This window comes from Rhinolophus sinicus, linkage group LG06 (genome assembly GCF_036562045.2).
Source record: "Rhinolophus sinicus isolate RSC01 linkage group LG06, ASM3656204v1, whole genome shotgun sequence".
In the NCBI taxonomy this organism is placed as follows: Eukaryota; Metazoa; Chordata; class Mammalia; order Chiroptera; family Rhinolophidae; genus Rhinolophus; species Rhinolophus sinicus.
Genome location: NC_133756.1, coordinates 130,157,587 through 130,229,675, shown reverse-complemented (window position 1 = coordinate 130,229,675; position 72,089 = coordinate 130,157,587). Strand labels below are relative to the sequence as shown.

At 41.3% G+C, this 72,089-nt stretch overlaps 1 long non-coding RNA gene across 1 annotated transcript; it reads left to right on the top strand.

Annotated features, from left to right (window-relative positions):
- Positions 1-13,986: 13,986 nt before the first annotated feature.
- Positions 13,987-40,140, top strand: LOC141572452 (uncharacterized). Its single transcript, XR_012497807.1, has 3 exons — positions 13,987-14,124; positions 32,316-32,400; positions 38,238-40,140. It is a non-coding gene; the product is annotated as an uncharacterized LOC141572452 (long non-coding RNA).
- The last annotated feature ends 31,949 nt before the right edge of the window (positions 40,141-72,089 follow it).

Sequence of the window (72,089 nt, the reverse complement as noted above, 5' to 3'; positions counted from 1 at the left end):
ACCACACCATCTACTGATAACATTTCTGCTGCAGCAACTGTGTATGGAGTGTCAAATATGTGCCATTCTTCTAAACTCTTCATTAACATTGTTTAATTTATTACCCAGGCAATCTTTGAAGTAGAGATAGTCCCATTTTATAGAGGAGGAAGCTGAGGCTCAGAGAGATGAAATGACTCGCCCAGAGATTAGGAAGCTAGAGAGTTGGTATACAACCATATCCAAGATCAGCAGAGAGAGTGACCCTAGAGAATTTAATAATTCCCATCTTTCCTGACCCAAAGCACAATGCAGGGAGAGTAAAGGATATCAGGGTGAGGCCTGAGAAGGCACTGGCTGAGAACAGGAGGTGGAGCCAAGATCAAGGCTTTGTGCCCTTCACATCCATATGGAATCTGACGGACAGGAGGTAGGTGGCCTCCACGTCCGACAGGAGCAGGCCCTTGTTCCAATCTCTGCTTCTTTTCACTCTTGCTTTGCCCCTTCCCACTAAACCCATCCAAACCCAAACTAGTGAAAGAATGTGTTTTCTGGTAAAAATAAAATAAAATTAAATTAAATAAAATTAAATTAAATTAAATTAAATTAAAATAAAATAAAATAAGATAAAATAATAAAATGAAATAAAATAAGCTCTGCCCTGAGAACATGATGGATTCTTGCTGTGTGATCTTGGGCAAATTACTTAAGCACATTGAAACTATTTTCTCATATGTATGTAAAATGGGATGGTATTATTTTGTAATTATTAAGTATATAAACAAATAGACCAGAACAACATGGGAATCAATATGGCACAGAAGGCAGGTCTATTTTTATTTCCTAACTCTGATTCCAGCCAGCAGGATGGTTTTAGTAAAGGGTTTAACCTCTGTGACCCTCTGTTTTCTCATCTGCAAAACTGGAATAATTATTCCTCCCTGGAAAGATCATTTCAAAGACTAGAGGTGATGTAAATGAAGCACGTGGCACATAATCGGTCAACAGAAGTAGTAACTGCAATTAATCTTTTTATCAATTATGTGTATGCGGTGCCTGACCGTCTGCCTGGGTCCCCCGGTGAGAGTGCTCTTTCTCTGCTGCTTCTCTTCTCTCATCTTTGAGAAAGTTTCCTTGTACCCTCTGCAGGAAGGCTTCTCCTATCACCTACAGCACTGTATCTCCTCCGAACTCAAAAGCTTCTTTCACCTTTAATAAACATAAATACAATTTTTAAAAAAAGTTTCTTTCCATCAAGCAGTGATTAATTGAAGTTCATCTTGTATTGTCCACTGATATTTCCTTCCTGTGTTGGTTAATTATCACTCGGAACTTCATTAGAAGACTTCAACTGGCTGTGTGAATTTGGAAACACAACTTTCCTTCTCTGAACCTCAGTTTCCTAATAAACAGATGGAGGTTTGGACAGCAGCCTGGTCTTCTGTCTCCAAACCACAGGATTTTCCAGGATCTGAGCCTGGGAAGCACCCTCCCACCTGGTTCCTCAAATGCCCTTACCCCACCTCCCTGTCTCAGTTCCCACTTTAAATGCCACTTCTGCCATACATTTTCCTTAATGCCCTCCAGGCGAAGGTGACCTCCCCTTTGAAATTCCAGAATCCTTGGTTTTAGCCACTGCCCCATTTAGATCTTTCTGGACTTTGCCTGGAACTGTCACGCCTGCAATGACAGCTGAAGTCTCTGATCACAAGAGTGGCAGGAGTCTTGTCTTCATGTCTCCTGTAACACCAAACCTCTAGGTCTTGCTCAATATATACCCTCCAAATCTTACGGTCCTGTTCTGGAACTATGGAGGAAGCCAAAGATATACTATGTAATTCGTAACAAAGGGCTTACCCACCCAAGTCGCCCTGTCTGCTAAAAGGGGGACAAATCCATACATAGCATCCCTGGATATCACTTTCACATGGATAGAAAGCTGTACCCTGTCTTTCTTTGTCCTTCCTATTGCAAGATTATCTTCAACTTGTCCCGTTTCTTTTGACACCTGTGCTAGGAGCTCTAGACCAGAGCAAATTCCCTCACTCCAGGAGCTGTATTTTTCTTCTGCTGTAACTGGCATCTGTTCAGGCGGACGAGTGAATATTTATTAGATCTCAGCAGGTTTCAGCCACTTTAATTGTTTTCTAGTGAAATGTGCCCATTGCTGAAACCAGACCTTGTTGGCCATATATCAGGTCAGCTAAGTGAAAGGGGAGCTGCACAGAGATGGGAGTTTAGGCAGGTCCAGGAAATTTTGGCTGCAGAAAGAAGTCACACCAAAGAAAAATGAGTCCTCGGATGGTCATTTGAAACTGATGGATTGAGAGATAAGCACCGGAGTTGTGATCTTGACACACAGAATCACTGGACCAACCACTCTCATAATTAGATGCAAGTGGCAAGCATTTAGTGTATTTTTTTGTTGTTGTTTAACTTTTAAAAGTGCATGGAGCAAAAGCCATTAAGAAACAGCATATGACATTTTTCAAAAAAAGAGGTTGGCGGGGAGGGGAGAAGAAACTTATTTATTAAGTGCCCAATAATATTAAGCAACAGACATAAATTAGTGGTTTCTAATTTGTATTTTTTGCTTGTTTGTTTGATTTTTTTTTGCAGAGAAAATAATTTTTTTCCACATGATTAATTCCCCAAAAGCCCAACATACAAAAGAGCTAAGAGCTGCTCTTGTTGAAGCTTGTGTAAGAGACCTAAAGCCCACCTACTCCTTTGTTCTCTTCCTACCCAAACCCCCACCAAGTTAGCTCTTAAAGCCCATGAAGTCTCTTTCAAAAATATTGATGATCTCAGTCCTGACAGCAATTCTTCAATGATGGCATTGTTTTCCCATGTTACAGATGAGTTAAGTTGAGACTCAAAGAGGTATAATCACATAGCTGGGCAGGGGAGATGAGTCAGGCTTAGAACACTGCTCTCGGGATTCTAGCAAGCCCAGTGCACCTTCTACACTGCCAGGCCACCGTCTGGTTTGCAGAGGAGAGTGTGATCACGGAGCGCAGAGTGAGGCTGTCCCTGTAATCCATGTCAGAGGAGAAGAGGAGCCAAGATGCATGAGATGCTGGAGAAGACCAAGCAGTACACTAGGCTTTGGCCTGGGCAGGAGGCGAAGTAGAGAAGGGAGGCAGCCGGGATGGGAGCCCACCTGGTTTCACCAGAAGATACACCCACCTCAGAGACTCTGTACCTGACTCTGCCTCCCCTCTGTGAGAATGTTCCCTTGCAGCTCACGGCCCTCCCTTGCCCGACTATCCCTCTTCCATGAGCACTGTCCTGTCTTTGGGTGACACAAGCCAACAGCCTGCTAGGAACCAGTCTTCACAGTCAAAGAGGTGGCTCTGAAGAACGTTAGAGCCTCAGGCAGGAGGAGGCTGATGCAGCCCCGAATGGACAGTCATCCAGGGGTGAAGATGAGTTGTTGCCCCAAATGCCAATGCGTTTGTGGACATAGCGAGTGTGGTAAGAATGAGAGCTGAGATCCAGACGGAAGTGCCCGGCAGCCTAGCCACGGTGGGTGGGGGTAAGTCAGGTGGCATGTTTGTCTCTCAGTAGTCCTAAGTGGCAGTGGCGGAGCTCACCTCACTCGCCAGGTAGCTCTGATTTCCAGACCAACAGTCTCCTGTTGAGTAACACTAGCGACAAAATAACCCAGTTCCCCAGGAAATGACAAGCAGCTCAGCCCATGTTTGCCGTCTTGCCCACCTTACCATTTTCCCTCGATTCTAGAGCTCCTGGCACAGTCACAGAAGTCTTCAGAACAAAAATAAATAAAAGCATTGATTCAACACCAGTGTATCTGTGTCCTAGCATGGAGACTTTCTGCTGGCAGACATAGTAGGTCAATCATTCCCAATTCCTTCTTCTTTGCCAACTTCCAGGCTGAGGTGGTCACATGACAGCTCTGGGCATGATAAATAAGTGACCTCGACACTTCAGTCGATTGTTTGTTCCTAGTGTAGACAGCCTTCTCTCAGCCATATCTTCATGAGTCTATCCTGCCAGGGCCTCGCAGAGCAAGTATTTTAGTACCTGTGCTATTTCCTATTTTCTTAGAGACTGCCTCATCTTGTAACTTTTTTTTCTTTTTGCAATGTGCTCCAATGCCCATGGTCTTAGAGGAAAAGCACTCACCTCAGCAATCAGCAGGTAAGGGAAACCTTCCCCTAACATCATAACCAGGTGGTGGTGGTGGGGGACTGGGGTTCTGGGTCTGATCATGGCCACATGGACAAAGTGCTGCTCCCCCAGACCTCACTTATATCCTCCTTTTGTCACTGAGCTACACCTAGAACAAGACTCGCACAGAAGCTGCTTAATCTGGGATTATCCTTTCCTGAGATCACAATGTTTGCTGGGATTACTCGTGCTAGACTGAGATTAACATGTGCTGTTTTACTCAGTAGCCTCAGGTTTTGGCTTCCCTTCCTCACTTGAGCTGCCAAAATAAATTCCCACCCACACATGTCCTGGGTCTGCCTGGCTTGCTTAAAGTAAAAACATAGAGGGAGAGGGGCTGTTCCACAGCAGATTCTCCCCACATTCACAAAGGGAGACCAGAGCTCTTCATCCAAGGCAGCCCTCAGGTGCCCCCAAAGCTGAGTTTCTTTCCTTCCTGTCCTAACTGAAGGCTAAGAGCCAAACAGTCAGCACCTTCCTCTGCAAGACACTTTCTGAGCTCTCCATGGTCTTTTCCATAGGCAGCCCAGCACAGTTAATTCAGCCTGCATTCAACAAGCATTCATTAAGCCAACGTACTAACTCTTTAAATACTCCCTATGCCAGGCATGGTGCTGGGTCATGGGGAACCAATGGTGAAAGACATAATATATAGTCCCTGCCCTTGGTTCACACTGTACAGTTGACACTGGAGCAGTCCGGCTTCCTTCCTCTGAAAGGCCATGCTTTGTCTGCAAAGAAAGAATCATGGAGGAAAATACAAGTTGCTTAACCCATGAGGGTCTTTCACAATTAAACTTATGTAACATTTGGTGAAATTCCATGTGACAGACTCTGGGCTATAGATTGTTTCACATATGTTCAGAGTACTCAGGAAATGTCTGTGAAATTGAATTATTTGTTAACATCATCACAGCTGTGAGAGAGAGAGCATTTGCCCAGTTTTCAGGTAAGATGAGGTGTAGCAACTTTCCTGTTATTAGAAATACTACCATCAGTACTATTAGTACACTACTACCATTACCACTACTATCACTACATTACTACCATTAGCAACATTATTACTACTATAGTACCACCGTTAGTATTATTACTACTATGTTACTACCATTAGCATTATTACTACTACAGCACTACTGTTAGCATTATTACTACTATAGTACTACCATTAGCATTATTACTACTACTATAGTACCACCGTTAGCATTACTACTACATCACTACCATTAGCATTATTATTACTACTACAGTATTACCGTTAGTATTATTATTACTACTATATCACTACCGTTAACATTATTACTACTACAGTACTACTGTTAGCATTATTATTACTACAGTACTACCATTACCACTATTATTCCTGCTACTACCATTACTGTTCTTCTACTACTACTACTGCTTCTACGTCACTACTAACAGCTAAAAATTATTGGGCTCTGAGTGCTCAATTAGAGATTATTGTCTTCCATTTGCAAATGAGACAATTAAGTGACAATTACACAGCTGGAAGTGACAAAATCAGAGTCCAGCCCCAGGCAGTCTGACCTCCGATGGAGTCCATGCCCTTCCACACTGCCTTCTACTTCCTCCCTAGATCTGTCCTAGCACCCACAGCTATGAGTCCAAAGCCATGATCGTAACCATGGGATTTGTAACCACTCTGGAATCCAGGGGGCAGGTTCATGGGACACACAGCTGTTGGGAGCTGAGCGTGAGCCTGGTATGACTTTAGGGCTCGCTCTACATCTCAAAGCCAGGAACATTCCAGATCAGGGACAAGGTGAGCATGAAGGTTAGGCTGAGGAAGTGACAGCCTCTGACACAAAAGGCTAAATGGATCGCTGACAGGGAACAGACAGTCACTGTGAGAGCCTCAGATTCCAGAGCTCTAGGAACTGCCCACACTTCTAATGGCAGCAGCATCTGAGCTGAAGCACTGTTCCAGCCACACTCAGGACACGTCAGCTAGTCGCCCAACTCTCAGGCCAGGAGGGACTGACAATAGATACCTGAAGCAGATCCCTGCTCCACACTCCCTTCCGCTCCTTCAGGCCACACCTCACATCAAATGTTCATCCTGGGACTGCCAGCCCTGAACATGATGCCACTAAGAGAGCCGAGCTAAGTCAGTCCACTCCCCAAGCCCTTAACCCTCTCCTTCCGTGTCAACAAATGGCCGGTGACAGGGTGAGACCAGTGACTCACGCCAGGTCTGGAATTCCTGTCCCTTTTTCTCCACTTGCAAGACTTTTGCACATCCTCCATGATCTAGCTCATTGGCCACCTCCCTGTAAAACCCTCTTCTATTCAGGACCCCACCACTCTTAGGGAAACAATCAAGCTGTTTTGCTAGCTTGTAGGGCTTCATCTGCTTCTGCACTAGGCTTGTTGAGGACCAAGAACTTATCTTGTTCATCTTTGTATCCCCTCTATAGTGCCTAGTCCAGTGCCTGCCTTACAGTAGGGGCTCCATAAATGCGAAAGGAAGCAGGGAAGGAAGAAGGGAAGGGAGAAAGGAAGGAGGGGGGAAGGAAGGAAAGGTGAGAAGGAGGAACAGGAAGAAACTTTGGCATTTGGTATGTCACACCTGTGACCTGTCCTAACCCCAGTCCCCAAATCACGCAAACATTAGTTACCAATGCAGAGCCCAGAAAAATCTGGACTTGACCTTGTGTTCATTACCATAGATTTAGAGGTTGAAGGAAGCTGATTTGTAAGGACTCCTTGCCAACCAGGGAGCTGAGGGAAGTCACTAGAGTACAAAAGGCAGGCAGCTGGTGTGGGAAAAGTACATGGGATTTTAAATTCCAGGACCTTGTATAGTCCAGTCCTGGCATTTCTAATTTGGAATTGTCCCTACCTCTCAGCATCCCTCTGTATCAAATGGGAACACTGTCATCTCCTTCCACAGGGTGTCATGAGGTTGTAAATAAAAACACAAAGCATGTGAAAGTGTTTTGTAGAGGGGAGTATGCACGCCCTGTGGATATTATTTCTTATTCAAATCAGTGTCAACACTGATTCTTACTGTTCAGGTTTTCTTCTTGCCCATAGCAGCTCTGACCCAGGGATACAAGTCACTCTGCCCCCAAGGGAGTCTGGGGCTGGGGTGGCCACCAACCCTCTCCAGTGCTCCTAAAGCCTACCCACGGTAGCCTCAAAAGAGGAAGCCAACCCAGGATGCATTTTATGTAGTGTCTGGAAATCATCTCAGCTGACCAAGAAGGAGAAAGAAGGAAGAAGAAGGAGGAGACGCAGCAGCAGCAGCAGCAGCAGCAGCAGCAGCAAAAGCCTGTTGGCGAGCGAGCCACTCTAGAATATCTCTTCCCGAGCCCTGTGGAGGCCTTGCCACTGTGGAAAATGCCGGAAAAATGATGGCTAATTTCAGAGACTCCACGTTGGTGGGCCAACAGCCCAGGGAGAATGAGCAATTATGATTTCCATCTAAGCAACATATGCTGTTTGCTGGCCTCTTTCGAACAGCTGTAGGTTAGATGCTGTTAAGATTAGTCTCCTTCTCTCCTCCATATTTCAGAATTCAAATTAAACTAAAATAACAGCACCTGCTGAACAAAAACCCCATTGGAAATGTGTCCTCGTACACAATTACTGCAGGGAGGCTGGTCACCATTGTTACCCGCCTATTCTTCCTGAATGGGAACGGCAGCGAAGTTTCCCAGGCAGCTGCAGCAATTCAATTGTATAACTGGAGCTGGCCCCACGCCAACCCTCAAGAACTCAAGTGGCACCAAAAGATACTATATTGATTTGCAATCGAACATAATAGGCCATCAGCTTAATTATTACTGAAGTGACAAGGTTCTGGGTATTTCATATTTATATTTCAGGGCCTGTGAAGGATGAATGTAAATCTTTTAAATGCACAGATTTGCATATCTTCAGAAGGGTTGAGTGCTCTTATTACATTCATAGCCTTTGAAAGACCAAAAGGACTGGCTATTGAACTCAGGTTGCCAGATCCCACCGGCATTTGCTTGGATGAAGAGACAAAGGGCATAAAATGGAAATTGCTTTTAACCCAAAAAAAAAACCCCAAAAAATAAAAAATAAAAAGCCAAAAAAGAAAAAATAAAGAAAAAGAAAAAATAGAGCCCCACTACTCACTAATTGCATCAAGCTTTGGGGGCCTTCGAAGGGAGACTGGTTATAGGTCTTCTTGGGACAGAGGCATTTGGTCATTGGGAAATGAAACCAATACCTTGGGTCCATGAGCCTCACTCTGCTCTCTCCACCCAGCCTGTTCCTGGATGCTTCAGGTCAGTAGAACCTTATGAGTTGCTGAGATGTGTGCAAGAGAGGGATGGGAAAAGAGAGGTTTACTCTCCAAGTGTCTATAATACTAAGTAAGCATCTGTATCATACTGAGACCAAAGACGTAAAGAGAAATGGTCTGATCTTAATTCCATCCTCATCAACCCTCCTTCCCACATCCTAATGTGACCTCTCGTCCAAGCAAGACATTTTAGAACCATTCCAAATTTCCCCCATCCCTTACCCTCTAGATCTAATAGGTCATAGAGTTTTATAGCTCTCTCCCCCTAAGTGCCCCTTTATTTTTGCTCTCTGCCCCCTTTTAGTCCTAACATCTCTGCCTTCCATCAGGTCTCAAGATAAAGCCTAGACTCGAGATTTTCCTGTTGCATCTTTCTGCCTCTATCTTACTGAACCCCAGTCCATTCTCCATCCTGCCATTGGAGGGCCCGTCTGAAAAGGCTGGGAATGTGTGGTACTTCTGCTTAAAGCCCTTCACTGGCACCCACAGGATAAAGCTCAATTCTCTTCACAGTCAGGCTCCAGCCTTCACAACAGCCAACTATTCCCTACATCCATCCATTTACCCTTGATGTGTGTGTCATTTCAATTCTGTATGCCTGCATGCTTTCTTCTTGTCAATGGAGAGACAAGAGTCATCTTCCATGATTTACATGAAATCATTGCATCCTACCTTACCTGGGCCCCCTCGTCAGCAAGCCCATTTCACTTTGTTCTTCTGTGTGTTATAAAACTGATCTGTGCTTTATTGAATTGTTTATGCCTGCTGCCTCCCCTCTGAAGGTCTCCCAGTCAGAAAATGTGCCTTTCAATCTCTATATCCCCAGGACCTAGGCCAGAGCCTGGAAGGCACTAAGTGCTGGGCAATTGTTGGTTGAGTCTTCATCTCCAGGGAACATGAGACATGTCCTGAATGTCTACTATACGTGAGACATCATTCCAGGCACAGAACTGAAAGCAGCCCTCGCCGTATGAGAACACAAGGCCTCGGACCAGGCCGCTGCTCTCAGCACAGCCGTCTAAGCTGATGACCAGAGCCATGGTTTGGGCATCGAGTGTTCTCAACACAGAGAAACAGGACATTTGTGCCTAGAGTATTGATGAGAAAACACTAGACGTAAACCTGAAACCTGAAATCCTACAATTTAAGACATGACCAGGACATCTGAATTCACCTACTCTGATCTCCACATTTTATAGAGGAGCAAATTGAGAATGAAAAAGATAAGATTTCTAAGTTGACCCTAGTAGTCTGACTCCTAAGTCCACGTTCCTTTCCTTTGTGCATTATGAGATGGGTAGGACTTGACTAGACATGGAGTATGGAGAATGTTCCAGACGATAGTTGCAATCACGCCCACCAGCCTGAGTACCTTCCCCTTCACCACCATTTCCATCACCCCCATTTCTAATACCACTACTGTCACCACCTCCCTGACAGTGTTCCAGCCCCTCTGAGGCCTGTAGGCTGAGGAAAAAGTGGGATGAGAAAGTTGTTTTGTTTTTGTTTCCATCATCTTTACCACTTTTATTCCTGCTTCTGTTCTGTTCCATCTTCCTGCACCATCGAGGCAGCTCCTGTCCGTTTATATCCTGTTCTCTGGCACTGCCAAGGGGTATTGTGATAACTTCCCCATTCCAGGAAGCATTTGTATTCCCTTGAAACAAAAGCTGTTTTCCAGGGAGCTAGATCAAAGAGGATCCAGGAAAGAAAAAGGGAGAGAGAGCAGAGAGAGAGAGAGAGTGTACACTGCAAACTTTTGGAGACTGGAATTCTCTCTACAAAGATAATGACACAACAGGAGTTAATATCTAATAATTCTTGAAGAGGGTCGGCTCAGGATCTCTGAAAGGGAAACGACCATCTTTACCTGGATCAGGGACGTTTGAGATATTCTCCACCACGCAACGGAATCCCTCTTTCTGACTCTTGAAGTTCTGACTCATAGTCTGGCTCACCACTGCTTTTTCTGACCTGCTTTTTTGGAGGCCCTGTTTAGACCTGTTTTCCTGGCCTGCGTGCTTTGGGAAAGGCCCAGCACCTCCATCAGAATCACCTGGGAGAGAATTCCTATGCTGGCAAAGACTCCCTCCCTAGAGACCCCAGCAGTCGCCTCTCCATCACTCCTGCGGGGCTGAGCACAAAGGAAGGCATTATCCCACGGGGAGCAGGGGAGGCGCCGACACCTGCTCAGGCAATTGTGCGATAAAAGGAAGTGAGGCTGGAAATTGGACAATTGTTACTAAGTAGCTGAGGACCCAGCTGAGTGGAGTTTTCTTTAGTAAGGATGATAGAAGCCAGCTTCAAAGGCAGATGGGGATTTTCCAGAATCTAGGGTTTCGTCGACGAGAGCAGGGGAGAAAGGTAGGCTCAGGAAAAGGACATATCTTATCCTCTTTATAAAGAGGAAGGGGAGTGAGTTTCTTTCTTTCAGGCTTCGGAAGTATTTCCCACATGTCAGTACTATTAAAGGCATAGTCTTTGTGAGCGCCTGGAAGGGAGACAGGGATCCCTAAGACTTGGTGAGGGTTCCCTAAGAATTAGCTACAAGGAACCAGACTCATGTCTTTCTTTCACTGCTTGCTAGGCTGGTAGACTGTGGAAATACAGGGGAGCGAATATATCTGGATTACCAGGCAACATTTGACAACATCTTGTAATCTTCTTGAACAAAAAAGAATGCTAAGGCAATTGGATAGTCAGCATAGTTAACATCTACAACTTACTGAGTGCTTACCATTTGCCAGGTACTACATCGTTTTCCATATCCCGTACCATTGAATCACCTCACGGCTCTTTTACAGATGAGGAAAACGGCTGAGAGAGGTTTGACAGCCTGGGTGGATCTGTGCCACTCTGTTCCACAATGTCGTCTCCAGGCTAGAACGGTAGCCTGCCCACACACACAGAGCAGCAGTCTGTTCCACTTGTGCGTGGAGAAACACTAACACGCATGCTCCTAGCCACAATCCTATACTGCTCTGACTCCCACGCACTCTTGTGGGCCTGGGCACCTGTGCACCCACACCCTGTAGGTACAAACAGGCCTCCACACACACTACAACCACTTATAGGTGGTCTCACCTAATGGAGAGAACTTGTCTCGCCCTGCTGCTAAAGGCATGCGATTCTCTCATAGCTCAGCAAAAGGCATGATCATCAGGGATAACATTCTAAAGCCCAGCAGGCTGAGCAGTGTTCCAAGGGCATAGCTGTGATGCATGAGGGTGAGGGAGCTGAGGCAAGGAGGGAAGGCCCTGCCACCACCAGCTCTGTCATCCAGAGAGGGACTCAAGCCCAGCCCTCCCCCCTACCCCCAGATTGCTGCCATGGGGTACAGGGGAAGTGAGGCAGGAAGATGAGGGATCCAGGGGCCACATCTGCATTCAGATGCCCAGCTTGGCCCTATATTAGCAGTGTGACCTCAGCAGTTCCTGCACTTCTCCAAACCCCAGTGCCCCCTCTGTTAAGATGGGGATAGAAATTCCCGTCGAATAGCAGTGTTCTGAGGACTGGATACCCTGAGTGCAGAGATGGTACTGTGTGCCTCTGCCTGACCAATAGCCGGCCCCAACCCATTCTGCCACGTTCCCATGCTGCCACCTTCTGATGCCAAAGCCATCTCTGTGGCAAGCTGCACTGCACCCTGTCAACAGCCCACAGGCAAAAAGAGGTGGCAGAGAGTCAGGGGGGTTGAGACCCTCAGCTGCTCCCGGAGAAGTATGGCTGACAAGGTGAGGATTGTTTTTCTCCCCTAGTGTGAAGCATGTTGACTTGCTGTTGATAGATGGAGGGATGATATTAATTAAAATGCAGGCAGGTGTGAGGGCGCCTCTTAGAGCTGCAGTCTCCCTGGGGGGAGGGGAAGGCACCGGAGCTCTGTTTTGCAGCCATAGCAAGAAGAATGTCTTCCTCCCCTCTCTTTCTCCTTCTGGGAGCAGCTGTGACTTCGAGTAAAGGGTTTGGATTTCATTGTCACTAGAAGCGTCAGGTCACTGGAGCACTGGGCTCCGGGTAAAAACACAGCCATATCCACCCATCCAGACGGATGAGAGGAGGGGAGGGGCACAGTCTCTTACCATCTTTCCTCTATGTCACAAGGTCTGAAAAGGTTCTGCCTTTGGAGAAACTGTGCAAGGCAGCATTTACCTCCTCTGCTCCCTGCCAGCTCTGCCTTCGGCTCCAACAGGCAGGAGAGGGGTGCAAAGAACTTCCTGAGAGGGATGAGGCCAATGATCTAAGGCAGACCCCACAGGGAGAGCTGAGGTGCAAATGCCACAAACCACAGTGCAGTGTCTGTGCCTGGAGGTCCAGGGCTGGATTTTGAGGTGGGGAGAAGAGGGGACCACAGCAAGGGCAGAGCAGGAACAAGAGAGCTGAGGGCAGAGGGGTTGCTGCACCAGCCATGGGGCATGCCCAGCCTAGCTCTCTGGTCAGTGGGTTCCCTGTGCCTGGGCCAAGCTGGACTGCAAGAGGACACAGAGAGTTTCTCTTTAATTTCTGATTTCCTCCTCCTTGCCTTGTCCTGCAAGAATAAGAAGTGGCTCCTGAGGACTCCTACTTCTGAGGTGCTAGTATTAGAGATTCTAGAAAGTACTGAGGGTCTCAGTGGTCAGGTGACATGGTGGAAATGGCAGAACCATGGTTGGAACCTTTACCTCATTTCTGCATAGAGCCCTGAGCCACTCCACTTCCTTAAACTTGATTTGTACAGGAGCCAGTGAGACTTCACAAGAGTAAGTCCCTCCATTGCCCTAACTCCGTCAAGCCCTCGCAAAAAAAAGAAAAAGAAAAAAAAAAGGGAAAATATCTTTGGAGGGAGAGAAGAGCACATAAGGGGGCAAGCTGGAGGCCCAAGACCTATTAGTACCTGACCTTAGAACTCTAACCACAGAGCTTAGTCAACTCTCTAGGGCTTTGTTTACTTCATTGTAGAAAAGAATGAATGAGATTAGAAAATATCTCTCCCTCCCTCCCTTCCTTCCTTCCTTCCTTCCTTCCTTCCTTCCTTCCTTGCACGTTGACGTGACCTCTCCTGTCGGCCGAACTGCTGGGCCTGTTCACACTGAGGATTGCTTTGGAAAGATTACAGGAAAGACAGGGTCAAGCCACAAAGAAATCGCTATAGACTCCAGAGGCCCCTCTGGTGGTTTTGTAGGTGTCCATCTCACCTACAAACAAATCTCTTGATCTCAAGAGATCAAACTCCTTCTCCCACTCAAACACATCAGGATGTCCCATGTCCTTGAACTAGAATGAAGAATATTGTCCCAAACTATATTTCTGGAAAGAAACAGTCAATGCAAACAAGCAGAACAACACTTCCAAATACTATTTTAACCTCCATCTTTTGTTGAGAGACCCTCATTTCTCCCTCTCAGGTCAGATTTTATCATTGTATTTTAACTAACCAATGGAATGAAATGGAATGAAGCAAGGAAAGGTCATTATCTCTTGACCATAAAAGCTCTGAAAATAGAAAGTTATTTTTGTTGTTTGTTTGTTTTTTACAGCTTTGTTGATGGCAAAACCTGACTTGATCTGGGAGAGACCAGTCATCCTTATTCATCTCTAGAGTCAGGAGCCAAACATTTTTGTACGTCTGATCATGATGTGCTGCCTCCAAGCTTGCTGGAAGCATTATGCAACACACGGTATAGATCCTTTATTAACTTTCTAAAATCATTTGCTAAGAAATGGAATTCTGAATATATCTGGTCCTAAGGGTTTAAGAAAAGGACTGTGGATTTGACTATGTTATCTTCAGAGAGAGGTACAGTGTTAGTGAGTTTTTGGGCAACAATAAACAGCAAAGCAAAGTTTCAGTGTTATTTTCACTAAAGAATCCTTTAGTCCAATATGGCTTTTGTAGATTGCTAAAGGCTTTCACTCTTGTGTTTTAAACAATTCTTTTTTTTTTTTAAATTTATTGGGGTGACAATTGTTAGTGAAATTACATAGATTTCAGGTGTACAATTCTGTATTACATCATCTATAAATCCTATTGTGTGTTCACCACCCAGAGTCAGTTCTCCTTCCATCACCATATATTTATTTGATCCCCCTTACCCTCATCTCCCACCCCCCACCCCCCTTACCCTCTGGTAAACAATTCATTTAATAAGAAAGTCAGTCATCATCCATCTCAAATGACACATATTCTCTCTTCTGGGAACTAACTGTGAAGAATTGAACTGGACTATGCATATGCTAATTAAAATATTGTGGTCACTCTTGGGACTAATAATAATACAAATACCATATCAGTCATGAAATTGGAGACAGTGGTTGCTTTGAGTTGTCTTGGAAAAACTAGCAGGAAAGTTGAGACATGGGCATTAATCTTTGTAGAGTCAAACCTTTAAAGAAAGTATCATAGGATAGACAGGGCCTGGAGCTGAGCCGTGAAGGAGAGAGAGGATTCAGGTAAGTTACCTCAGTGGGTTGGACATGTTCAAGGGCAGCCAGGTCTGGGCTAAGCTAGAGAGGTTTTCTGCTAAGAGTAGAGGCATGACTGGCATCACTTCAGCTCTCCCATCTGGTCCCCTATCCACTTTGCTCTCAGCTGTAATATACTGCTCTAGGATTTGGTGCATTTTACTCATTGCCAGTGGCTTCTCAAGAGAGTACCACACTCTTCCAAGGTGTCCTTCACTTCTTTAAACATTATAAAATTAAAAAGCTATCACAGCTACATAAAAAGATTCACTGGTCCTTATATAAGGGGATGATTCTTAAGAGTCAGAATTAATATACCCTTATGACATAGATACATTCCATGAACCAAGAAGGAACTTTAAAATATCTGTAATCCTTGCTCTCATTGAGATGTAAGAGGGCAATGCATATATCAAAAAGTGATAATCTGAGATTACCAAGGAGTTTCTAGATGAAAAATGTGATTATCAAACATTAAACAAACACACACACACAAATACAATGAAGTATTTAATAGCTAACTAAATATTGCAGAAAATTAAATTGGCATTGAGTAAGTATTCCAGAATTCAAAAGTTAAAACAGATGAAAATGATGAGTAAAAAGATGATAAAAACAAAGAATATATCTAGGAGATACAATCTATTTGCTACAGACTGAACGTTTGTATTCTCCAAAAATTCATATGTTGAAAACTAATGCCCAATGGGATGGTATTAGGATGTGGGGCCTTTGGGAGGTGATTAGATCATGATGGCAGAGCCCTCATGAATGAGATTAGTGTCTTTATAAAAGAAACCCTGAGAGATCCCTTGTTCCTTCTGCCATGTTAGGACATAGTGAAAAGACAGCTGTCTATGAACTAGAAAGTGAGCTCTCAACAGACGTAGAATCTGCCAGTGCTTTGATCTTGGCCTTCCCAGCCTCCAGAACAGTTAGGAATAATTTTCTGTTGTTTATAAACCACCTAGTCTATGGTAGTTTGTTATAGCAGCCCAAATGGACTAAGAAATCATTTATAATAGGATTCCAGAAAGCGAAATGAAGCAGAACAACAAAGAAATCATAGAAGATTTCTTTATCTAAGGACACATTTATATCTGAAGAATCAAATCCCTGCTTGAGCACCCAGGTAAAAATGGATAAAAGGAGATATGCCCTAACGTAAACTCAGGTAACATGTTTAAATTTCAAGGATTTAAAAAAAAAATCCTGGGATTTCTGATGAAAAAGGGCAGATTGAACACACGCCTTTAGTTTTACTTCCTCTTGAAACCTCACTAACATGAAGTCAAATAATGTTTAGACAAAAATTGAAAATGGCCAAGAAAAATAGTACCAATAAAATTTGGAAGCTGAGAAGTAAATGGATGAGTGTAGCTGACGCAGCTGAGTGAGGAAAGCAGGACCCTAAGCTGCCCCCAGAGAAAGCTAAGAATACAGTTTACATCACAGAACACTCTACGCTTCCAGTAGTCCCAGTTAGTCACAGAGTCGGGTGGGTGGTACTCAGAAGAGTCTAAAACAAGAACTGGTTAAACTCTATTGAGAATACATATAACAGTGTAAACATACTAGTTAGAGTTATGGAGTACACTTTTTAAAATCAGGTTAAAAAGTTGAAAGTGATTGCCTTTGTGGAGCAGAAAATGGAAGAGGGATGGGGATTATATTATTTCATTTTGTTATGTTTCAGGTTGCAAGTCTTTATTTATATGCCTGTCCTCATGGCTACAGAGTTTATGGGTGGGGATGGGATAGGGAAATCAATAATCAATAATAAGATAATGCTTATGTGCTTCACTGTGATAGAAAAATAAAAGTTCAATATGCTTTAAGAAAAAACAGGTAATCCATTAGAATAAAACAGAGTGGATAATTTTCTAATCAATAGAAAGTTAAAAAATGAAAAGAATGCAAAAATTATAAAGCAGCCTACATACTGTTTATAGGAAATGTTCTAAAACTAAATTGGTCTAGAGACGTTCACAGGGGTGGAGATATGCTAATAAAATGAAAAAAATCAGAAATGTCTAACGTACTATTAGAACTCAAATTAAAATTCATGTTATACACAAAGGATAAAAGGAAGTAGGGTGTTACTTAATGTGGCTTAGATTACACAATATAAAATTATCATAATTACTAATTTAAATCTACTAATAGCATAGCATTAAAATATTTTTAAAAACTGTAAGAATTAATAAAGAGAAATTGATGAAAGTACAATTGAAAAATTCAAAGATACGTGTCATTTTTTCACAGCACAAGTACTTAGGAAGTGAATGAAGTAAAAACTAACTTGAATAAATAGCTTTCACTGATCTAAATGGAGAATTGTATGCACTACAAACAGAAGACACATTATTTTCCAAAGTTTATGGCATTTTTCACAAAAATGCTCATATCCTAACCCACTAATAAAATCTGAACCAGTTTTCCACATTTGAAACTATACATTCTACACTCTTTAACAACATAATATAATAAAACTAGGTATTAACATGTCTTGTCAGAAACCATGCAAGCAAGAAGAGAGTGGAGTGGACTGCAAAATGTTGAAAGAAAAAAACTCCCTCAATCTGGGATTCTATAGCCAGAAAAATTATCCTTCAAAAGAGAAGGAAAAACAGACTTTCTCAAACAAACGAAAACTGAGGAAATTCACTGCCAACAGACCTGCTGTATGTACCCTTGAAGTGATGTAATGAAAATTCTGTCAAGGATGTGACATCTATACTTACTATCAACCTCTATAGTTAAATATCCTCCAGCAACTGAACAATCCAATCAGAAAATATAGGAAAACATAAAGCCATATTAATACCCTCCTTATAAATGATTTTTTAATGTGATCCAAAAATCAAACCATTAATCTTTTAGCATAGGCATGGGTTGGTGGGTGGGTACCACTAGAAAGATAACCATACATAACCAGTAGTCTTCTTGGTCATCTAAGAAAGGAACATCAATAATTTGGAACAGTCTTTTCATTCTCTGATAATTCATATACATGGTCTAGGTTCAAATTATTTGCTAGAATCATATTTTCTGTATCCAAGTATAATAGTCAGTACATAAATATATTGTGAGGGTTATTAATGGTACATATTTTTTCCTATTTGAAGTGTAGAAAATGATTTCCTCTGTTTTTAGGCTTTTACAGAGTTAATCTTACTGGATTGGCTGTATATTAAATATAAAGAGAAGAAGGGAGAGCGCAGGGGGATGTGCGCTGGGAAATGATATGGGTTATAGTATGATTTTAACTTCAGATTGGATAGAATATAATTAAATTTCTCACAGTCATCTAAGTATATTTGCTGTTATAAAACTATAAATAAATAAATAAATAAATAAATAAATAAATAAATAAATAAATAAATAAAACCACATTTGGAGGTAGCAAAGAGAGGTTTGGAGACAGAGGAGAAAGATAAGAAATATAGCAACCACAGAAGGGAGAACCTTGGAAAAAGTGGAGAAAAGTTAAGGGTATTTCAGAAATGTTTTACCACTTTGCCTTCCCATGAAAGTGTTGTGAAAATATGCATTAATCATCAATAATTCTGGAATTGAATTTGTTTTACTCATGTTTTCTGATATGAAGAACTGCTGAGATTGCCTTGTTGATGGATAGCAAATTGCAAGTGAGAGCAAGATTTGGGAACTAAGCAAAATTATAAATAAGCATAGCAAATGTTTATTTAGAGCTGCTGTTTGACATGTATTGTACCGCATAGGTGTGTCATTCATTACAACCACTGTGTTAAGTAGAAGTTATTATTTCCCAATTTACAGATCGGGAACAACATGTAGGTGAAATAATAGCCACAAATAATAATGACTAATAAATAACAGAAGCCGGATTTGAACCTAGTCAGTCTGACTTCAGTGTCCACAATTTAGAGCACTTAATCTCAATCTCTTGTTTGCTCTCCTTCTCATTTGTTAGAATTTGAAAATAATTTAAGAATGAGATAAATTATGACGTCATTCCCCCCATAATTAGAATGAAAATTAGGAAAAGTTTAATGGTCAGCTGAATTGGTTAAAGACAATACTTAAAAAGAAAGTAATGATTTTACGCTTTATTAGAACTATGAGTTTTTCAAAAGTTCCCCTGCTCCATAGTGTTCCCATATTAAAACATATGTGTCAAAACAACAATTTAACCAAAATAAGTCCCATAAATATTATAAAGGAGACAAAATTAACATTATTTATTTAAGATTGTCTACTCAGAAAAAAATGAGAATGATCTGAAAAATAGAATAATAAAAGCATTTCATAGCTCCCAGTTACCAAATTAACATAAAAATCAGTAGCTTCTGTATACAACAGAAATAGCTATTTAGAAATATATTAAAATCAGACAAACAATAGCAACAAAAACGTAAAATAACTAGGACTGATCTTAATAAGAAGTATGACAAATCTATCAGAGAAATATTACAAATTTAACTTAAGGACATAAAAGATGTTAATAAATCAAGAGACATTCCATGTTTCTGGATTAGAAGTTTAATATTTTATAGATGTCATTTCTCCTCAAATTAATTTATAAATTTAATGCAATCCCAATTAAAATTTGATGAGATTTTTGTTTGGAATTTGACCAAATGATTCTAAAGTTCATTTAGAAGAATAATTGTGTTAGAATAGTCATGAAAAGACCAAGAAAAATGAGTAATGAGACTGACTTGCCCTAGTAGAAATTAAATTATCACATGTGATATGGTACCAAAGTAGTCAGACAGATTGATTCATAAAACTAAAAAGAAAACCCAGAAGGTGAGTTAAGTAAGTATAATAATTTGGTATATATTAATGATGTCAGTTTAAAATATTAGGGAAAGAACTATTTATTAAATGGATTGTTCAATAAAATATGATCGGGGGCAAGTAGATAAGCATTGAAAAAGAAGATTTGACTCTTATATCATAATTTGCACAAAAGTGAATTCTAGATGTTCAAGTTTTGATTGAAAAAAGAAACCATTAAAATACCAGAATATATAAATAAGCATTTATGTAATCTTGTGGCTGTGAGATTTAAAATGTGTGGACTCAGTGGCTGAAAGGAAAGGATTAATACATACGTTTTTATCACTAGAAAAAAAATGCTGCACCTCACTAGCTATCAAAGAAACATAAATGAAAACATCAATGAAATATTGTTTCTTACCTATTAGGTTGAAAATTATTAAAAATAATGATAGTATCCAATGTTGGCTAGAGTGTGAGTAAACAAGCATTCTCATATGCTTTGGTGTAAATTCAAATTGATACAACAAACTTTCTAGAGAACGGTCGGGCAATATACACAATATATTATCAAAATTGAAAATTTGCATCCCCTTTGAAGCATTAAGGCAATTTCTAGAATTTAATATTAGGGAAATAACAAGACAGTCTAAAGATACAAGTCCAAAGAGGTCCATTTCAGTGTTAGTAGAATAGAAAAAATCAGAAAACTCTATTATTGTTCAAAATAAGGTATTCATTAAATACATTTTGGTATGTTCACACAATGGAACACCATGTAGCTGTTCAAAAAGATGGTGGGAGATCTATATTTAGTACATAACATCATGCCTAAAAAAATCGGAAGTGAGAAAACTGCATTAAAAGATTTTGCAAAACTGTATTAAAAGTATGATGCCATTGCTCTATATACAGTATGTATTTGTGCGCATGTATGTGTGTGATTGTAAATATTAATTATTTCTGAGGACATCTTTCTCTTCCTCTGTGTGTGTGTGTGTGTGTGTATGTGTGCGTGTGTGTATGTAAGCAAACTCAGCTGTAGAATACTGCATCACAAACAGCCTTAGGCAAGTTACCTTCTCTATTCCTCAGAGTCCCCATTGTTAAAATAGCATTTGTCTTGTAAGGTTGTTATGGGGATCAAATGAATGACATGTAAAACACTTAGAATAGTACCTGGCGCATAGCAACCCACGTGGAATAATTCACTATCATTATTACAGTTAGTATCATTATTACTATCGTACCCTCCAAGAAGTACAAGAGGAAAGAGGTGAAGAAGCATCCTCCACATAAAACAAAACACAGAGCAGTTCTGGCATCTCACCATTCACACCACCTTGGCTGCCATGTGCGATGGTGGTCTCTGCAGGATACAGGAAGAACCCTGGGGACCCGGAGGGGAATGCAAAACCAGGGCCACTCTTACTAAGAGCAGGCTTACTTGTGAGTCATGCTTAAGACACCCCAGGGACTCCTTGAATAACCATGTGAGATGCAGGGGATGCTGAAGGCATGGGACCACAGGTTGGGGCTAGATCCAGTGCACTTTCTGTCACATTGTTTCCCTGCCTCCACTCGGGCCTATAGGTTGCTCATGATTCTGGGCCTATAGGCTGCACATGATTCTAAAGTGAGTATATAGCCAGATTAGATAAAGCCTGAGAAATCAGTATATACAAGGACATTAAAAGCACATAAATATTGCCCATGCTGAAGTTTCTATTGAGGGACCTGTACAGTTTTTAATATACACTTAGTCCATCTCAACTAATCCTGCCCTTGCAAAGTTTGATTAAAGGTCCCCCGCAGGTACTGCTAGGAAGAGTCTTCCACCCGAGCCAATTAAAACTACCCAGAATTGGCACCGTTGATCCCATTTCATAATGGTCTGTTTCTGTTTTAGGGAGTTGCCCCTAACTATGCCTAAACGGAGCCCCTGGCATGGAAGCTGGGCCTTGTTCTGAGCCTTGTACTCCCTTAGAGAAAGGGAGTGACAGTCAGGATACCCACTAGCAGCAGATGAACAGCGGGATCTTTCTGCCACGGAGAAATGTTGATTTCATATTTGTCTGTATGTGTGAGATGAATGCTGGGCATGATTTACTTACTTCAGAAAGTGTTGCCTATAACATGGAGACACAAGACAGTTTAAAAGGAAGAGTAATCGCAGCACACAGCTATTCATCTCCGGCTGCCTCTGGGAACCGTGAGCTAGCTGATTAACTCTTGCAGAGGCTGGCTGCTGGGAGAAGCTGTCAGCTCCCACCTCTATGTGGCTCTGTCCTCCCTAGCTTCTCCTTACTAGCATGAGGTTTCCTGGCCCCTCACTCCTCACCTTCAGCTCTTGGATCCCTTGTGGCAGGATCAAGAATGAGGTCCCTCTCTGTTTTCTGAGTCCAGACTGACAAGGTTCCACGTTGCTCACCCTCACCAAACCACTGCCACAACCATCAGATTTGGAAGCTTGTACTTTCAGGGTCGATTGCCGATCCACTGTCTGGCCGATGACAGCCCTTTCTTTTCTCTTTTAGGTAGGCTTGTCCATGCCAGGATTCCACCTTGTTTCTCCTTAGTTCTAACTGAGTGCCTTACCTAATCTAATACCAGTTTCCCTGTAGGCTGAGACCAATGTAATCCCTAACGCAGAGCGGGGGTCCTGTTGCCCTTCCTGGTCCATTAAACACCCCAAGTCTAGTCCAGGTGGCTGGAATCTTGTTGCCAATGGACAAAATTCCTTGGATAACCTTTGCCTGTCTAACCCTCCACTGCTCCACTTGAAATTTTTGCTGCTATTCTAGTTGTTGGATTTGCCCTTTCCATGTCAGCCTGTTTACAAGGTAGCCAGATGTGCTACTCAAGCAGTGTGAATTATCCATCCAGATACTGTTTCTGGAGACTCTTCTATGTGCCAGTCACTGTTTTGGGCAACAGGACCATAGAGTGATCTAGACATACAAGTCCAGGCCTTTGTTGTGATGACATTTTAGTAGAGGAGACCTATAATAAATAAGTACACAACTATAAAGAAGATGAATTCAGGGGAATAAGTGCAATGATGAGAATCAAACAATAATCGTGTAGAAAGTGACTGGGCAGGTGGATAACGTTCAATAGTGTTCAGGAAAGTCCTTTTTGAATAGGCAGCACATCTCAGTGGAGGCTTGAATGACATGAACTCAACTATGAAAAGTCTAGGGAAGTAAATTGCAGGGAAAGCAATCCGTAGCGAAAGCTCTGAGGTGTGAGTGAGAGAAAGGGGGTTAGAAAGCAGAAAGAAGACAGCATAACAGAATCCCAGTGAGAACAAGTGGCAGATAGGTTTTGAGAAGGCAGCAGGGGCAGTTTACGTGGGGCCACGGGAAGGAGTTTGGATTTTCCATCAAGTGCCATGGGAAACTTTTGGACGGTTGCACATGGAGAAGTGACTTATCTAACTCATTAGCTCCATGCTAGTTTCACCTCTCCTTTCAGGCTGCCTAGTATCATTTCCAGTGCACTTTACCCAACCTATGACAGGCCCCCATTTTCACATGTGGACTGAGGGAAAGGAGACACCCAAGAGGGTAGGTAACTCATCCCAGCCCACACAATCACAGTGCTGTCACCATGGTCTGCCGTCAGTGAGGACCATGGCCCATTTGCTGGGGTTTAGAAACTCTTCAGAGAGGAATGTGCTCAGTCAGAGGACTCAAGATTGAAGGAGACTGCCGGCCAAATTGCAAGAGGGTGGCTGCACAGGAAGGCCATGGGTTTGTGGGTAGTATTAGTATGTAGAGGTCCAGCTGGAATAGCCCAGGAGGCCCAGTCTTGTCCAGGTGGCTAAGACAGGGACAGGGAAGGGTTGCAGCAAGCCCACTGCTGTCAAAAGGACTTAGAGAAGATTCCCATCCTTTTACTGGGGGCAGCGCATTTCCCTGAACTACAGCAGCCCATTAGGAGTAGATGCCCGTGATGCTACTTAGCTCTCTACCTCAGTTGTCAGGTCGCATGTACTTCTTCTTGGCCTGAAGTCAGCTGAGGGTGTACAAATAGTGAGTGTGAGGTGGGTATGGATAAAAGTTTGGCTCTACTGAGTACTGAATGGAAGGTAGATTTTAAATTAGAATTTTCCATCCCAGGACTATAAGGACTTAGAACATTTCAGGTTGCTGGACTCTAATTCTCAGGACTTTAATTCTGCATAACGTCTCTGTGGTCACAAAGCTTTGAAGACAATGCATGGGTAGATGGAAGAAGGCTAATAACATTTTTTTGAATATATATTGTTTCATACTTTACACTAGGGACTTTGCATGTATTATTTTAGCAATCTTCAATGATCCTATGATAATATCCATAGGGTAATAATCCTTTGGGTAATATAAACTCATTCTGTATCTAAAGAAACACAGGCTCATAAATATTAATAAACCAGCCTAAGAACAGGCAACCAGCAGCCACTAAATAAAGGGACAGGGCCAAATTTGGACTTCAAGACAGGTCTTCTGCAGAAAAAGCAGAGAACCATGTGATTTCACTGATATGTGGTATATAAACCAAAAACAACAAAAGAACAAGACAAACAAATGAGAAACAGAAACTCATAGACACAGACAATAGTTTAGTGGTTACCAGAGGGTAAGGGGGGTGGGGGGTGAGGGGTGGGAGATGAAGGTAAGGGGGATCAAATATATGGTGATGGAAGGAGAACTGACTCTGGGTGATGAACACACAATGGGATTTATAGATGATGTAAACCTGAAATCTATGTAATTTTACTAACAATTGTACACCTGAAATCTATGTAATTTTACTAACAATTGTCACCCCAATAAATTTAATTAAAAAAAAGACAGGTCTTCTGAAGGAGGTGGGCCATCTTGTTGATTTAGTTCCTTTGGCTGGTGGGAAGAGGTGGTATGTTTTATTCACCCCTCTGGCACTTTTTGTCTTAGCTTTTCAAATTCATTATGATTTTTTTCATATTTAATTTTCCACATGACTTATCTTCTCAAATCAATTGTGATCTCCTCAAACACAGAAACATCTTCTTTAAACCTCTTTCCATCTCTAGCAATGCTTTGTCTTAAATGAGGTCTCAGTATGGTTTCTTATTGATGGGCTGGCAATTTTCAGGTGTGATCATTGAGGTCAGTTTTGGTGGTGCATCCTGGGCATCGGGGAAGGACCCTCAGATGTCTGCAACACAGGGATCGGTCCCCAGAGGGCGGATAATCCACCAAAGGCAGGAGAGCAGGGGAGCTATGCTAGACACACACTGGAAATCCAAGAAAGCAATGACACTCCCTCCACGCTAAGGAGAGATAAACAGAAGGGAAAGAAAAATTTATTTTTCTTTTCTTTCTGAATTACCATCTTCGTCTAGCATTCTCTAGCCTTTTCCTGCTAGGTACAAAAGTGTCCTTTCAGAACCTCTTTGAGGTCTTTTCACCTTCGATTAATCCTCCTGGATTCTGGTGCCAGGAGATCTCCAACAATGTTCTCCATAGTAAATGCTTGTACAATCGTAGAGTTATTCTCACATCTAGACTGCATCTCACCATGAATTACTTGTTTGAGAGGTTTGCTTCATACAAATACATCTATTAGAACATAAAGGCCTTTTGGAAACCAAACACTAGCAATATTAAATTATGCCATGTAATTCTTTGAAAAGGAAGGAAAACAACTTCTTTATGTTTTTTGTGTATGATAACTAAGTGATTTCAAACAGTACCAGGATTTCAGTTTTTTTAAAATGGTTCCTCTTTGTTATTCTGATAGCTGATTTGATGACTTACTGTTGTTAACCCTATATACTCTTGGAAATTTTTGTTTGGTTGGTTTCTTATCCGGTATTTGTTTTTGCAAAAAAGTTTTTATAGTTATGAATAAATATTGTATGGTGTTCCATTTTTTTAGAAGGTTTAGCAAATACCATTCTAGATATTATATTCTAGCTTTATACATGTTTCAGGCAACTCTCATATCAAAAAGATAGGAGCCAAGGATGTAATATAAATGAGTCTTATGTTCCAGCCATGACCTTGTAGTTACTGGGGACGTGAATTCACATGTCCCGCTCTGTGAATTTAAGCACAGCGAGGTCTGGGACCTCAGTCTCCCCATGGATGAGACTAAGCCAAAGCAGAAGATTCATTTCTAAGGAAACTGAAGGCAAGAAAAGACAAAATGACTTTAAATGGCTGACGTTTGGAGTTGGCACTCAACGTGCATAGACTCAATTCCACTTACATTGTAATAAAGACGTAGACTTCTAAACAAGAACAGGGAACAGTGGCCTGACTTACTCTGCTAGTTAGAGTTTAAAGGAAGTGAAAAAGTTAGGGAAAACAGACACGTAGAATCCAGGGAAAGTTTTTAAGCAGATGTAGGCCTTGGAAAGACATTTGACTCACTTAAGAATTCTGCGTTTCTGCACCATACTCCTCCCTGCCCCCCATGGCTGGAGTCTTAGGGCTCTGCTCTGTCACACATGCAAAACCAATCTGCTCCCGTGACATGGAGCATGAAGTTCATCTCCTAAAACTTTACACCCTATTGAAAGAATATAATAGTGTTAAAGAAAAGCTAATTCTGTGATCCTTTCGCATCGGGCTACAGATGGGATGCCATTTTCAAGGGACATTTTTTTGCCCCAGTTCCCATCAAATAGCTCCTGAAATAGGCATGATACAGCCCCCTTGAATAAAATAAAATACCTTATTTAATTGCCTGAATGACACTCGGGATTGTGCTGGCAAAGCAAGCCCAAACAGGCCCAACCAGAAGCAATATTGAGAGGGTAACTTGACTAGGAGGCAGCTTCAGCCCCAGCCCCCACCAACTGCCAGCCCAGGCTGATGAAAATGAAAACAGGTCTGAGGAAATGCAAATGAAATCTGCAAAGGAGCTGAAGGGAAAAGAAACCATTTCCCAGGGTAATGAGCTCATTGATTGCAAGGATGGCACCTCAGCTCGACCTCCAGGGCTCAGAGCACCCTTATACATGGAAGACAGGGTTGGGGACCTGCGAGACAGGGGGGACATATGAGCAACCACAGCCACAGCCACCAACTCTGCTTATCTGCCTGCTTTCCACTTATGCCCCTCTGGCTTCAGAACTGCGAGCTTCTTTTTGGCTTCCTTTGCATATTTATACCCAGGGTTCCGCTAGATTCTTACTAATTGTCAGAACAGCAAGTCTTGGATCTTCCAAGAGAGCCCCAGCCTTATTTATTTATTGAGTCCAACCCGATTTTAAATATATTAACCAGGTATAGGGACATTGACTACCTGTTCTGTATCATTTGTTGCTGGTCTCCAGAAAACATAGCTGAAGACGTTTTGAATTATCCTGCTTTGCTGAGGATGGATATGTGTGTGTGTGTGTGTGTGTGTGTGTGTGTGTGTGTGTGTGTATAATTTTTTTTTTTTCTGAAAAGATATGTTACACTAAACCAAATGGTGATCTTTCCCCAGCACATATCTTGCAAGAGCTACTGAGGCCGAATTATATTAAGAAGCTTTATAATCAAAACGCACAGCCTTCTTTAGGAAAAGAGAAGTTAGGAGCCATTTTTGACATGGGCTTCCTTCCTAGGTCTTGCTTATCCCAGAAGGGTGCTGGGCCTCCTCTTTACTCTTCTCTAATCCAAAGGCTATTCCACAGTCACTGATTCAGAGCGGCTATTTCATCTACGGTCATGTTTTGGGACATAGATTGAGGAACCAGGAGCTTACCAGGGGAGCTGTTATGAAATGAACTGTGTCATCCTAAAATTCATATGTGGAAGTCCGAAACCCCACCACCTCAAAATGTGACTGTATTAGGAGATAGGGCCTTTAAAGAGGCAATTAAGTGAAAATGGGGCTACTAGGGTGGGCCTTAATTCAATCTGACTGGTGTCCTTATAAGAGGAGAAGATTAGGACAGACACAGAGGCACCAGGGATGCTCATGTGAAGAAAGTCACAGGGAGAAGGTAGCCATCTGCAAGCCAAGGAGAGAGGCCTCAGGAGAAATCAACCCTGCCGCCCTGGTACGGCTCTGCTCACCACGGAGAAGGTCACCTCAGGCCAGGTCAAGGGCGAGCCCCTGCTGCAATATGCATGCAGGCTTTCCAAGAGAGACTGGTGCTTCATCCTCATAAGGGCAGTGCCAAAGGCAGTGAGGAAGAAAGAGCTTCAATAGTAACATATCTGTATATGGAGATGATGTCTAATGGTGAACCATGACAGCCTGTTGAGATCACATGGGGCATTCCTTTTGAATGCAATCAGCTCTGAGAAGAGCTGAAAAAACTGAGTTTTGGCATTCTGAGTGGGAAGACCTCTCATTGGATCATGATGAACTGACCTAAGTATCGTTTCACATGGAGAGCCTCTCCGGGATACCACCTTGCATCCATCTATGGCTTCCCTATTTTAGCTCACCAAGGTTGCAATGTTGACATCTTAGTTGGGTTTTGAAGGATGAATGGTTGTTTCCCATTCCATAGAGAAGCAGTGGAGAGCAAGCATTTTAGGCAGAAAACTGCATGTGAAGAGACTAGGGGTTATATGAAAATGACACTGAGGGCATAGTAAGGAGTTTCATGTGGCTGTGTAGGACATGCAGTTTGGAGAACGGGATGCAATGGGTGTGGCAAAGGTGAGGCTGAATAGGTGTTGGTGGATCCGGTGAGAGAGGATTTCTACTCAGGAAATGTTATGCTCAAGGTGATGGGTGCCTCAGACATCTTTTAGCCAAAGAGTGACACTAGTAGTTATTTCCAACATTGGTTACTCACAGTCTGTCATCATGAATATTTATGATATTCACATCCATGTTTACTCTAATGTCCTTTTGTTTTTTTTAATATGGGCTCACTCTTTACTTTAGCTGATATCTATAATATCATAGACTTGATGTGCTAATTATATTTTCTAACGTATTTAATACAACGATATATCTATTAAAATAATTCACCCATGTACCACATTAAATTACTTTGCATACACATATCATACTTGGGAAATGTTGTGATTGTTCATTCGCTCAACAATTGTGAATATCTCCTATGTGCCAAGAAATGACAATATATAGCACTAAAGATAATGGAGACAATGCTTATAGCATCATGAAATTACAATGTTAGATAAATGTATTGATAAAGGAGCTATTTTTTAAAATATTCTTTTAGAAATACTGTGCAAAATGGTTTACAGTAATAAAACTATAAACCGAGTTGTCAGTAGGCTTTTGCAGTGACATAGGTCAAATTATGACAAAGGTTTGATTTAAGGCACTGGCAGAAGAAAATTAAAAGACACATGTGAAAGATTTTTATACAGTAGAAATTGACAGCTCTGATGGCCAGTTGGATGTGTGTCCTTTAGTGACGGGCAGCAAGTGAGGAAATAGTCTAGGTTTCAAGGGTTTAGTTTACATGTTCTCTTCATTCTCTGACACCCCATCTCCCCTAAGGGAGATTTTCTGGCTCAACCTCTTCCTGGTGTGCCTTCCCATACTTGGAGGCCTGGAAAGCTGACAACGGCACGTCCCAGACTGCCAGTTAGAGTTTCACTTGTGAGTTAGTTTCTAACAATGAAACGCACTCTTGCAAGACTAGAGTTTGGAAGTGAGTTAGTTAACTAGGAGGAAAAGTATGGCAGGGAAGCATCCATTCTTTTCTGGAGTGGATCTAGAAGCCACAGAATGGCTTTGGAGCAACCCTTTTGGCCAAGGCTCATGATACCCAAATCACTGCTCTGTGGGTGTGATCACAGGGCTAGCAGTTGGCCCCCTAATCTCCTAATTCTTCTTCTTGCCAAACAATGCAGCAGAGATAGCAGTTCTCTTCAATGGATTAGTTTGACATTGTCACTCTAGAATCATCTGTGGAGGCCTAGCCTATAGCCTGTTTCTCTAGACCTTCCAGTGATTTTGCCAACACCCAAATCCCTTTATTAAATGCCTCTTTTTAGATCATAGCCAGAATGGTTTCTGTTTTCCACATGTCCTCCCTGACTGATATCACCACTCAAACTCCTATTTAGTCAAAGACTATCTTACACAGCCTAGTACATGTGTGTGCATGTGTGTGCATTTGCATGCATATGTGTGCAGGTGAATCTTTTATTCCCAATGAGACTGTAAGGCCTTTGGGATTTGCCTGTCTTACACTTTTCTTTTGTGTCCCATATATAATGCTATCATTACATTTATTTTGAAGAAAGCACTTCTCAATTCTGATTCAAAAATTAAATCAGAATCACACCAGAGAAAATTTAAAAATGTACCATTGACTCAGAGGAAAAGAATCCCAGGACCACTGGCTGAAAAATGATGCTCGCGTCTGTGGGTGTCATCCTAGTCATAGAAGAAAAGCCTCTGTTTAAAGCATCAGGGTGACATTAGATTGAACTACAGGGGCAATAGGGGGAGGGATGTGTCACAGATTTTGGTGTTCTGTGAGGTCTGCTACTCACGTCTTGGAGGGAAGTTAAGGGGGCCCTCCCGTGACAGTTATTTGAGAGGGCTAAGGCCGCAGCCCTGAGAGCCTTCTCTAATGAGCCTATCACTGCTTAGGGCAATGGCCCACAGCCCTGGCTGCCCATCAGGATTCCCTGCTGGAGCTAATGTTCTGCTTAGCCCTCAGAGATTCGGATTTATTTCACCTGGGAGAGGTCGAGGACTCGCTATTTTTAAAAACCCCCCAATAAGTCTAATGTAACAAGGTTAGGAAACACTTTGTGTTCAAATGTTTTGGTAGGTAGGCTGTCACAGTGTTTTCTTCTGATTTCTTACATCTCTACTCTATGTATTGTTAGGTCTGCGTTTTCATTTGTGGCGTTTTACACTTATGCCTTCTCTTTCTCATTTTATTTCCTTGTCAGAAAAGTTTTCAGTTTATTATCAATTTGGGGGGTTTTGTTCATCCTATAATTTAGCTGCACTCCACACGATATGTAGCTTATTCATTTAGTTCTAAATATTTTCTAATTATCACTGTCATTTATTTTATGACTCACAAATTATTTTTAATGTGTGTATGGGTTTATTTAATATCTGTTCAGGTGGGTCGTCTGGGTTATCATTTTCATTCTATTATGGTGTCATTTTTATTTATCAATAGTTTTATTGTTTTGTTTCAGTTTTTCCATTCTTGCCTTTTATTGAAATTGCCAAGTTTTCTTTACTTCTCTTGGTATATAACTTATACATTCTACTTTGAATTTTAGTGGTTACCTCTAAATTTTTAACACACACACTTGAAGTTTAAAATTAAGCAGTATCTCTGCAGAATACATATCATGTTCAAGTGGATGTAAAATGCCATCAGATAAACCATGTGCTTTCCTCAAAAAATTGAAGTCTTATAGAGTATATTCTCTGACCACAATTATTTTGAATTAGAAAACCATAGTAATAAGATATGCAAAACTAAACCCAAATAGTCTAAGTTTAAATAACACACTTCTAAATAATCCATGGGTCAAAGAAGAAATTACAAGGGAACAAAAACTATTTTACATTGAAAGAGAAGGAAAATAAAACCTATCGGAGGCAACTAGCGCAGTCAGAGAGATGAAGGAATGCGTTAAAAGTGCCTATATTAGAAAAGAAGATTTGAAATCGATTAACTAAGTTTTCAATTTAAGAAGCAAGGAACAACAAAAAAAAATTAAATATGATGATAAAAAAATACAGAAAAAAGCAGAAATCAATGAGATAGAAAAAAATGAGATTATTACCAAAGCCCAAATATGTTTCTAAGAAAATATTATTATTAATAACAAATTCCTTCAAAACTGAGTAATACAAAAAAATGGAGAAAACACAAATTATCAATATCAGAAAGTCAGTTATTTAAGAAATGATATATATTAAAAGGATAATAGAATATTATAATCAACTTCATACAAATACATTCAATAACCTAGAAGAAAATAAATTTTCGAAAAGCACAATTTATCAAAACTGCCTCAAGAAATAAAAATTGAAAAACTGAACAGACTATATCTATTAAAGAACCTAAATTTATAATCAAAGCTTTCACACAAACAGATCCAGACCCAGATGGTTTCACTAGTGAATTCTATCAAAACACTTACATGAGAAATAGTACCAATCTAACCAAACTCATTCAGAAAATAAAGGAGTAAGGAATTCTTTCCAATTCAATTTATGAGGTCAACATAGATGACAATAACAAAACCTAACAAAGATATTAGAAGAAAAAAATTAGAGACCAATAAATCTTACAAATATCAATATAAAAACGCTCTACAAAATATGAGCACATTTAATCCAGCAACATATAAAAATATTTACAAAGTGGAGTTTATCTCAGAAATGATAAGTTGATTCATGGTAAGAAAAGGAAAAAGGTACTTGACTAACCATTGTCACCCCAATAAACTTTAATTTAAAACAAACAAACAAAACCCTTAGAAAACTACAACACTGGAAACCCTCAATCTGCTGAAGAGCATCTACAAAACTCCTAACATAATTAAAAGCTCTCTCCCAAATTTGAGAATAAGGCAATGATGTCTGCTCTCATTACTTCGGTTACACATTGTAATGGAGGTCTTAGCCAATGCAAAAGGACAAGAAAAAAATATATGAAAATTGAACTGGCACAAGTAAAACTGTCTTTTTTTCCCAGCTGATGTGATTGCTTTCAAAAGTGCTTCTCAAAGTGTTCAGGAACTCCTGGCAGGTCTCTGAGTCTCTTCCAGGGAGTCCATGAGGTAAAAGCTATTTTCATAATCATACTTTGATGTTATTTGCATTTTCATTCGTATTGTTTCATGAGTGTACAGTGTAGTTTTCCAGAGGCATAATGTGTGATATTGTAACAGTGTAACAGATAGAATGCAGAAACAGATGCAAGAATCAATCTAGCCATCTTCTATTAAGTTAGACATTGAAAAATTTACAAAACTGTAAAGCAATCCCAGTCCTTATTTTGTTTTGGAAAATAGATTACTTTTCATAAAAATGTGTTATGTATGTTAATACGTAATGGATTTATCACTTGTAGGGATGGTGGTTACACATACTCATATATATGTGTGTCAAAACTCATGGTATACCTAAAACCTGTGCAAGTTATCATAAATTTAAAAAGTTGATTTTTAAAAAATTACCAAAATCATTTTGAAAAATAAAAATATGTGACGGATCTCAGTTTATCAGATATTAAAATGATAACAAAGTTATGGTAAGTGGGCTAGTAGACCTATGCAACAGATTACAGAGCCCAGAGACTAACTTCCTCCCTCTTTACATTTCCTTATCAGTTCTCTCAAATATGGTTCGAATGATGGAATAAATTTTAATCTCTACCCTGAAGTTAATGTTTCTCCAATGCTATCAAATTGGAGAGAATCCTTTTTCCTTAGCTAATAAGGAAAGCTCCCCGATTAACCCAGAGGTTAAGGTCAGTGACAAAGGTGGAAAGTTCTTTTTCCACCATTCTCACCATTACAAGACTATACATTTGTTGTATGATATCTGGCCTAACTCCCCCAATTTTAACTCAGAACAAACCTTTCTGCCCTTATCCAACATCCCAGAGAAGGGGTACAAATAGAAATAGAAAAGTCCAAAGTGAATTAAAATCTAAGGTTGTTGACAGGAGAGAAAAAAATAGCCCCTGCTAATAACCTGATTTGACATCTGATTTATGTGGTCCTAAAAGGACAGTCATAAAAAATGTGTAAGTAAAGGAATAAAATCAAGTGATTTACAAAGGCTCTGGGAGTATGGGTGACAGGATGCAGTGAAAGGGAGAGTAATAAATCTGGCCAGGGAAGCCATGCTTGGTTCTTTCACCCTCCAAGGCCTCACTACCCAGGGATTCCCTGTTTGTAGCGCTTCGTATTCAGCTTTCCATTCAACAAATACTTACTGAGTCTCCTGGCCATGAGCAGCACTGGGAAAGACAAGGTGTGTTTGTGTGTATATGGTAGGAGGAGGTTCACAGAGAGAAAGCACAAGGGGTGACTCAAGAGTATTGTTGAACTTAATTAATTGTATGATAAACCAAACAGCTAAGACAGAGATAAGATGCACTGGTGTATAACAAGTGGAAGCAACTAAAGAAATGTAATTTTAAGAAGAGAACATTCCAGGGAAAAGTGATTGCTGTTTTCAAATATCTCCAAAGCTTCATTGAGAAGAGGCAGAAAACCAGGTCTCCACAGGATATTGAGACCAAAGAGTTAAAGTAAAGGAAATGCCTTCCACCAATGTTTATTGAGCACTTTCTATGTGCCATACACCACTCTACTAGCTAAACATCCAGCAATGATGCAAAAAGACTGACGAGGTCCCACAGCCATTGGAAGTTACATATTAGTGGGAGGAAGAACTATAATACGACAAATAAACAATTAAACAGACGGATGTTATTTCAGATATTGGTATGTCTTATAATTATACAGGGCAATTCAATGGAGTATGGGCAAGGGTGGAAGGGAAAGGGAAAATTTATTTAGGGAAAGTGGTCAGAGGAATCTCTCCGAGAAAGGGACATTTGAGCAGACATCTGAATAATGAAAAGAATCTAGCCTTGTGATACTATGAGGAAGAGACATCCAGAGAGAAAGAACAGTAAGTACTAAGATGCTAAGATGGGAACAAGCCTGGAATGTCATTTTTCAAAGGAACAAAAATCCTACTGGGATGTAGTGAGTTAAGGAGAACGGAGAGGTAAGATTCAGGACATGGGCAGGGACAAGCACGTGGGCCATACAGACCTTTGTAGGGAGTTTGTATTTCACACAAGGGGCAATGCAATCAGCGTAGGTTGAGCAGACCCTTTTGGGCCCTGTGCCGCATCCCTTTAGCTCACATCTGATTTCAGAGGCAGCTAGATGGACAGTTAGCATGCACACTCTCAACGCAAGAATAACTTGGAGGAATGTACACAACCAGATATCAAGACTTACTATAAAGCTACGGTAGTTAAGCTAGTATGCTACTTAGTCCAAAGGCAGGCAAAGATATCAATGGAAAAGAATAAAAAATCTAGAAACAGACTCACTCATATACAGCCACTTGACATAAGAAAAGTGGTCATGTAGTACAGTGTGGAGAGGATTTCTAGATAGTGTAGATCTGAATGTGAAAAGTAAACAATAAAGCTTCTAGAAGAAAATATAGGAAAACATCTTCATGACCTTGGGTAGGAAAAAAAAGTGTTAATAGAACACACAAAGCACAAACCATGAAGAAGAAGATTGGTCCACTGGGATGGTAGAAGAGGGTAAAGGGGATCAAATATATGGTGATGGAAAGAGAACTGACTCTGGGTGGTGAGCACACAATGTGATATACCGATGATGTAATACAGAACCGTACACTTGAAACCTATGTAACTTTACTAACCATTGTCACCCCAATAAATTTAATTAAAAAAAAAAAAAGAATTTATCAAAGACACCACTTGTCATGTGGGAGACCCTGCTCACTCTGCCATTTGTCATGAGGGGTGGCCTGCGGGGTCTCAGCTCCCGCTCCCCACACAAGAACGCAGGATATGGCTAGGACAAAAAGGAACACCCACGGAGCCATAGACGGGGGAGTCATACCACTATAGTCTCGCTGGCAGCATCCGCCTCTCTGCAATCCGCTCTTGCTAGCTCAGCCACCATCTTCTTGCTAGCCCCCATTTTTCTGCTAGCCTAGCTAGCCAGCAGTTATATTAGTGGCCAATGGCTCACTGGTAACAGCTGACAGCCAACTAGCCACAGCTGATAGCCATCCAATCACAGTTGATGGCCATTTACTACCTGAGCCAACATCTTTCTATGTGAGGCCGAGAGCCTGGAAACTGCTTTCTGGGGCTCTGTCCCCACACCACTAAAAGGGGAAACGGTAAGCTATGGTGTAGCAAAATATATTTATTACATATATCTGGCAAAAGATTAGTCTTCAGAATATGTAAAGAATCTATACAAAACAATAAGAAAAAGATAGACCATCCAATATAAAAATAGACAAAAAGCCTTAACGAGGCACTTCACAAAAGAGCGCGTCCAAATGACAAAAAGAAATGCTCAACAGTATTAGTCACAGAGATGCAGATGAAGATCACAATGAGATACCACCACATACTCACCAGAAATGGCTAAAATTAGAGAAACTTACAATATAAAGGTAGGGGAGGATAGCAGATTAATAAAAAAAAAAAAAAAAGATTGAAAAAAATCCTTCTTGATTCCAGTTCCTTCTTCTACCAGCCTTGCAAGTATCAGGGGGACAGGAAAACAGGCAACGATGTACAAAAGCCCTGGAAAATTTAAGGAGATAGATGTGGCTGGAGCAGAGAGTGGGGTAAAGGAAAGGAGGTGATGAGGGTGTGGAGAGCCACTGTGGGTATGAGCAAGTAAGGATTTTGAATTTTTATCTGAGAGAAAAAACTTGGAAGAGTTTTGAGCAGAGGACAGGTGTGACAACGTTTAAAGCTTTCATTTCAAACTCTACTCCTATCTCTTTCAGTCTCCTTTGTACCTCATTCAGTCAACCTTTAAACATTATTTTTTCACTCATAACAGCTGTGATTGGGCAGCTACCATGCGTCATACCTCCCAGCCCACAGGTAACCCACAGCCCACAGGTAACCCACAGCGCACCCCCCTGCCTTTCTCACTGATGCTCCTCAAGTGTGTGCCAGCATCTTCTCACTCTGCACATTCTCCCCATGATTGCCTTCATGCCTTCACACCCATGACTTCAGTTCCCACCTACATGCTGACTGTAGGCTGACCATCTGGCCTGGTTTGTCCAGGACCGAGGGATTCCCCAGGATGTGGGACTTTTGGTCCTAAAATCAGACAAGGTCCCAAACAAATGGATGAGTTGGTTGCCCCAGGGCTAAGGATTCCCAAACATCTATCATTGTATAAGCCCGTGTGTCCAACTGACTACTAGACATCCCCACTTGATGTTGTATAGCTGCATTAAGTTCAACATGTCCAGTCCTGAACTTATGATCTCTCCCAAAATTCTCCTCCACTTTCCTGTTCTCAGTGACTAGAGGTCCCAGCTACTCTACTGTCTAAGCTGGAAACCTGGCAGGCATTCCTGGCATTATCTCTTTCCTAGCTCCCACATTCAAACACATCATTCATATTATGGATATTTTTGACCATGTAACAATGAACATAACAATACATCTGCTCTCAAGAAACTCACATTTCAGTTGAGGAAAACAGGCAAAATATAGATAAATACAAAGCTATTCAATATGTCAGTGTTATGAAGAAAGATGAAGCAGGGTAAAAGGATACGGACCGGCAATGCAGCAAAGGTGCTCACAGGATGGTCAGGAGTAGGTCTCTTAAGCTGAGACATTTGAGCAGAACCTGACACAATGTAAGAGAGCAAGCTATGCAAAGGTTTAGGGGAAGAGGGTTCCTCACAAAGGGAACAGCAAGTGCAAAGGCCCTGGGCACGGTGGAGGAATGGCAAGGAGGTCAGAGTCGCTGAACTAGAATTAGCAAAATAGCGAGTGGCCAGAGACATCAGCACTAACGAGGCCAGATCATGTTTGGCCTCGTGGGCTACTGTTAAAACATTGGATTTTATTCAGTCTGAAAAATGGGAAATTGTTGGAGAGTTTGAGAGGAATTACCTCATCTGATTGATGTTGTAATAGGATCTCTCTGTGAAAGGGATCCCAGGTAGAGGAAGAGTAGCTAGGAGGCCACTGCAATAATCCAGACAAGAGATGATGGGGACTTGAACTCAGGGAAGAGAGGAAGGGATGGTAAGAAGTGATTGGATTGGATCTATTTCAAAGGTGCAGCAGAGACAGACTTTGCCAATGGATTTGATGTTGGGAGGGTGAAATAGAAGAGTGAAAGGTATCTCCACCATGGCCGTGAACATATCTACCTCTTAGAGTTTTCACTGCCACCAGTCTAAGTCAAACCACTATCATCTCTCACTGGAAACTCTGTGATAGCAAATAGCCTCCTTGGTCAGTGTATCTCTCACCCCTGTCTGAATCCTTCGGCAGAGACTAGTGTGATCTTAATAAAAAGTCAGGATGGACCACGCCACGTCTCTGTTCAATGTCCTTCCGTGATTCTGCCTCGCATAAAGCCTCCAATGAGGACTTCGAGGCTCTGTCATCTGCCTTTGCCCATTTCACCAGCCACATATCATGCCATTCTCTCCCCTGCCTTACACACCAACTACACTGTCTTTCTTTCCTATTCCATCCAGCTTCAAGTTCTTGCAAATGCTGTTTCCTCTGCCTAGGATTTATCATCCCTCCCCAAATAAAAGCACTCGAGATCACTCGATTGATTTGTTGAGTCTTCTTTTAATTGTTCCCCTTTCAGAGAAGCCTTTCCTATGACCCTGGCTCCTCTCCTGACTAGAACTCTGTTAATCTCCTTTGTCACTATGATCACCAGTAATTAATTGTGTTATCAGATGTTAATGTCTGTTTTTCCCATTAGAGTGTAACATCCATAAAAGCATCAACCATGCACATTTTGCATATTGCTGTATCCCTAGCATCCAGTACAGTACTTTGCTCAGGTTAAGTGCTTGATTTTTTTTTTCCTAGGTAAATGATTGAATACTTGAAAATTGTGGTTCCTATATGAAGTCAACAGACCAATAACTTCAGTTATGCAAGGACTCACAAAGTATTTGACTCATGCATTCTTCCTGAAAAATTACTCCAAGATCCACTTCAGCCAGCTGAAAAAAAATGAATCAAAATTTAAAACTCATAAATAGTAAAGTCATGGTGTGGAAGAACTGGTAATGAGCAACTGAAAGCATTTAAGCACATAATTTATTCTAAATAACTGTGGTAAATATGATCACAAAATAGAATAAAAGTGACATAAATAATTCTTGAAAGAGAAGATTCTTAATTTATAAAATTAACAACAATTAACGAGATAAAATGATCTTAATCTTTAATACCAATCTTTAATTGGTATTAAAATCGGTGGTAGCAGGTCAAATAAGGATGGGACAGATGTATTGTCTATCTTCTTTGAAGGAGGTGTATAATTACAGATGCATTCACAGTAGAAGCTCAAGTATATTTTTTGACAAAAGCAAAAGTGGTCACTTTTGCTTCTGGCTATGACAGAATACCTTGTATTAGACCACTTCTGCCACAAATAACAACTGTAAAAACTGGATAAACACCAAAAATAAATCCAGCCAACTGAAGGCATAAGAGAACAACCAAAGCAGTTAGGAAGTACCTGAGAGTATAAGATTTCAGAGAGAAGAGAAACACATTGCGTCCCCATATTCATCATTGCTTTTTCCCTGTGGGGCATTTTCTAATACAGAGTGTGGGGCAGAGACACTGAGCAGAAGAAAGTGAAAGCCTAAAGTTTATGGCAGTCCATAATTTTATTTATGTCCAAAATTTAGAGTCCAAGGCTATCAAGGTAGCCAGGATTGAGAGGCCAAGATCCCAGAAGTAAAAGGGACCTCAGAAAAGTAAGCTTACTTCCCCTCAAAGTATTTGCTAAATCTTAAGCTTGCTAAATCTTAAATCTTAAGACCAAAACACAAGGAAGGGAGGAGAAAGTGACTGTTAAGACACTAAAATGATAAGCAGAGTTGCAGCAGTTTCATGGCCCTAAAAACACAAAAATTGGAGTTCAGATTTAGCAAGGAAACCTTTGACTTTTCAGCTGAGACACCTGAAGAACTACACTTAAGACAACCCATAAATAAATTAGTCCTTGCAATGCCTGAAACCTACTCTCAAACAGTTTCAATCTGTGGTTGGATAAAAGTGATTTACTCATAGTTTTCCAGAAAGAAAAAAAAAAATCAGTGGAGGAAGATAATATATCCAAAGCCTCTACCATATTTTATTTAAAACACATGTCTAATATCAATTAGAAATTAAATTATATTTCAGGATACAGGACTAAATAACTAATAATCAAGAAAAAGAAGGCAATAGAGACACACCTATCAATGATCTAGTTATTTGGAGTTACCTAACATGGACTTTTCTTTTATCAGATAACTTATATGTTCAAAAATATAGATGAAAAGGTGGAGACATTGACTTGGAATGTATTAAAAAATCATTAAATAAAATCTGAGCTGAAAAATACAGCCACTGAAATTAACTCAATGGACAGTTTTGCAACATATTAAGTATTAAAACTAGAAGCAAAAAAGAAGTATCGTAAATTAGAAGGCAGATCTGTAGAATACGTAGAATGAAGCATAGAGAGAAAGGAGATGGAAATGGAAATTAATGACACAGTGCAAGAGCTATATGGGCAGTTTGAAAAAGGTCTGGTATAAAATAATTTATAGCTTCAGAAGGAGAGGAAAGAGAATTTGGAAGAAGCAATATTTGAAGTAAAAGTAGAGGAGAACTTTCCAAAACTGAGGAAAGCTACCAACCCATAGATTCAAGAGAGTCTATGACTCACAGTCGGGACATATTTAACGCGCGCGCACGCACACACACACACACACACACACACACACACACACACACACACTGAGACACTCAGAGTAAACATGCACACTGACTTCTCATCAGAAACAAAGCACATTAGAAGATGGAGAAATAACATGTTTAAGGTGCTGATGGGAAAAGCTGTCAACCTAGAATTCCATATCCAGAAAAAACGTATTTCAAAACTAAGCACAAAATAAAAAATTTTTCAATAAGCAAAGTCTGAAAGAATTCATCACCAACAAACCTGCACTGCAAGGAATGTTAAAGGAAGTTCTTGAAAATGAAGGAAAATGACACCAAATGGAAAATCAAATCTCCATGAAAGAATGTGGAGTGCCAGAAATGGTAAATACATAGGTAAATATAAGACTTTTTCATTTGTTTCCTTTAAGATAAAATTGACTATTTAAAGTAAAACTAATGATATATTATGGGATAATAACATATGTAGAAATAAAATGTATGACAACAGGACAAAAGATGGGGATTCTTATAAGGTTAGTACATTGTATGAAAAGAGATATATTAACTCATGGTATATTATGATAAATTAAGAAAACACATTGCAACCACTAGTGTAACCACTAAAAACAATAAAACAGAGTTATAGCTATAAAAAAACAGAAAGAAGAGATAAATTTAAAAAACAATTCTCAATTAGTACAAAAAGTGTGGCAAAACAAAAATTGGTCAAAAAACAGATGTGATAAATAGAAAAAAATGTTAAGATAGATTTAAATGCAATAATATTAATAATTATATTAAACATAAATGGCTTTAACACCCAAATTAAAAGACAGAGATAGGCAGACTGCATATGAAAGCAATGTCCATCAATATATACATTTTTAATACCAAAACAGATACTTTAGAAGTAAAAGATGGAAAATTATATACCATGGAAACACTAATCATAAAAAAACTAAGCTGACATTAAGACAAAGACTTATTACCAGAGATAAAAAGGGATATTTCATAATGACAACGGTGCCAATCCATCAAGAAAGCATAACAAACTTGAATGAGTATAATATGCATGTAATAACAGCTTCAGAATACATAAAACTCAACCTGGTGGAGCTTAAAGGAAAAACAGAAAAATCCACAACGACTATTGGAAATTTTAACATTCTTCCAACAGGAACTAACTGAAACAGTAGACAAAAAAATTCATAAAAATATAGAAGATTTCAAAAGTACTATCAGTCAAAGTAGTTAATTTACATTTGTATAACATTATACTCAACAGTTGCAGAAGCCATACTTTTTTTCAAGTGCATATGGAATAGTCATCAAAGTATACCATATACTGGACCATGAATAAAGTATACATATGTATGTATATATATACATATATATAATGTTTCCCCAAAAATTAGACCGGTCTTATATTAATTTTTGCTCCAAAAGATGCATTAGGGCTTATGTTCAGGGGATGTCATCCTGAAAAATCATGCTGGGGCTTATTTTCTGGTTAGGTCTTATTTTCGGGGAAACACGGTATATATGTATACACACATACACACAAACACACACTGCAAGGGGCTAAACAAATATATACAAGTAGACACTGGTCAATGTTGCTCAAGCAGTAGTTCACCATAATCTGAAGTGTCTGGACACCGATGGTAACCACTCTGAGCACCTCTTGTAATTGCAGAAGTCAAACATGACTTGTATTCATCTTTTGTTATCAGTATGAATTGAATATTACAATTTTAATACAATTTCTCCTTTCTCAAAATGTATATACAAAAACAAACACATAGACCAATGGAATAGAATTGAGAACCCAGAAATAAAACCACATAAATATGGACAGATAATTTTTGACAAAAAAGCAAAAAACATACAATGGAGAAAAGACAGACTCTTCAATAAATGGTGCTGGCAGAAATGGAAAGCCACATGCAAAAGAATGAAACTGGACTGCTATTTGTCACCATGTACCAAAATTAATTCAAAATGGATCAGACTTAAGCATAAGACCTGAAACAATAAACTGCATAGAAGAAAACATAGGTTCTAAACTTATGGATCTTGGGTTCATTAGCATTTTATGAATTTGACTCCAAAGGCAAGAGAAGTAAAAGCTGAAATAAATGAGTGGGACTATCTCAAACTTAAAACTTCTGCTCAGCAAAAGGAACCATCAACAAAATAAAGAGGCAACAAACTGAATGGGAGATTTTTGCAAACAGTGCCTCTGACGAGGAGCTAATATTGAAAATATACAAGGAACTCATACAACTCAATAACAAAAAAACAAACAACACAATAGAAAAATGGGCAGAGGACCTGAAGAGACATTTCTCCAAAGAGGACATACAAATGGCAAATAGACATATGAAAAAATGCTCAATATCACTAATCACCAGAGAAAGGCACATAAAAACCACAATGAGATATCACCTCACCCCAGTCAGAATGGCTATCATCAACAAGACAAATAGTAACAAGCGTTGGAGAGGCTGTGGAGAAAAAGGAACCCTCATACACTGTTGGTGGGAATGCAGACTGGTGCAGCCACTAAAGAAGGCAGTGTGGAGGTTCCTCAGAAAATTACGAATAGAATTACCATATGACCCAGCAATCCCTCTCCTGGGTATCTACCCAAAAAATCTGAAAACATTTAGAGATAAAGACACGTGTGCTCCAATGTTCATTGCAGCTTTGTTTACGGTGGCCAAGACATGGAAACAACCAAAATGTCCTTTGATAGATGAATGGATAAAGAAGTTGTGGTATATATACACAATGGAATACTATTTGGCGGTAAGAAAAGATGAAATAGGAACATTTGTGACAACATGGATGGATCTTGAGAGAGTAATGCTGAGCGAAATAAGTCAGACAGAAAAAGCAGAGAACCATGTGATTTCACTGATATGTGGTATATAAACCAAAAACAACAAAAGAACAAGACAAACAAATGAGAAACAAAAACTCATAGACACAGACAATAGTTTAGTGGTTACCAGAGGGTAAGGGGGGTGGGGGTGGGAGATGAGGGTAAAGGGGGATCAAATATATGGTGATGGAAGGAAGAAGTGACTCTGGGTGGTGAACACACAATGGGATTTATAGATGACGTATTACAGAATTGTACACCTGAAATCTATGTAACTTTACTAACAATTGTCACCCCAAAAAAACTTTAATTAAAAAAAAATTTGTATACATTTTTTGGCACCTTGAATGTTTGTGTGTGTGTGGGTGGGTGTGTAATTTCTAAAACAGGCAAACATTCTCTCTAGAGTGATGAAAATATTTTGTATATTGAGAGCGGTATGTGCTATGTATGTATATGAGTTTGTTAAGACTCATTGAAGTACATTTACACTGTGTAATTTGAACTTCAAAAAAGAAGGGAAAAAATGCTCTAGCCACAGTAATATTAAGGAAGGAAATTTTTAAGGTAAATACACTTTAAATAAACATACATAATTCACAATAATAAATGCCAAATTCCCCCATGAAAATATATTCTAAGACTATATGTACCTAATATAATATCTTCAAAACTTATAAAAGAAAAAAAATGGTGTAATTCTTTTAAATAAAAAGTACCATTATTAGACTAAGAAAGATTTCAGAGAAATGGAATCTATGAAAAAAGATCATATTGAAATTATACACCAAAGAATAATATAATAATTGAAATTAAGAACGCAATAGAATTTAACAGTAGGATTAGCTGGTCATCATTGCACTGGAGAAATAATATTAGAAATTTTAGAAGCGAACTTTGAATAGTTCACCACTAAGTACTAAGTTTAAAAGGAAACATTTAGCAGAGTTAAAAACAACATATATACCTTTACAACTTCCATAGGGAAAATATAATGAAAGAGAGGATACTCTAAAGGAAACAGCAAGGAAGGATCAAATATAATAAACATAAGAGAACAAGAACAAATGAGCATATCACTTATGATAGGAAATATAAATAATTTAAACTTTCCAATTAAAAACAGTGTTTTCCTCAGCCATATTTATAATTCAAAAATATTGAAAACACACATGTCCAACCATAGGGAAAGGTTATATGGGTGATGTTTCAACCTCTCAATGGAATATTAGGCTGTAATTAAAATTTGTGTTACCAAAAATTCTTTAATTATATGAGACATGTGTATGTTAAAATATTAAGCAAAAAAGGATTCTCAATTCTTATACAGTATCATAATATAGAAATATAGTTGTTTGATAAAAAAGTAGAATAAAAATACCAAACATAGATATGTAGATAACAACAGTTATCTATAGGCAAGAGAGTTACATTTTGTTCTACTTGTTATTTACCCTTCCTATAAATACACAAGATTCTTCCAGTGGGAATGTGTTGTGTTTGTTTGTTTGTTTGTTTGTTTATTTATTTATTTATTGTTTTCATTACACAAGTTATACATGAATATAAGTGATGTGAAATATATAGAATAATGATAAAATAAAAGTTCCCCTTAACATTCTGACCTGCTCTCTTCCTAGTCTCATCCTAATCCCTCCCTAGGAGTAACCACAGTTATTTTTCCAGTAATACATTTTTATGCATTACTTTGATCTTCAGAAGTGGTGACTAATAAAAATGGAAACAACAAACTTTCCAGTGCTGTCAAACGGGGCTCAGTGACTACTTATGGGAGATGCCATCGTGGAAATGTCTGTACCATGGAGAATTTGAATTAGGTGAACTCTAATGTTCTCCTAGTTTAAGTTGTATCATGCAAATCTACTAAGAGGACGGCTTAGTCAAGGCTGTTGGGATGAAATGAGGATTGGTCTGCATCCAATCCCGAAGTTTAGGTGAGATGTGGGCAGGTGGAAGACAGGATGAGAGCCTTCTCAGTGGGCTGCGAGCAGAATTATGACAGGGAAACGTGGCGGAGAGCAGTTCAGCTAGAGAAAAAGGTATGAAGCAAAGAAGAGGGGAGGCTACATGGAGACATAAAGGCCTTGACTACCTGGCTTGAATGGTTGGAATGTGTCCTAGTGCTTCGTCAGAAATTCTCTCGTCTTATCAAATCAGCCACCGTGAGTCCTGAGGTTTAATTTTCTCATTTATAAAATGAGGATATGAGTTCTATGAGAATTAAGTTAGATCCAGAATGTGAGAACACTTGGCTGTGTGAATTGGTAATTACAGTAGAAGCCTGAATAGAAGGAGACACAGCACTGGAACAGGGGCTTGAGCCCCAGGAAGATGCTTAATAGCTTCCCTGTTGATATTTCTGGAAATCACCACAAGCTCAAGCCAGCTTCCTGAGACCAGAAATATCCTAGTCCATGTTGGCACCCACATCTTTAAGGAATAATAAACTTAATTTTCAGATGCCCCAGAGAGGACACTGTCCCTACATCTCTAGAGAACTATACACATGGTTTGGTGTGGTTTCTTTGAAAACACAATTGCTATACACGTAAGCATTTCTTTTTAAAGGAAAACATAACATTAGCTACTCTAGATGGGTACATACCCCATCACTTTTAATTAGATGCTAATTAATGACTCACTAGCTTTAATCATATCAATCTGGTAATACTATTTATGCCCCACAGAATAATGAACTACTTTGTAAGAAATGAGTGTGCCACATGTTGACATAGGAATGCATCCAGCCATAATTCGCTCTGGGTAAATATCCTCCCCAGACTTGGATTCTGAACAATTTACAAAGCAATCCTCATGTGATACGTGGGGGAGAGAGGCGGACACTTCCATATGGAAAGAGAGACTGAACGGAGCTAGAGGCAGAGAAATGCCACAGGGGGTTTTCCCTAGGAAGAAGCCACTGCCTTGGTAACTTTTGTCCTGGAGGTGAATTAGAGACAACATCTGTATGAGGGAGTCCAAGGGAGAGTTTTCCTACTTGTGTAGCACCTGAAGGAACTGCTTTCTGGATGAGGAAGAGTATGGTAGGCAGATGGCACGACTGTGCTAAGGTTTAGCTCCAAGTCCTGCTGGGTCCAGCTGAGCTTGCTGGATGGGAATGAGGATAACACAGGATAGAACCAAGGTGAGCATAAATAAGGCAATTCTCAGGTTGTTCCCCAGGGAGGAGGAGTGGCCAGCAGCCAAATACTGCATGTCCAGATATACACGGTGACATTGGGCATATCTCAGACAGGCTTTAAGGGCCAGTAGGGTCCAAGTCATCTTGGGGAGGAATGGAACGACAGCGGTAAGGGGCAGCCCAAAACCAGGTGACTGGTGACACCGGATGTACAAGTATGCACAGCTTCGTGGTTCTGATAAAACAGGCCCCAGCTAATACCTGGAAGGATAAAGAACTGTCTTCCAACCCCAGGTGGAAAGGATTTGCAGGAAAGGTCCAATAAAGTTATAAGGATTATTTACTGAGAGATTATTCTATGCTATGCGGTTTACACTATCATGGAGTGGAACTGGCTCCCATTTAACAGATAGAGAAAATGAGGCACAGAGCAAATAAATAACTACCCACTGCTACATAGCTAGTAAGTGGCAGAGCTGCGGTTCAAAACCAGCACTCTAACTCTTAGAGCCTGCTCCTGAGCATGACACTCTACCCACCTCTCCACCCCTATCCCATCTCTTCATCCCTCCACTATCCCCGACCACCACCCAGGAGCTATAAGTTATGTCAAGATGTCAGGGTCCAGCAGATCTAACTGGTCAATCAAAATCGTTAATAGGGAAACTGAGGCAGAAGTCCACTCTTACAGCCTGGGACACATTAATGAGAAAAAGGTGATAAAGTGGTGACAACCCAGGATTCCTTCATCATGTCTAATCCTAGCCCCATTTTCTCCACAAGTTGATAATGCATTTTTTTTTTTGGTCCCAATCAGGATTGTTCCAGGATTTGGATGGTGTGTGGAAGAGTGAAGTCTTTACAATGGCCTAGTGGGCCCTCCATGATCTGGTCCAGTATCTTTCTGATGTTACCTCCTTCTACACTCGCTCTCAGCCACACAAGTCGTTTTGCTGATCTGTTCATAAGTCAAACACACGCCTACTCCAGGGCCAAACGCTGGCTGCTTCTTCAGCCCAGAACTCCCTCCTCCAAGTTCCCTGCGCACACACAGGTATTTCTGCATGTTTTCATGTTTTGTTTTCACTAGTTTACCCCCGGCACCTAGACAGTGTCTGGCACATACTAGATATTCAATAAATACACACTGGTTTGCCAGTGCCCTCCTAGAAGAGCTGGTTGTTCTGCCACATTTTTCTACTGGTTTCCGCTATTTCCCTGCCAACTTTTTCACTGCCCCCTTCCCTAACTCAACCCCATGTTGCTCTTCCAACCTGTCATGCCGCCAACACCTAGAGCTTGGTATTCCAAACCCTTAGTGGAAATAAGCATTGACAGTGCTTTGTACTTAATAGATGTTCGATAAATATTTGTTGGAGTGATGGGATGATATGATATATTCTATAACAGAAGTATGTTTCAGTGCTAAGAGAGTAAAAAAGTCGGATAGAGATTTGGGAGGTCTCAGTGACGAGAGCTCATTTAACTTGATCTTGAAAGGTAAGCAAGTATTCACCACACTGACAAGGAAAAGTAGGTATTTCAGGCAGCAGCAACTGCCTGTATAAACACATTATAGCAGATGTGTTTCTCCACCGCCTTCCAGTACATATTTACCTTTATTTCAATAACAGGAATATAATTTTTCTTGCAGCAACTACCCCTCCTCCACTCTCATCCATATGCCAAGGGTTGAGTCGACATTAACTTCAACTCCAAGGGTGGATGTGACCTAGCCTAGCCAATCAGAGTACCTGCTGGCAGTGCATGGTTGAGGGATAGGTACTGACCTGATCTGGGGCAAGGACAGCCAGGTCCTGGATTACTGCTTAAACACATATTCATGGTTTTTGGGGATGTTGGATTTGGAGTAGGATGTGAATAAGGAATGTGGCCATTCTGCCACCAGGACAAGGGACCACCAACAGTGTCTGCAAATGGACTCAACACCCAGGGAGAAGCCAAGAGCCAGAGAGGGACCCAGTTCTGGTGATAACGCCCACTGACAGATTTGCCCCTAACTTTTATTTTTTGCAGGGGAATGGTGGAAGAGCAATGGATTCTCCTTTTGCCTAAGCCATCTTGTGTTGAATTTTCTGTGTGTGACCCAAAAGATCCTGATGGATATAGAGATGGAATCCAAAAAAGAGCACGATGTGTTTAAATATCGTGAAACACTAACTTTGAAGGACACAAGAGACCATCCGCCTTGATTTGCAGAAGAGGAGCGTGAAGCCCAGGAAGGAGAAGTGGTTCCCTCGAGTTTCACAGTTAGAAAAGGACAGAGTCCTGAGGATGGAGTTGCAGAACAGAAAAGAGGCTCTAAGGGGAAGGAGGCAAGAGATGATAGGCATTTCACGGTCCTCATTTGGCTTGTAAGCAAAAGGATTTAAAACCACAGAGCCATGCTGAGTCGTATGTCCCTCATGTCACCTACTTCCTTTTAAGAAGTTTCCAGGACCGTTAGGTCAGTGCATGGTCAGTAACGGCCTGGTGGCCAATGCGAGCATGACACTCATACTACAACTCGCCAGGTCTCTCCAAGCTTTCAGACTTGCTTTGTGGAACCAGGACATAAAATTACAGACCTTTGCTTTATGAAACTGTTTTTTAAATTAGAAAGACCCTCACACAAATCCTGCACCAATGCTTTCAATAATATATATTTTTAAAACTGCAAATGGAGAACCAGGATAGCTCTTAGAACTTGACGCTTTCTTTTCGATAGATGGATAGACAAGTGACTTATGCAGATGCAGTATATACATTCCACACAATTTGACCATGGTTAAAGGGTATTTATATTCTGATGCAGATAAAATTGAATGTGTCAACACTAATGCATTTTTCGAGGAGAATCACTACTTTCACCATAATTTCCATGGAAAATTTGTGTGCACACGCAGTAATAGACACATTTATAACATCAAAAGGATTCAATTTTCTTTTCAATCATACCACAGTATGAATCGCTTTTCCTATTGAATTTAACAATGAAGCACATTACCAGAGTCTAAAGGATGGGACACTTCATCTTGCTCTTATGAAAGTACGTCAAACAATGGGTAATACATCACACAATGTCTCGGGTTAACTGAGCCTTTACACAGGCTGGCTGCTAATTTGCTTGGGCCAGCAGAATGTCACTTTTATTTAATTTTGCCAATAAGATCAGCAGGGATCCAAACTCTGTTTAACTCCCAGTTATTAAAAGAGGTTTTTCTTGTTACATGAAGAATTCATTAATTCATGTCTCTCCTAATTCAGAATTTGAGGTCTTTGGAACAGGAGGTGGGAGGTATTTTATCTCTGCTATGAAGGAAGCAATTTCATCCTGTACGCAAGCTTCCGTGTAGACTGCTTCAGCTGCAGAAGAGACAAAGTCTTGCAAGGCCTTTAGAAGAATTTGATGTGTTAATTACAAATTGTTCCTAGGTAGTTACCAGAGCCAATTATCTGAAGAACTTTAGTAGAGAAAACTTTGTCATCCTGCTGTCATTCATTCAGTCATCTGGTTATTTATTCAGTCATTTAGTGATCCATCCATTCACCATCCCTACATCCATTCATTTACTCAGAATGCATTAAGTCCTTTCTGTTGTCAGGGTTTGGGTTTGGAGTTTGGGCTGCAAATAAAAAACATATCCCCTGTTGAAAAGGCTCTCGTAGTCTAGTGAGGAAGGCAAGCAGTTTGAGCTGGATGTTCCCTTCAGCCATGCTCCACCCACACCCCTGCGATTCATTAACTACCCTCTTTGATTCTACTCTGTGCTCTCAAGGGCTGCTGACCTTCAGTGCATTCCCTTGCCTGGCTTCTGGTTGGGTGTGGTCAGTAAGAGGCACTGGGCGGTCAGAAGGTAGAAGGGAAATGAGATCACGATATTTATTCCCAGCTGCCTCTGAGCAGAGACACGAAGGGTTGGCTGAGTCCCTCTACCAGAGGTCAAACTCCTATTAGGTAACCACTCCTTCCTCTTGCCCCTTCAGACCTGGGGTGGTAAGAGCTCCCCATCACCAGCTCTTGTTGGTTTTCCTAAGCCCTGCCCACATCTTTGTAAATGCTTGCTTTGTTAAAACTCTCCTCAAGTTACCCACTCTGAGTGTGCCATCTTTTTCCTGGCATACACAGATGAATCAAAAATCATATGCGAAGATAACATAAACTGTGATAAAGGGGAGCCAGGAGGCTGGGGGAGCCCAGGAGAGAGAAGAGCAGAGATTACAGAATTAGTTTTCCTATTCTGGTGTGCACTCCAAATAATCAAATTGCATTTGCTAAAATAATAAATTAACAGTTTCAACCTTCCACAAATTTCAACTGCTCTTTTATAGCCAGTTCAAGAAGCTGAGGTCTCTTTTGTATAAAGGTTATCAGTTCTGAAAGTTAAAAATGATAATACTCAATGGGTGTTGAGATTTGGAACTATGGCTGAGGAGTGAATATAGATCAGGTTTTGTTTTATCTAAGGTGTCTTCTACAGTCCGTGGCTTGTGTAAAAACCCGCACTTTTGCTGACTGGAAGGGAAAGGGCTGCATGGGAATTCAGAGCCTGAGGAGATGACCAGGGTCTATTGGGGGTCTGATGCTCTAACTTCTCTCAAAACTCCATCAGTCTCTTCAGCATTTGCATGAAGAAGGTCAATTGGCCTAACTCTGTCACCTTCAAGGAATCAGGAATTTTTGTAAAGCAGCCAATTCCTGAAAATGTGTCATGACTTCTTCAGGCTTGTTTTCCATCATTTTTATCATACAAACAATGTCAATTTGAAGGATTATTTTTTACCGTGGACAAGTAGTTAAAACCTTTACTAACACGTGTTTTTAGCTTGTGGATTGTTGGAAAATTGGGTTAAAGATTTCTACCTGTATCAGATCAACTTGACCAGAGATTAAAACTACTTAAGGTGTATGACACTAACCTGGGAAATAAAAGGTTTAGCTTCCAGGTGCTACTGCCCTGTGGAGGAATTTCTGAGACCAAGATAAGCCATTTAAGAAGGTCATTTGAACAGCGAGATGGGGAGGTTGGTACATAATATATTGATGTGGCTCTTTTGACACAGGGAAAATAACTGAAGTAGTCATTTGAAAACAGCCATTTAGAGAGGAAACAATTTTACACACCCCGAAAAGCCAACAGGAATATTTATCTTTTTATCGTGGTAGACTTTCCTCATCCAACCAGCCATCCTTTGCTCTGCACTATCTGGGTTTCACTTCTCTGGAAAACGTGGCTGCAGCCCCGGGAAGGGTCAGGATAAACTGTGAAAGTATCAGAATGTTCTGAAAGGGCTTCTATGCTCAGCTGCCCACCACTGTCCCCAGCTCTGTCTCATACTACTCTGCCCTGCTTACCATGTTCCAGCCCCTTTGACTTCTATCCCTTCCGTGGATGAGCCAGACACGTAGTGAATCAGGGTCTTTGCATGTACTACACCACTTTCTGGAATGTTCTCCTGACTTACTTCTCTGGCCAAGTTCTATTTATTCTTCAAGTTTTAATTTAAAAGACAATGTTACCCCCTCAGGGAAGTTTTCTTGAGTACCATCCCTCCCACCCACGGCATCTGTCACTAGGCCAAGACTTTCTCATTCACACTCCCACAGACCCCACTTTTGTCCTTCTTAGTATTTATCACAGCTGTACTTGAAAACTTATTAGTGTGCTGTTGTGTTTAATGCCCATATTCCTTATTTGATTATAAGTATTATCTGGGGTTGTGTCTGTCTTGTTCACCCAACGTCAATATCTAGTGTGATGTCTGCTGCAGAATAAGTGCTCAATAAACATTTACTGAATTACTGAATGGATTAAGGCAGTTTTCTTGTCCTCTGATTCCTGTAGCTAACCTCTATCCTGCAGCTTAGAACTACAACTCCACTCCAGATGCTCAGTAGGCTGGTGTGAGAATTACATGCTACCTTGCATGGGAAGAAGCGTGTCTTACACGGGCCAACTCCATATGGTGTAGAGAACAGCCAGGGAATCTTGTCCAGAGTCAAACCTGACTCACATCGGGAAGACCCTAATAAATAACTTCTTTTCGGAGGGAACCAGTCCTCCATTTCCCCACCAACTTCCTAGGTCCATTTCACCTGCATGTCAATCTCCATTAAATATCTGGAAGGAAGGGTGAAAAAATCAGCATTTCAGGTTCATTTTGGGTGGAAATAAAGACTTGATGAGAAACAAAATAAAATACATCCGTGGAGTTTAACTTCATCTTTCACCAAAGGTCTGTCTTCTAGCACATGAACTTGAAGTAAGGGTCCAAAGAGCAGCAAAAAGAAAGCACAATAAAATAAAGAAGGTATGTGAGAGCCTGTGAGTACAGCTCTGAATGCAAGTGCATGCATTTCTGTGCCTGCACAGGTACTCACGTAGGATGAAGGTCTGAGAAGAATTCATTCTGCAAGTTTCTTAGTTGAGGAGGAAGGACAGCTTTCCCAACTTCAGTTACAAATATTCTTGAGAAGCCCAGAGGTGATCTTTGGGTGAAGGGAAATGTTCATGGCCGTGACCAGATTGACCAGGGAACAACAATTAAGCTGACAAATTCCTAGGGGGCACAGAGTTAGATCCTGGAGTTCTCTGGAGGGAAAGAGGGAGCAATCCCAGAGACATCCCAGAGGCAACACTTGACAAGTGGGAATCAGAATTCCTGATTTGAGTAAATTCAAATCCCTGAGCTCCCAGTGATAGAGGGATCTTCTGTGGAATGTCTGTCTGTAGGGGAGGAGGGAGGGTGTGGCGTGGAGAAAGGTAGTAAACTGCGGGGATAAAATGAAATAAGTAAGTACAAACAAAAGAGGGAAGCCAACAAACAAAGATGTTCTTCCTATTGTATTTGGAATTTGGAGGAGGACTGCAGGAGGCCAGTGTGCATGCGGGGGCGGTAAGAGAGCCTGAAAGGGCAATGTGGCCAGAGTGTGCGTGCGTGTGGGGATGTGTGTGCACCTGGGACTATGTTTAAACTTATCTTACAGGTTCACAGGCATATATATTTGCATGTAGCAAAAACAAATGCATGTGTCAACTCCCAAATATGTATGTTTTTTTTCTATATATGCACACATGTGCATGTGCTAAAGGTAGAGACATTAAAACTCAGGATATTACAGGATTTCTATTATTTTAATGGTAAAAGCTGACAAGAGTGGCTATCTACACACTCCTTTCTGTGTTGTAACAAGCATTTTATATCCACTTTCTCATTCAATCCAGTAAGTCCCATGAGGTTCAAATTAGTATCCCTGTTTTACAGATAAACCTTCTGAGGCTCATTGAGGTTGTGTGACTTGTCCGTGTCACATAGCGACCGCGTTTCCCTGAAAATAAGACCTAGCTGGACCATCAGCTCTAATGCATCTTTTGGAGCAAAAATTAATATAAGACCTGGTCTTATATTGCATTGTATTGTATTATATTATACTATATTATATTATATTATATTATATTATATTATATTATATTATATTATATTATACCCAGTCTTATATTATATTAAAATAAGACCGGGTTTTATATTAATTTTTGCTCCAAAAGATGCATTAAAGCTGATGGTCCAGCTAGGTCTTATTTACGGGGAACACGGTAGTAAGTGACAGGGTTAGGACTTACCCTATGTCTCTCTGGCATTGGCAGTAAAGCTTACAAGGACCTGGGTACTGGCTCACATGTGGCCTAGTGCACTGTCCCCTGCAGCTAGCTGAGCACGGACACTGGCATCCCTCTGAGAGGTTTCTGGACATGTCCTCACTCTGCTTCTGACACTGTAGGGGCCACACAGTTTCTGTCCAACCAGAACAGTTTCCCTACTGGAACAGAAGCTCCTCAGGGCGGGGGCCTCCTCTATCACATTCCCTATTGTCCCTCCAGTATCCTGTACCGTCCCTGTCTCAGAGTAAGAATTCAGTAAATATTTATCGAATAAATGGATGAATGAGTAAACAGATGTTAACACTTGCCCAAACTATAACATATTTTTTTAAAAAACCGTCTAATATCTTTCAAATACTCGAAGCAACTAGCTAGCATATACATTCCTGAGGGGACCTGCTTTAATACAAAAGATAAGCATAATCTGTAATTAGCATATCAAGCACATGAGAAGCAGTAGTGTTTCCCTCCAGTTCTTGTTTGTATTTCTTGTTAGCTTATAAACACTTTCTTTCCGGTCAGAACAAACAGATTTGCATTTAGTCCCTATCGAAATGATCACAACTTCTCACTGAACAAGGCCCTGGGACAGGGAGTTTTCCTGGCACAGGGAACCAGGGGATGCCCTCTCCAGCTCCCCAGGGTCAAGGTCAAACAGTATTCTTGGCATCAGCTGGCCTGCCCTCCAGCCCGATAAACAGGAGTGACTCCAGCTTCCTTGCACACTGGTGAGAGTGAGGAATTCAAAGCAGAACCTTCTGTGATTTTGCACAGGATAAAACACCTTAATTCCTTGCTATGGAGGTTCCCCATGACTCCCTACATCTGGAGAAAATAAGCGGACTGGCAGGCAGGAACTCAGTCTGGCAGAGACAGTCCGCGAGCTTGGAGCCCAGAGCCAGGATGGCAGCTCATGCCCTGTCAGGTCAGGGTGAGCTTGTGATGCCAATGGGGAGTCAGCCTTCGTCAGGTGGGGGGCAGACTAAACACACTCCCAAGTGATCAGAGAGACCGGGCACCTGGGGAAAGGCAGGGAGCAGAAGGAGGTGGGGTGCGGGGTGAGTGCCTCACGGCCTGGACTGTGTGGACATGGAAAAAGTACTTCAAGTGCTCTGAACATATAGCCACCCACCTATAAAATAAGCGCTTTCAATGATAACATTTCATTCACATGGAGACTGAAGGGGGAGCACATAACCATCAGCCTTATATCTGGTCATTTCTGGATTTCCATTGTAAAACTTACTATGTTGTTAGTTGTCCCAGCTGTGCCACGCAGCACAGTTTGTAGGAATGTGTTCTAAGCACTGATTTCTAGTTCTTCAAACTTCTCTCATGAGAACTTCTCAGCTCCCCCCTTCTCACTTAACCTCAGCTTGATGCACACCCGTGCCTCCATGCACTGCCCTGGGTAACACGGGTGTGGGGAGGGCCTGGCTGCTCTGAGGTAGAACAGACTGGGATCTGATTCTGTTTCAGGGACTCATTGGCTGGATAACTACAGGCCGTAGCATTTCCCCTCTCTGAGCCTCGGTTTCCCCACTGGTGAAATAACAAAAATAATCCCCATTCTTTCATTCATCCATTCATTCATTCTTTCAACAAATAATTCTTGAGTGTTTGCTATATGCCAAGTATTGTTCTAAGCGCCAGGCACATAATACCTGACTCTGCCATAATATGCAGAGTATCTAAGTATACACACGCACACACACACATATGTCTATTAATACAGCCATATATGTCGTGGAGACAAAAAGAAAAACACAGAAGAGGATATTGCCAATTGCTGTGGGGAGTTGCAATTTGGGCCTCTCTGAGAAGTTGGCATATGAATGAGTACAGACCTGAAAGAGGAAGAGAGCAAGCCAGGCAGAGGAAACAGCAAGTGCACAGGCCCTGAGGGAGAAGTGGGATTGGAACGTTTGGAGTGCAGGAAGGAGACTGGTGTGGTGGAAGGGCCGAGCAGAGTGTAGGAGATGAGGGAAGAGCCACATTCAATGGGACTATCTTCACAATATTTTTATTGAGTATTAAATGAAGTAACAAGTATATGAATGTGCCGAACACATAGCCGGCATTCCATTAAGAACTCTTTTCTCCTTCTCAGTGAGGAAATACACCTAAAAACGTAGCTGAAACTACGATTTAGGGCCCAGAGATTTCGATGTGAGCTCCTGAGGGCCACGCCTTCCTTCCCACTAGGGTTCAGGCACTCTACTTGCTTTGATCATTGGTGACATTTCTTACCCTGCCTTCCTCTCATGGCAGCCACTGTGCTTTGACAACTGCTGGTATTTCAGTTTGCACCGTTATGCCAAGCCCCCTACCAGAAATGCCTATCTCAACTCTATTCAATTGACATTCATCAGCAGCCTCCATTTGGTCTCAGCACTGCCTTCCCTGGCACGAAAGTGGACATTCTTCCAAGGCCATTTTGATGTGGGCTGGGCTCAAGGGTGGAGCAGGAGCAGATGTGTAATGATAGTATCTGCCGTACCCATGACTTGATAAGGGAAAATGGGGAGGAGAGGGTAGGTCAAAGCAGCCCTAGTATTAAAAAACAGAAATCCTGTCTCTAAATGGCTGGATTGAAATGTCATTGCCCTTCTGAATACGATTCTGACCTCTCAGGACATGCATACTTACAGATCCCTCAGTTCTCCCATCCACCTGACAGACTAGTCTGTGGTATGAGGAAGGGAATCATGACAGGTGAATCATGTGGAAGAAACTAGAGACAGTGGAGCTAAAAATAATCTATTGCTAGTTTTTGGAAAAACCAGATAACCATTCTTTCATTTAGTCCTCGTAACAACGCTATGAGGCAGGTCGGTACTATTACTATTCCCATTGCACAGAGAAAAGCACTGAGGAGCAGAGAAGTTAAGTAGCATGACTGAGGTCACACAGCCAGGGAGTAGTAGTGCTGGGGCTCAAAGCCAGTTCTGTCTGATCCTATAATGCTTTCAGGCACATGCTGCCTTTCTGCAGAAAAACATTGAAGGGACTCGATACAGTTCACAAGCCTTTACCCTTCTACTCCTCCAGCACTAACACTAAACTAGAGCTCTGGAGAGCTTCGAGAATCCAATAAATGAAGTACTGATTGCCACCTCTTTGCTCAGAGCTAGGTTAGTGCCACAGAGAACTTCAAAGGAAACAATTTCCTCCATCTGCACTTATACCTGACTGACTAGAAAAGCCTTTCCCCCAGGCACGGAGTGAAGAATATGCTGGTGAAGGAAACGCTGGTGCTCAGCGAGAAGCTGCAGGGGAGGCCTCTGGCAGAGCTTCCACAGGAGCTGGTCTTTGACACATGACGGACGAGCAGGTCGCATGTGGGCTAAAGCACGAATGCACTTTTCAGAATGCTGTGTCGGGGTCGGGTGGCAGTGAGGGGACCAGCTGCGCCTGAAACGGGCTGGGTGATGGGCTACCTGGAAGACGCTAATCCCACAGGAAGTAGCCGGTGTTGCAGGCATGTGGCTTTGAGAAGACGGTGTAGTTGACAGAGATGCTATCATAGCACCTTGTCTCATTTCATCCTGACCTCAGTCCAGTGAAGTGGCCTTCGGCATTCCTGCTACAACGCAAGGCAGCAAAGGTTCTCAGCAGTGAAGTGACGTGCCAGAGGTCTCACAGACTCTAACCTAGCCATCTCTGAGGCAAACTCACGTGTCCTGACTGCAGACCCTAAAGCCGCACGTGACATAGCACTGTAGGATGAGGCCAAGTTGCAGAATACTGGGATTATGAAGCACAGGAGAAGAGTGGGCAGGGGTGATTTCCTGTTATAACCTGTAAGACACCAAGGACCAATGAGAGGATCAAAGCTGCTGTCCTGCTGGGGATTGCAAGGAAAAGAAAAAGCAAATGTATAAAAAGAGGGCAATGAAAGCAAAAAGAGGAAGGAAGGTAAAGAGAAAGAAGAAGAGAAAGACGAAACAAAGGTGGAAGAAGATGGAAAAGAAGCAGAGGTAAAAAGGAAAAGGAGGAGGGGAGAGGGAAGGAGACAAGGTTGAGATGGGTAGTTGGAAACCCTCTGCCTTTGCCTTTGAGAGCACAGCGAGATGAGCATACTTGCCACCAGGTGGTAGCAGTGAGCCTCTCCTCTGCCCTAATGCAGCATCTAAAGTAGGGGTTGATTTCAATTCACCTGCTGGCAGGGCAAAGAACCATGGACACGAGCTACTGGAGACGGTATTACTTTATTGGAGGAGAGCCTGGTTATTGCAATATCTCTACCCTGCATGTTCATGACTACAAGACTGTGAGAGGAGAAACCAGGGTGTTAGAAAGGCAGAGAATACTGGCTGTCTCCTAACTATCACGTGACCTCGAGTAAATTACCTAATCTCTTCAAGCCTTGGTTTCCTCATCAACAAACCTGTCTAATACGTGGAAAAGCCTAGATTCAAAAATATTTGAAAAGTGTGTTCAAAGTATTGGACACAGATATAAAGGAGATTGCAGGGAGAGATGAGACTAAAGATAAGACCGAGGAAATAGGTAGGCCGGGAACAGACCATGAAAAAAAAAACAAGCTATTTTTAAGGAATCTGTACATTAAAGAGAGTTGGGAGGATATTGAAGGGTTTTAACGAGATGAAGGAGGAGAGTATGGAACAGCCTTAGGGCCTTGAAGGAAGAGAATGGGAAAAGATGGGGGGTTAGAGAGCATCAGGAACACACACACACACACACACACACACACACACGATTATATAAATAACACTAGGGAGTAGGAAGAAAAGAGTATAAGAAAAAAGGAATGTTCAAGAGGCAAGGACTGCAAGGTAAGGATTGAAAAGTGGCAACTAGATTTGGTCTTATCCTAGGACCATTCCTACAATCAGCTTGTCTCTTGAAGTAAAATAAGACTTGCTCCTAATATGCTGCTAAATATGGGTCAGCATTCCTTCCATTCCCGCCTCCTCCCCCACCCCCACCCCGCCCTCCCTGCCCACCCCAGGTCACTGAAAGAAGACAGTGAAGACAAAGCTTACACCTTTCTGTTTTCTGAAACTACCCATCAAATCAAAAACAAAAAAGTCTCCTCCCCAACTTCCTTTCCCATATGTGATATTTGGGGGCTGAAGTCTACACATTAAACAGTTGGATTAAAATATACACAAACATTTTTGCATTTTTAAAAATGAAAATCTTTTAAAACTCCTAATAGCCTTCAAGCAATATATAAAACCCAACAGGTATATTTATATCTATGCACTGAAATAGCTACCTAAATAAAAGATGTTTTTTACTGAGAAAAATACGAAAAAGAATCCCTTCCTTAGAAAATAAGTCCTTGTTCCATTGAAGGTTTCCCTCTGCTGATTCTAAGCTACTGCACTTTGGGTTCCTGTGAGATCTTGTCAGACTGTTAGCTTTTTCTGTCAAAGTCTCCAAGCCCTTTCCTAAGACTGGTGTTTTCCAAGGGGCCTCTATCAGACTATAGACTGCGTTCTAAATTGGAGAGAAGAGTAACTTCCTTCTGAGGGGGGCCAGCTTCTGGCCTGGGAGAGAGATGAGGAAGTCTGAGGAGACCCAGCAGTGTGGAAGCTCAGATCCCTACCAGTGGCTGGGTATATACGCGTATATTCTGCCCTCGGGAAAACGTCCCATCTCCTAAGGGCTAGGCCAACCCCAGCATGACCGGGAAGATCACCTATCTTTCTGGCCCAGAAGCTTCCATGATATGATGTGGTGAAAAGTTCATGAAACCAGGAGTCAGGACCCCCGGGGTTTAGATTCCTTCTTTGTCTTAGAATAACTGTGTTGACTTGGGGCAAACTTTCTCAGAGGGCTCCGGTCTCTTCATGTTTAAAATGAGGGGTTAAGGTTAATTCAAATAATTTTGATTTTTTTTTTTTTTAATCACCTAGGACTTCTCACCAGCCCCCACTAAATTTCATGCAAATCAAGTGCAGCAATTATGTAATAATTTATTTTTAGTTTTATAAATCGACGGTAGCTAAAACTGGGTTTGTTTAATTTGGGTTTTGGGATGATATCATTCTCATGTGATTCAACACGAGAGGTCTACAATGAGGGAAGAGTCAATTAGAACTTTCAACCAGTCTGACATAACCAGGTGGCGACAATCATCTAATGTCCTTCCAGTTCCAAGTCAAGACCATCAACAATGACTATTTATTGATCGCATGGATGAGGGGATAAGTGAATGAATGTATGAGCAAAGGACCAAATAAAGTAATAGTTTGTGCGATCTGAAAGCAGAACATAAGTTGGAAGTCCTATCTCTATCTCTGCGTTCTTGTCTGAATGGGCCCAGGGAGGCCATGCTGCGATCAAGAGCCCGTGACTACATGGCTCTCTAATGCAGCTTTTCTGCTTCTGGAAAGTCGTCCCATACCCCAAGCCAGTCTGGTCCCTGACTCTACTTCTTAGCCCTGGGATCATGATCTCAACATTCCGTGCCTTTCCATTCCTTCCCAATGTTTGGAAGAAAGGCTGCTAGAGCCCCCTCATCCTCTCGCTCTGTCTCCCACCCCCATCTCATGCTCAGTCTTGCCCCTCATTCCTCCTGTGACTGTCCACCTTGCAAGCCCAAGGATTGTGGGCTCCTTTAAAGAATGAGCACGTGGCTGCTGTTGTGTCCCAGGTGATGCTAACTCATTATTCTCTCTCATGTTATTAGTGCTTGAGCTCAGGTTGATATGTTCCTGATTAATGAGGCATTTATTCTGCACCACAAAACAACTGAAGAATACCCTTCTGATTCCAACGACTTGTGTCACAAAGTTAATTAAGAGATGACCTGCCCTTGTTCCAGGCAGAAGAGACCAGGTGTCCAAGGCTCACCTGACGACTGCCTTCCTGAAATCTTGGCGGGAGGAAATAAAGATTAGGAGCCATCTGCAAGGGGACATCTAACACCTGAGTCTGACATTCAGAGCCTCCGATCTCACAGGGTTGCATGTCCTCTGTCCTGGAATCAGACCCAGGGTCCTTTCTCTCCTCTGTCCCTTCTCTTCCCTGCCATCCCTTCCTATGTAGGGCAGCGTGGTGAAGGATAAAGCAGGAGCCTTGTTGTCTAACAGATCTAGATTCAGAACGTGTGTGACCTTGAGCACATCACTTAAGGTCTATGAGTTTCTACCTCGGTGGAAAAGGGAGACAATACCCACCACACAAGCCTTGTTGTTCGGGTTTTGGGGATAACGCTGGCCATGAGGAGTACAGAACCTGGTACAAAAGAGGACCCAGTTAGCAGTGCTTCCATTTTCCTGCCTTTCCTTCTTCTCTTTGGACCTGGCTGAGAGCTCTCAGGGTGGGGAAATGTCCTCTTTCTCTGTTTTGAGCCTCACACCTGTTCTGAGCCAAGCAGCCAGGAAACTCCAATCTCTGCAGATGACAAAAGTTGGCCAGAGTCAGGGCTGGCAGACATCTGTGAGGTCTTAACCTGGGTGCTGTGGCACTAACTGGACATCTAGAAGTGCCACAGGACCGTGGCTCTGGAATGCTCACAGAGAGAAGGCTTCACTCTTTGGAATGTCCCCTGAACATAGGGTTTGGCTAAAGACCAGTAAGTCCCATATTCTTGGCACACCTAAGGGTCAGGTGAAGGATGGCAGGGTACTTTTTTGGGATTGGGTTCTGGGGCAGCAGGGTCAGTCAAGCTGAGAAGACTTGACCTTATGTTCATTGGGACTACTCCTCAATGAGGAACTCTCCAGAAACCATCCCTTTCATAATATGGGTTCAAGGGAACCAATGTTAATGAATCCTCTAAGCACCAGACAATGGCCCACGTAACCCCACACACTTCATCCTTACAACAACCTTGTGTTCGGTCTTATAGGAACAATTTTCCTAATTTTGCAGATGTTGCGTCAGAGTACCAGAGAAGTTAAGTAATTAGCCCAGGTCACACAGCAGTCAAGTCAGGATCTGAACTCTGCAACTGTTTCTCAGAACCCTTCTTTGAGCTGCACACTCCTCAGAGAGCCCATCACCTCACTCCTGATAATGCTGTAACTCTCTCCTGTATCCTAATTCGCCAATGTCAAAGTGTTCTCTGCCTTCCCTTTGCTTTTCCATTACCAGCAAAGTACCAGGAGCTGCATGAAAATTGTAACTATTGAACAACGTGGCTAGAAGCCTAAGAGAACCTGTGGTTGTTGAGGTAAATCATAGCTGTAGACAAGTATTCAGTTCTAGGGTTGGGTAGAATTGCAGAACTAAGACTCCAAGATGAACCAAGAAGTCATTGGGGGCCCACGTGGAGATAAGTGCGACTGGGAATTAGGAAGAGGAGCTGAAAGGCCCAGCCTGAAGGACTGGGGCTGGGGATAGGTGTTCCCATAGTCATGCAAGTTCAGAGGATGACAAATTGTGATGATTAGGGAGGACAGCCTCTCTACTCCCTCTCTGACAAGCTGGGTAGTCGGGGTAAGTTATTTAACTTCCTTAAGCATCAGTGCTCAACTTGTGAAATACAGGCGATTCTGATACCTGTCTAATTATGAGGATTCAAAGACCTCATGTCCTAAAGAGCTTAGCACAGGACACACCCAATATGTTAGCTGAGATTATGACTTCTGATAAATTGGCTTGGGTTAAATGCCACCAGCTAGGGGTGGGAAAATTTGCATCCTTGAGTTGGGGTAGAATTGTGTTGATCTTAAGGAGGTTAGGGGTGAGAATACGGGCTTTGATGGTACAATTCAGTCCTCTGGAATACTGATTCCTTTAGCAACCTGGTGGTCCTCACTGGGGGGTGGGGAGAGTTTGCTCACCTTCTCTGTACCTTTTCTCTGCCCCAGTTACATTTTCCCCTATAACGCTAGGGCTCTCCCTGACACTAGTGCTATGAAAGAACACTCTGCTCAAGCAGAATGTCTGAGCACTAGATCTAACGACAGACTGCGGCCAGCGGGCCTCGGTGGAGTGGCTGGAAGGGAGGACAGATGTTGGTGATGCTGATGGATGCAGCCTGCTGCCTTCCCTACCTCCAGGCCTATTCACTCGGGATCCATAGTGCGTCACAAATAGATTTCTCATGTCCTCTCTTCAAACTCCCTCCAACACTCCCCCCCTCCCTCAAGCTTCAGAGGGAGCAGGGATTTGTTGAGGCACATCCATCAAACCAGTGGAATCACTTCTGTTCATTTTTGATTGGATTCATAAATTTGTTTTGCCACAGTCGTCTCATTCAGAGTTGACAAGCTCTTCCTGAATTCATGAATTTGGGAGGCAATGAACCAAAGGGACTGAGGAGCCCAATTTTGAACTGAACTGTGGTATGTTTGTGTCCGATTTTCATTAACAATTACAGGAGAAGGATTACGGAGCTGTGAAAAGGACCTGCACATTGTTGAATTGGAACATCTGCACCAGGAATTAACCATTTCAAAAATCTTAAACAGAAATGAGCAAACGTAGAACTGGAGACTTACACCTGTTTTTCCAATCTATTTGCATATTCATCTATTTACCAAGTAAATAATGAATTTTATTCATCCATTTAGCAGATATTTATTGTGATCTGTTAACTGTGTTTCCCTGAAAATAAGACCTCGCCAGACCATCAGCTCTAATGCATATTTTAGAGCAAAAAATTAATATAAGACCCAGTCTCATTTTACTATAAGACTAGGTCATAATATAATGTAATATACATAATATAATATAATATAATACAATGTAATATAATATAATATTAGTATAATACCGGGTCTTATATTAATTTTTGCTCCAAAAGATGCATTAGAGCTGGTTGTCCGGCTAGGTCTTATTTTCGGGGAAACACGGAATATATATATATTAGATACTGTCCTAGGCACTTGGAGTGCATGAGTAAAAAATAGATAAAAATCCCTTCCCTTCAATTGAACTGTAATATAAGTGAAGCTTACATTTTTGAGTAAGGAAAGGAAAAGTGAGTGTGTGTGTGTGTGTGTGTGTGTGTGTGTGTGTGTGTCTGTGTCTGTGTGTGTATGTGTACTACTGTCTTATTTCTCAGATGCCCCCACCAATTTCTTACCCTTCCCAGAAGCTGCCACTATTCTCAATCCTTTCCACACTGGACTCCACAGCATTGGGTGGCGCTAAACCTGACTGCCCTTCACAATGTACTGGGATATTTGTTAAGTGTAGAGATTTGAAGGACTCAGCCCAGTACTACCAAACCAGAATTTCCAAGGGTGGATCCTAGGAATCTTTATTTTTACCCTGTTCTCAGGGTCTTCTGAGGTAGATAGGCAGAAACCAGTCAAAAGGATGGGCATTTGAGAAATGATGAGGTAGTGAAAAGTCCAGAGATTTGGGAAACATAGCCATGGGTGTGAATCCTAGTTCTATCATTTACTAATGCTGTGACTAGAGGCTTGGTTAGTTTCCTTCTTAGTTAGAAAAAAGAAAACTTTTTTGTTATTTTTTAATTAGGTAATATTTCATTATTCAGGAGAGAGAGAGAGAGAGAGAGAGAGAGAGAGAGACAGAGAGACAGAGAGACAGAGAGAGAGAGAGACAGAGACAGAGACAGACAGAGAATATGAACATGTGTGATTTGTGCCCGTGCATTTACTTGGCTGATAAGGAAAACACAAAAGAGGCAAATCCTGATTTCGTATTTCTTGAATATCTACTTAGTTGTTTCTGACTCAGTATCATCCAATATTCCCAAAACATTTTCATGAAATCAGAACTTTAGGGATTAACTGCTAATGTTAATATCTGACCAATAATTAAAATGGTTCATTTCTCTGTATCACTATAGTTCTTAGCCAATTACTTTGATTAGCATTATATTTAATAATATGACCATCATGCATTTGTATGTTACTTTACGATTTTTTTGAAATATGTTCACATATCTTTGAATCTTCACAACTACTCTGGGAATGAATCAAAGCAGATATAATTATTCTAGTGCTACAGATGAAAACACGGAAATAATCGCTAGAGGTGAAATAATGTGCCCAAATGCCATGGAGTTAGAGACAAAGCATAGACGAGAGCCCAGACTAGCTTAGCACCATTGTTAACTCCAGATACTGACCAGTAGCGATCTATACCCTATAGTGAAGAGAGAGTCTATCTGCTGTGTGAGCTTCCAATTTTACTGAGAGTGCTGAGAGCCTGCAGGCCAACAGAGTCCATATGTTTAATTTCTGAAAAGAAATGATTGTGTGTGTGCATCATAGCAATACATCAAATCAATAGAGACTGTAAAGACATAAAAAGTACAAAAACTATAAGGAAACACAAGCAAATGGCATTAACTTTTAGGGAAGCTTTCGAAACTAACAGTTCCTTATATAACAGGGTTACCAGTGGTGAAATATCAAACCCTGGGCTGCCATGTGCCTCTTATCCATGATATCTATGAATGGAGCCAATGAGCAGCTGGGCAGCCTCCAAGAATGAAGTTCTGATGGTCTGAATAAAGGCCCGTAACAATCCACAGGAGTCCCCAAGAAGTAGTCAAGGTATGAGTCAAGCGAACATTTCAGTTCCTGAATGGGCCACTTACTACCTGGATGGCCTTGAACTAATCGCTTAAGTTCTCTGTGCCTCAGTTCCTCCTTTTCAAATGGCAATGATGAAAGTATCTACATCTTCGGGGTGTTGTGAAAATTAAACAAAATAATATGTATAAAGCACTTAGACCATCCTCACATATAGTAAGCATTCAAGAAATACTAGCTAATATTCACTCAACAAACGTTTATTGGACAGCCACTGTGCCCAGGTGCTGTGTTAGTCTTTGGGTAGCAAAAATGAATTAGACACAGGCTGCCCTTACGGGGCTCACAGTCACATGGAGCAGAGAATTCCTAGTTTCCTTTGTAGTGACTGAATTTTCTCTCACCTCCCTACTTCTCTGGTAGAAGCTCTGCTTTCCCCAACTTCTAGCTGCAAACATCTCCTAGCCAGACTCTTCAGGACCAGGTCTTTTGCTTGTCTCCCTCCCTTTGTATACTGGAAACTGAGTCCCTGAGGTTATGTCCCTAACGGTCCTATAAGGCTTTAATCATCAAGGACTTACACCACAAGGAAAGAAAAAAAAAATACTCACAAGTGTTAATCATACTAGTGTTTAGTTCCTTAATATTTAATTGCTTAATTTCCCCAAGTTGAACTTACTTTTGATTAAATTCTTTGTTCTGAATCTATGAAACATATCTTCCAAAAATTTTTCATTTTTTATGTTAATGATAGTTAAATGAACAAAATTGTTTGTAATCAAATAATCAACACCTCCCCACATGCCATTTTATGGTTCTCTAGCATTTATTTCAAAGACCATAGAACAGGTATGTTTTACATGTGTTTCAAAAGCTTCTCTTGAAGAAAAGATTTTACAAGCAAATGAGTTCCAAAAGCTGCTATTACATTTCTGTCCTTAGAAATTGACAGTTATCTCGACTATGGACACCTTTGCTGTGTGTTTTGCTCTGGGGCTTAGGTAGTGACAGGCACTCACTCTGTGTGCCAAGTTTCATTCTCCACGCCGGTGAGACTCCAAAGGAAAGTGACAGTTTTAGGTCTCTTCATTTAGGTAGGTTGAGATCTTGACTGGGGCAGAGAGAAATGGGCCAATCAACCTCATTGGTCGTTGAGCACTTCTCTTTGCTCAAGGGTAATTCTTTGATGGGCAGCCTGGACAGCTGCCCACCAATCCAGACCTGAGGAGGGCCGTGTGTGTGTTGGAAATGGGTGTCGAGTTGAGGGGCACAATGACCAGAGGCTCATCTACAGACAGAGAAATGGGGATGAGTGGAGGCTGAGTGCAGAGCAAAACGTACTGATAGTATTAAGTTCACTTTCCTAGGGAAATACCACTGGGCTGGTAAAAGTAAAACAGAGAATTGAAGGGAAAGGCAGGGGAAGGGGAAAGAGGAATTAGAAAAAGAGATGGAATGGAGGCAAATGAAAGGGGAAATTTTAGTGGAGAGAAAGACTGGGAAAGAAAGAGAGGAAGGGGGAAAAGAGAAAGAGAGAAGAGTAGTTGATGGAAAGTCTAGAAAGAAGAGAGAATCTAGACAGAAGAGAGAACCTAGAAGCAAAGGAGAGGGAGAGAACCCAGGGCAATACCAGGGCAGTAAATTCAGTCTCCAGAATTCCTGAACAAGGTTAACCACCAACCGACTCTGTGACACTTAACGGATCAGTCCTCACCCCACCCCTTACCCATGACCTCTTGGGTAAAATGAGGCCCAGATGCCTACCTTACTGGCTTGGGACAAATTTAAAGAGAATGTGAGCCTAAAGCATCAAATACAGTGCCTACAGGATAGATATTCTATAAATGAAATCCCCACATTCACCACTGGATCTCAATATCCCAATCTGTAAAACAAATCCTCTGTTCTCTAGCAGGTTAGAAACAAAGCTGTCAGGATAAGAGGCAGGGATGGGAATAACGTTGAACAAAACAGTTTTACCCCCCCGAGTACTCAAATAGAGAAGAAACACCTACACGCCGTGGTGTATTAAGCTCCAATACAGAGTCTGTACCATGTGTTGTGGGAGCACAGAGAAGGGAACTTTTACTGCCACCTGCAGAAATCATGGAGAGTTCCCACAGTAAGTGACATCTGAACTGAGATGTGGAGAAAAAGAAATTTTTCCAAATGGAGAAGGGGAGGGAAGGGCTTTTCACCCACATCAAATGACATGAGAAAAGTAGTGATAGGAACAAGGAGTGTGCATGCGATGAGAAGTTAGGTGGAAGGACGGTGGTGGCAGGAATTATCAGCTGAAATCAGATCTTAAAGGGAATTGTGTGCAAGGCTGTGAAGTTGTGCTTTACTTGTGAAGCCATCAGAACCCACCAAAGGGTTTTTTACATAGAAGAGAGACACACTTGGCTTTAGAAATGATCCTGGAGCTGTGTGGAGGATAAGGGTCCGAGAAAAAGCAGTCGCAATAGGACTGGAGAAGACAGGAAGGATCTCAGTGAGGTCAAATCATCAGGTACATTCACAAAATCCTCATAGAGGGGAACAGGAGACCCTCATGACTCTCTGACAAGTTTATGAACGGTGGTCACCTGCCCAACCATTTTATCAGCACTATTCCCTTCAGAGGATTCTTCCTTTCTTGAGATCAGACTAAAAATAAGTCCTTTATTTATCAACATTTGGTTAATACTGTATTTATTAAACCATTTAAAGAAGTCACTGTATATCTTAGTTGTTTGTTTTTAGGTATGTTGCATAATTCATTAGTAGCAAATGCTTGGAGGATGAAGCTGTTACAGACTCAAGAGAAATGTGTTAGGATAAGGAACCAGATACTTCTTGCAACTAGAAGTTTCTATCAGACTTCCTAGACTGGGCTTGCAAAGCCAGACATGTCTATAGAATATACCTTCATAGTCCTCCCCACCAATCTATTTACGTTTTACATATACAGATAAACTTTTAGATATGGTTTTCTGGCTGGTTTCTGGTGATACCTCACAAGATCAGTGTTTTCCAGTGTGCTCATTCAATTATCACTGGGGATGCTCAGTGAGGTGAGAAGAGTTAGAGGGACATGATGCTTGTCTGACAATTTCCATCACATGGAAGAAGCAGAAGTGCGGCCTTGGTCTGTATGGTCCCCAAAGACAGAACAACAACCAGTGAGGACAAGTCCCCTGGGGACAGATTTCAGCTCATCTTCAGACAGGTTGGGGAACAGGAAATCTGTCAAGGAGAGAATGGATGGTGTCATCCTGCAAAATAGGCTGCACTTTTATTGAGCACCTACTGCATTCTGGGTACTAAGCTAGGACTCTCATAGTCATTATCACTTTGAAACCTCCAACTTCCTCTTGGGATGTTATTCCCACTTCACAGATGAGGCATCCAATGCTCACAGTGGTTCAATGACTTGCCCACAGGCACAGCAGGGAAACGATAGATTTAGGATTCAAGGCCAACCATAGACCCCAAACAGGCCACTGCTTGTCAGCCTGATGCTTCCCTGGTGGGTGTGGGGGTGGCCTATTCCTGGAACTATGTCAACAGAGGTAGAATAAGCAAATGCCTGGGAAGCTGTGGAGGGGTTTGGCTTTGGATAGGACATCAGGCCAGATGAACTTACACTTGGCTCCTAACTCTGAGTATCTCTGACTCTCAAACAGCAAAATGTAACTGAACTGAATACACCGTGGAGTCCTCAAAAGCAAGGAATGGCAACAATAACGTGTGTAAAGGGAAGTTATCTGAAACACAAATGATTTTTTTCCCTTAAAAATAAGAAAAAAAGCAGAAACTATAAGAAGGAAGTAAGCACATATTTTATAAAACATTTTAGTTCTGTTTTAGGTATTCTTCTTGCATGTTTTCATGCTGAAACCTATTTGCAAATTATTTTCTCACTTTTTTTTCCACATGAAATGTACCCTCGATTATATGACAAGAAATTATATGGTGCTAATAATTTATTTAAAACCAGATCCATGTCTCACATTCATTCTGCGTTGTGAAATCAAGTAGATGCAGAAGGGGAATTTTTTTCTCTGAACTTTCTGACCAGCTCTATTGTGGAAGAGAGAGTAATAGCAGGTATCGAGGGTGCCAATTATGTGGTGATGTACAAACCCGCTGGAGAAAAATCTATATGATATTTTAATGCTAGTCAAACAGAACGATGAAGTTTAAATTAGCTTGAAGCTACAAAAAATTCTAACTATGGCTCTGCCTTCATTGTATGGGAGGGTGAAAAATAGCTTTATAGAAAAATATATGTCTATCTTGCCTGTGGATGGGCTGCCAGAGGCCTCTGTCTTTTGCTGACATGCAAGGTTCCACTTTTTGCTTGTTTGTTCATTGCTCCATTTTTCCTTCCTTTTCTTCCTCCATTTATTTTCCTCTCCCACTCATTTTTCTTGCTGACCACCTTTTTTCCCTTCTTTGAGCCACCTTATCCTCTTTTATATTAATTCATCTATCAGTTTCACAAAAGCTCATAGAATCAGAGAAGATGAGAACTCAGAGAGCTCTGGTTAAAAGAAAAGAGGGAGAACAGTCAAATCCAACTACTTCATGGTACAGAGGGGTGGGTGGGAGGGCAGGAGGTTGGCGGTCTAGAGAGAGGATACAGCTTGTTCAAGACCACCCAACAATTCTGTAAGGTAGTTGTCTGGTCAGCTGAGTAAGTCACAGAGAAAGAAGTTTGGGTTAGAATAGGAAACCGGAATTCTCACTTCCACAGACTCTATTCATTATCAAGAAAATGCAGGTGTAATAATCACATTTCCAAAAGACATTTTTCTTAAAAAAAAGAAAAATGTGTTAGGGCACATCCAAACCTCATGCAGCCCTGTCAGGTGAGGTAGGTAGGAACATTTCTATTATGTGAATAAGGAAATGGGATGGGGCAGGGAATAATGTTTAATGAATACTTCCTGTGGGTCAGGCATTTCCACATGTTATTTAATCTCACCATTAAGTATGTATAACACTTTTCTATGTACAGGAAACTAAGGTCCAGAAAAATTGGTTACACGGCTGGAGAGTAACTGAGCTGAAATCAAGCCTTGTCAAAAGCTCGTGTTCTCCATGAGATGTGACTAGGCTCCTCAATGGTTGCAACGTTTTTGTGGAGGAGTCAGGGCTAGAGATGCCCTCTTCTAGCCGAGAAAACTCTCCAGAGCTTCTCAGGAAATAAGCACAGAGGGTTGGCACGACCTCACCTCGGCCACAGAATTAGCATTGATTCATTATTGATATTAAGGCTCCTGAGCAGCAGGGCAGAGCTGAGGGGCAGAGGAAGAACAGACAAGTTGAACTTGGGTAATTATGTGTAGTTCACTTTGAAAGATTGGCTGCATGAAGAGAAATCGCAAGAATTGGGGCTAAAAAGGTAAGCTTCGGGGCTGGCCTGGTGGCTCAGGCGGTTGGAGCTCCGTGCTCCTAACTCTGAAGGCTGCTGGTTCGATTCCCACAAGGGCCAGTGGGCGCTCAACCACAAGGTTGCCGGTTCGACTCCCGCAAGGGATGGTGGGCTGCGCCCCCTGCAACTAGCAACGGCAACTGGACCTGGAGCTGAGCTGCACCCTCCACAACTAAGACTGAAAGGACAACAACTTGAAGCTGAACGGCACCCTCCACAACTAAGATTGAAAGGACAACAACTTGACTTGGAAAAAAGTCCTGGAAGTACACACTGTTCCCCAATAAAGTTCTGTTCCCCTTCCCCAATTAAAAAAAATCTGAAAAAAAAAAAAAATGTAAGCTTCGTTTTTTGTTCTGGATGGTGGGGTTGTAAGTAATTTTTTTTCATGGAAAATAGCTGCATTGTTCATAATGGTGAAAATCATCCAGAATGCCGCCAGCAAGTAGTAATCATTAATAAAGGTCGAGTGTCTACCTTTCCAGACGTTTTTCTTGGCCAGGAAACATACTCATGTTTCTTTCTTTGTATTTTCCTATACTTTCCAAAATTTCCATACATTCTATATTTATTTTATAATATAGTAAAATTTTTTCATTAAAGCAGTCATTTGGGACTAGGTGATGAAGAACTTTGGAATGGTAGGATCAGGGATTTGGTTATCTCTCTGGCATGTCTGTCTTTCTATTCCCAAACTCTGCCACCTTCCAAACATGATTGAAGCTGACAAGATAAGACATGTGTACTTTATTCCATAAACAACTGGGAAACACTGAAGAGCTCTGAGCAGGTCTTCAGAACTTTTAAACATGATCACATTACACATCGGAACGATTCCTCTAGCATAGTGTGCTCAAAATTTAGTCCCTGGACCACCAACATCGAGAACTTGCTAGAAATGCAAATTCTCAGGCTCCACCTCAGACTTAATGCAAGACTGTGGGAGTTGGGGAACCAGAAATCTAATGTTTACCAAGCCCTCCAGTGAGTGTGATGCAATGCAAGAGCCGGAGAACCTCTACTCTTTATTCTCACAGCATTTAGAGAATATATTCGGTGAGGAAGAGGTGGTGGTAAAAACCCCATTATTCATCAAGATGAGATATGAGGAAGGGCTAAACTTGGGTGGGAATCATAGCTCCTAAGAGTCTTGAATCAGAATCCCAGTCCTGCCATGCCCAGTGTCTGGGTTTGGTTCACCTGGTGGTCCCAAGCCTCTGAGTTATCATCCAACATCTTCATTTATGTATTATTATAGCAGGACTTACGAATCAATTCTTTTTTGCATCAGTGTAAATCTTTCTTGGGACAAGGCAGGGTAGGTTAAAATGAATAAGATCATTTAAAAAATTGAGTTTGTCTATTAATTCCTAAATCAAAGCCCTTGCCTTCTTGCACACATTAATACAAAAAAAAGAAAAAGA